Source organism: Haliaeetus leucocephalus, unplaced genomic scaffold (assembly GCF_000737465.1).
Source record: "Haliaeetus leucocephalus isolate CR32 unplaced genomic scaffold, Haliaeetus_leucocephalus-4.0 Scaffold1, whole genome shotgun sequence".
Taxonomy (NCBI): Eukaryota; Metazoa; Chordata; class Aves; order Accipitriformes; family Accipitridae; genus Haliaeetus; species Haliaeetus leucocephalus.
In genome coordinates, this window is record NW_010972437.1 from 6,972,470 (window position 1) to 7,044,558 (window position 72,089).

At 41.7% G+C, this 72,089-nt stretch overlaps 1 protein-coding gene across 1 annotated transcript; it reads right to left on the reverse strand.

The window, feature by feature from the left end:
• Positions 1 to 4,889: 4,889 nt before the first annotated feature.
• On the reverse strand, positions 4,890 to 15,326 carry CD28 (CD28 molecule). The gene is made up of 4 exons (XM_010565384.1): positions 15,213 to 15,326; positions 8,482 to 8,835; positions 8,103 to 8,221; positions 4,890 to 5,148 (listed from the first exon to the last, which is right to left on the reverse strand). Exons 1-4 carry the CDS (start codon positions 15,265 to 15,267, stop codon positions 5,008 to 5,010), a joined length of 669 nt encoding a protein of 222 aa, XP_010563686.1. The 5' UTR covers positions 15,268 to 15,326; the 3' UTR covers positions 4,890 to 5,007.
• Between the last annotated feature and the right edge of the window lie 56,763 nt (positions 15,327 to 72,089).

A 72,089-nucleotide genomic window follows, 5' to 3' on the forward strand; every position in this document is an offset into this window, starting at 1 on the left:
CATTTCAACCTGATCCAGGATAGTTGCCTTGAAGGAATAAAAAGCCAGTGAGGAAAAGGTATGATGTGGCCACATAATGATATAATGGCTAGGAAAACTGTGGCATTTGAAAATTCCTGGTCATTTCAATGGTCAGATGAATGAGACGGAGCCAGCTCCCCAAAACTGAAGTCCTCCTGGTAAGTTTATGGGTCCTGAAAATAAAGTTACATTTCCTTTTTATTAACAAAAAAGGAGAAAAAGTAAGAACCAGTGCCTTGATCCTGGAGATCCAGTAAAAAGAAAACCCAAAACAACATACACACACCCCCAAAAACCCCCCATGAATTTGAGACCTCTTTTGTCTCTTAGCAAATGGGTTTGTATGAAATTGGCAGCCTCCTAATACTTTGTCAGCCAGATTGGCAACATCAGACTATCTGCATGCCCTTGAGGCTGGAATAGTACCGTACTGTAATGTGATGCTCTAACAAAAGCACCTAATTGTGAAGAACAATCCATTTGCATCAAGATAAGCAGCTAGTAATGTTTCCCTCTCACAGCCACTTACAGACACTGACTTTGGCTACAGATTACTGCCTAGTGCTGTTTTCAGCCTTTCCCACTCTTTATTGGACCTTAACAAAGCTAATGTTGTACTCATTACTCTAACCTGTTTTCTGGTTAGCGTGAGTGACTAACAAAATTATGTCTTGGTCTGTGATTCATCTTGAATAAAGTATTTTCCAGTCACACAGCAAAAGCCTTGCTGAAAGTGGAAAGATTTGATCTTTAGCACTGAAGCCTTTGCTTGTGTGCTCCTAAAACTCAAGCTTTTTGTACCATGTTATTTGTTAGTATCAAACATACCATCAGTGGCCAAAGTTGCTTCTGCTGTCAGGGCATGTCTACAGGCATAATGAACTTGCCAATAACCGAAAGCCTGCTATGCACAGGAAATTAAACATACAGAAATTAAACACACTGTGGGAAGCACGTGGTGTGTGGGATTCCCACGTGGTTTTTTGGCACAACTGAAAATCTGAAGATGATGGGGAAAATCAAAGGGATTAAAGACCCCAAATCCTTCAAACAGAACACAAGTACCTATCCAATCACCACAGGGCTCCAATCTCATATGGCAACTCCTTACCCCAAAATGAAGAGGAACGTGGCATACAAGACAGGCTTTGTGAAGCAAATAACTAGTCAGGGGTACCTGTGGAAGGCCAGTGGTGTTAGAGATTAACAAATTGGATGAGTTTCTGAACTGCTGAGTCTGGCATAGAAATGGAAGTAAAAGATATGATATGCAAAGAAGGAAGATGTGATATTGTTTGACAAACATGCAGGGTTCATGTTTGTAGCTGCAGAAAAAAGAAGAGACATTTTGAGAAAATCTGGTACAGGAGGAGGATATTGGAATTTGGGAGATTCAAACTAGAATGAACATCGGAGACTTTTGGCTTTAGTAAACCTGACAACCCCAATGGTGACGGTTCAAGATACTGCAAAGACAACATAGGCTACCTCCTCGGCATTCGTATCCTAGGGGCTTGGTTCCTGGAAGCATAGAAGAGCCCGGTTGTTGCTGTGCTGTGCTGGAGACGTGCAGAACAGGAATCAGCACACAGGGGGCTGGAGCTGCACAACCCTTGACTGACCCCTTGCAACACATGTTGATTGCCGTTCAGATATGATGACTGCAGATCAGATGTTCGTTTGACACTGAGTTCCAAAAGTGGGGGAAAGGAGGATGAAAAATTAAATCACTGTTTGGCAGAATTATATTTGCATTTGAATTAAGACCTGTGTGCAAGGCAGAAAACCCTATTCATCTCTCGCTGCCCTCCATGAGGGCCAGTTTCCAAGTTTGGAGCAGCAATACAGGGAGGTTTCTCTTTACATCTTCCTGTAAACAGCGTGTAGACCCCAAAAGCAGGGCCAGGGAGGGCCAGCGCTGTCCTGGCATGTTATGCATTGCCTAAGACCAGATGGAATAAATTAGGATTGCTCTGTTTGTCATATACGCTAATCCACATATGCAGAGCCAGACTCCAGGCTTAACTGGCTTGCTTCTCTGCAAACACCTTCTTTTAGTTCCTTACAGTGGTGGATAAAAGGTATTTACTGGTATCTCATGTCCAACAGTCTGTAATTCGTGTCTCTACAGTGCTTTAATGTAACAGTGATGTCTATTTTAACACAGTGCTGGGGCCTCTCCTGTCGTGGTTCTCCTCATTTTTTTCATCATATGTTTAGGATGTTTCCCTGCATCTCCCTTTCTTTTTGGTCAATCAAATGAATTAATATTTGTTCCAGATGTTCCAGGACTTACTTTCCAGTATCATGTCCTGGGAGCTATCAATACGTTTTAAATATGGAAATTACAAAAGCGTTAGGGGAAGGAAAGCAAATTATACCAACATTTGCTTTAGAAAGTAATACTTCCCTCTGACTAGCCTCAGGCCCAATGCATTTATTCAGGATTTAATTTACTGTATCTATTTAATAATTTTAAAAGGAGATTGCAAAAAGTATAATAAAACTCTAAGGAATATAGATATAATGAAATAGATACATCTATATCTAAAAATATAGATGTGCAGTTTAAACAAAGAATGTTTACCCTGTTTTGTGCTTTTGATACACATTTGCCATCTCGCCTTACATTTGCACTAGAAGATGTGATTTTTCACAGCACATTGTAGTCAGAGCACTTGTTAATGTTGTGTTATAGAATGACAACACTGGTAGATGGCATGGAGCCTGGCGAGACAGTGCTGTCCCCTGACTGAGGACTGTGCCCAGCCTGCTGCTCTCTACCAGGAGTGGCTGGATGCCCCTGGGACAGGATCATCCACTTCTCCCTTCCAAGTGAGGAGAGAGGTGGCAAGGTGTTAGCATCCCTCCAGTCAGTGCCAGCAAGGAGGGCCAAGCTGGGACCATGCAGGGACTGCCATAGGTCCTGCCTGGCTCCCTCCCCTCTGCCCCCTGCCCATGCTCTTTGCTGCCTCGGCTGTAGTACAAAGGCACAGTAAGGGGCTTTTCAGGAAAAGAGATTAAAAAATTTATGTGGAAAAATACCAGCTGTGGCGGGGTTGTGCATGTGATGAGGGGAAAGGAGAAGAAATAAATGAAAAGACTATGTTTTGAAGTTTTTCAACCCAATCTAAGCTTTTGGGTTTGCTGAACTGACCCAGAGCAAATCCCTCAGGGCCTGCTGGGTCCAAGACCGTGGTACTGTACCAAATGCACAGCACTGCTTCGTGGCAGTGAGCGCTTGGGCCTCACTTGCCATTGCCGTTGCGGGCTCTGTGCCCTGCTCTGGCAGAGCTGTGCCTGGCTGGGGGGACAGCAGGCACCTCACTGCTGCTCAGAGATGGCACAGCACCCTCCAGGAATATGGTTTGTGGTGGTATGACTCAGAATGAATGGCTTGGGGCCCCGTTAGCAAACTCAAATAAAACTTCAAATTTGGAACTGCCAAAGTTTTTTTCTTGGGTTAAGATGTCAAAGCAGATTGTTGCCACACTTCCACATCTCTACTTTTTCATGTCCCCTCAAAGAGAGAAAGAATCTTCTTATCTCAGTTTGGAGGAAAGTAAATGTTATACAATCCTAGTTTTATTTCAGGGTAGGAATATGGATTTATTTTTCATTTAATTGTTTATTCAGTAGTCCCTATAAAATAAACCTCATCTCCGCAGTATGAAAAGGGATTTTATGCCAAGACAACCCCAATTACAATTTAGGATGTCTTGTTAATGTAAACATGCTTAATTAAAAGAATGAAGCAGGTTTTGCTGAAGACTTTGTCCTACTCCAGCATGGAGCATTCCTGAAGAACATCTTTAGATAGAAAGGTAACCTCCAGTCAACACAAAGTTCCTCGAAGTGCCCAGCGCAGTCCCTGCAGGTGGCTGACCACTTGCAGGTCCAGTTCACAAGGATGGGAATGAAGGACCCTCTCACACCCCAGAAATTGGGTGCTTGTGAAAAAAAATTCAAGTGATCTCTAGTTGTTTGAAACTGGACCCAGATTTTCAAAAGAGCTCTGGTACTACCTAGGTGCCAGAAGATGTGCATGAATTTTCAGGAGGACTCAGCAGAATGCCTTTTGGATAGAAACAAAAATTCAAAAATGGAAGTAAAGCTCTCTTCAAAATCTGACCTCTCTGTCTTCTAATGCTTCCCATATGACTCTGTGTTCCCTCACTGGAGGAGGCAAACAAAACAGAAATGGGGTTCTTCATGACGACAACAGATCTTTCTTCTTCTCCTGCTTGTCTTGACTGTCTTCAGGTTGATTACTTTCTCACTCTGTGGAGTTGCTTGGTCATGACTTCAAGTGGCCTTATGAACATTTACAAAGTGTCCAACCTAAGGACTCACATGTTGAAGGTTTAGTAGCTTTCTATCAGCTTGTTTTGTCCTGGCAGCCCATTTGTGCCATAGCTTAATAGCTTGGATGCCTTCTGGCTGACTTTTCTCTCTTTCTTTCAAGCATGTGTTTTGAACTTCAAACTGTGTCCTGGTCTTGTAGGGAAGAAAAGATTTTTTTTTTATATTTTGCCATATTTAACAGCAACAAGGGTTTCTGAGGATTAGACATACAGGAAAGGAAATTAAGGGTTAAATCTAAGGCAGTAGTTATTAGGAAAGGTCAGAAGTTCTGGTTCTCCCAACAGCTGAGCAAAACCACAAGTGTTAGGAGGAGACCAGCTCTGAGGTCTGATGCCGTCTTTCTGTCTTACCCACTGACAACCCTCAACACAAGTTGTATCATATTTTCAGCCATCATGGAGAGCAATCCTTTTTCACTCCCTCCCCCCCCCCTTTTATGTTTGTTTGTTTTTTCTTTTAGTATATGATATCAAAGTTTAGCCAATACTTGCTATGGTGTAGGTATCCACGATCAATAACGACAAACATGATGATGAGAAAATGAGAGGCTGTCCTTCCATATCCAAGAGCAAGTAACTGCCTAGAAGCACACGAGGCTACTGGTGGGTCAGCTGGTGGGTATCATGGCTGCCAGGACCGATATGCAGTGTAGTCTCGTGTTGGTGCATAGGATGGGTAACCCTTGTTCTTCTGGTATGGTGGATGCCGGGGAGTCATGTTCATGTAGTCACTCTGATGGTACATATTCTTCTTGGATTTTTGCTGTGGGAGAAGGGTGAAGAGAACTGTGAAAACATTTCTGCAATTAGTCTGTCTCGCCCAGCATGAACATTCAAAAGGGGAGAAGAAAGGGAACAGGATCCTTTGAGCAGAGGGGTTTTGATTGTTAATAAGACCTGAGACAAGTTAATAATGGATTTTATTAATTTTTCCTTCTTTGAATTAACAAATTGTCTCACCCAACATTCATATGAACTGCTGACAGTTCTGGCCCTAGGTCCTGGTTCAGAGAAGCAGGCATATTTATAAGGCAGCCTCAGGATTAAATACATTTACAGAAGAATTAGAACACATGTTCTCATAAAATAAACTATGGAATTTGCCCAACCTGAACTTAAGTCTCCAGCTTATCTGCTGAGAGATTTATAGTGTTAGTTCTTCAGGTAAAGGAATGCTGCAAACCAAGGATACAAACTGGTGCCTCTCACCATCAATTCTCGGCTGTGGAATGACTCAGCAGAAGCAATGCAGTCTGAGCAGTCAAGGCTGTCCTCATTTATTAGGAGGAAAAAAGAAATTAGCTTAACTCAAACAAAATAAGAGCAGGAAAAATCAGCCCAGGCTATGTGTATCATAGTTTGCCTACCATTTACAGCAGTAACACACAATGTATATGTTGTTCTGACCTTACCTTCAAGGGGCAAAAGAATTAGAGCTGATGTTAGTCTTTTATCTGTCTCACTATCTAGGCCTCAAAAATTTCATTTCCACTTGAATTCCTGCCTTATAATGTCCCTGTGAGACAAGGTAGGCATCATCTCTTTCAGAAATAAGAGTAGCAGAAGACAGGTGAAATAATTTTACTATGATCACAGAGAAAGTTTGTGGCTATAGCAGCATTTGAACCTCCGGCTGCTGCAGGCTGTGCACAAGATTGGTGGTTTTGCATAGGTTAAGGATTTATTGATCAGGGGCTAGGTAAAGTGCTTCCATGCTTTTTTCCTTAATACTGATCATACCTTCTTTTGCCATCTTCTTTTTACTGAATTTTCCTTCCTATGTACATAAATATTTGCGTATGCTGCAATATACTTGTGATGCTCTGGAATTGGAGGAGGTTTGCATTAGAAAATCTGATGGCTAAATTACGCTGTACATGCAGAGTGGGGTAGTTACTGTGAAACATTTTCAGCTTTCTTATATTAATGTTATATATATGCAAGGTGTGGAACATAAGTTACATGCTGCTTAAGCCATGCAATGCAGTTGATGCATGTAAATCATTTGATACAAAAGCTTTACATATATGTGTTCATCTCCATAATATAGGATTTTTAATTCACCTGAGAGGTAATTTTGCATGGGAGAAAGACATTTTGCTAGCATGAGTGGTTGCTGGACTGTTACAGGATCAAAGACTGCTACTTTTGGAGAGGAAAGCAGTTTTTCTCCAGGGAAGGCAGAACTGTATGAAAATAGACAAATCTTTAGCTGCTTTCAGGAACTCAAGTGAAACAGGCTTGCCATGGCTGTGAAGTATCATATTTTAGGACCTTTTTTTATAATTCATAATGTCATCTAGGCTGCTGTATTTACCTTCAGCAACACTCTAAATACATTCACACTCAGAGTATATATTATCAAGAGAATACCACCAGCAGCGATAACAGCAGGTAAAACCTGATGCAGCAAACAGCACACGTCGCAATGCAGCCTTGTCACTCTTGCTGGGGGCAGACATGTTAGTAGCAAAGTGTGTAGCCATTAGGTACGAAATGAATATAGCAGGGAGAAAATGGTTCCAATTGTAAATGATGGATTTGAAGCTACAGTATCTCATCAGGGCACAGTCACTCTCGCACAGCACTGTAACACCAGCAGCTGTTTGCTGTAATCCCTTCAGCCCTCCTAGGAGTCAGCCCCTACAACAAGGCACAGAGAAGGACCACTTAACCTGCCTTTGCATTTTCCTATGGCAATTCCCCATTTGATTGTTTTCCATTAGAAATAGCCATATATTGAGCAAGTGTATTTTTGTGAAACACTTAACAGATCTCAAGCTTCAGCTAGCAGTGAGAGTGCCTTTCTGTATACATGCAACCTTTAATCTGTCAGGGACTCTGAGCCCTTTATACAGGCTACCTCATAAGGTGTTGAAAATCATTATTTAACGACAGAGATACAGAGGAACAACAGAATGCAAGGAAGAGAGCTCTCTACGGTCATTGTTCAAGTCTTTCCCACGCAGAGTAAGTCATTTAAATCAGCTCTGGAAGATCACAGTTCTGAGAATTTTCTAGGAAGATGTCCTTCTGCTGCCTCTGTATCATGCCTCACTCTCTCTTTGCTCCAACAGGGAGAACTGGATGTGACCTGGGCCAGACAACTCTCCAGAGAGATTAGAAAGCAAAAATAATGACCCATAAGACTGTCTTAGCTTTCTTAGGGTTAAGGTACAGAGGCAGATGAGGGACTGCTGAGATCCCGGTGCTCCTATTCGCTTGCAGTCAAGCTGCCAGAAATACTGGGTACTCAAGGGAATTGCTGGATAGGTGCAAGACATCAGTGCAAATGGTCTTGGGCCAACTGAGGGTTCCCTAAAGATTGTTTTACTGTAGGTGAGCTCCTTCTGTCAGTATAGCCTCAAAGGGTTTTGCCAGGAATGATTGTAGTGCTGGATTTCCCTGACAGGGATAATTGATGGAGGTAGAGACAGAGTCCCAGTATTGCTGGTGTGCAGGGCACTGCCAAGACTATGGCATTACTATTTGCTTTAGGGCTCTTCTGCAGAGGCCTGACTGCCCGCCTGGGGAGTATCTGGTGTTTCACCTCTTACGGGGCATAGCATGGGTGTGCATATATACATGGGGTGAAGAAGGACTGTGATCCTGAAGTGAGGGGTATCAGTGAGTTTGTGATAAACATGGCAAGTATAGCCTGAGAAATGAACTAGGGACAAAAAGCATATAGAGCAAAGGAAAATAGTCGTTTCTTACCCAGTAGTTAATAAAAACTGCGGTTATTAGCATACTGTAGAAAGCAAGAACTCCAGTCACTGCTACCATAATCCACAAAGGAATTGCAGACTGAGGCTCTTGTGTTTGGATGGGTGTCTCTTTAAGGAAAAGAACAAAGAAAACTTTAAGTACATGAAAGCAAAAACCTCAATCTCTGCTTGTTTACTCCTTGCCCCAATGCACCATTTGTATTCATCATCGTTTTAAGACGTCTTCTTCAGGACATCAGGAGCAGGAATGTAGTTTTACCAAGCAACCCAACTTTTTTTTTTTTTTTTTATGAAACAAACTGCCTCAAGCCATCACGTAGGGAGTGTGTGTAGGGAGGATACTGGCCTACAGTGATTTCCCAGCTTACCTTTCACGTGAATGACAGTCCCGTTGCTCTTCTCATTGTAGACATACGGGGGTGGATACATGGCCTCAATTTTGCAGAAGTAGATGTCAGTTTGGCTGGCACTCATATTCCAAAGATTGAAGATGACTTTGTCTTTATCATGAATCCCCTGGCAATTGAATTCTTTATTTGAATTACTGCTAATTTTGGTCGTATTCCACGAAATAAAGCAAACTTCAACCGCACTGTCTGTTCCTTTGTGCAGTGAAGCTCGAAATTCCTTCCCTGTTCCATTGTATGTGTAGTTACAGACTAGAGTTGCAGTTTTGTTAGCTACAATGAGCAAAGGACGCTGAGCCACTAAAATCTTGTTTTCTGGAAGAGAGGGGAGGGGAGAAAGTGAGAAAAACACTTGTTTATAAAATACATTATGAAACTTCAGAACCACACATCCTTCTGTGCAACTCTTCTCCATTTCTCCTCCCCTGCTGACACTCCCTACCTACTAGGGAGTATGTAACCACTGAGCTGCAGAAGCAGTTTCTTGCAGGAGCTCTTGTTGCAGCAGTCCCCATCTATATAAATAATTACTTAGTCACTAGGGGAGACTGTGAAGTCCAGAGTGTTTTTCTTCAGAGTCAGAACACTGGTACAGAAATTGGCCCATGTGATTAAGATTTAACATCAGGGCTCAGAATGCTACTCTGTGTGTGTTTGCCTGTGTATATATACAAGGCCACCTTAGTCTATCCTTACCTTAGCAAGCGGTTTCCCAGGGGACATTATGGAGTGAAAATACTGTGAATTAAATGCTTAGTTTAGCAGTCAGATAAGATAATATTATTTATATATTTGCTTTTTAATCCAAGGACAGACTTGAAGAGTTTGCAGATGGAATTTGCTGAACCATTTCAAGGGTTTGGACCTTGCACAATGAGCACTAAAAGCATGAACTGCTATCATTTTAATGTAAAATAAGTCATTTATCTAGCTAGCAGCTGTAGTAGATTCCTAATCTCTCAGAGGACTCAGGAGCTGACTAATCTGACACTGCATTAGCACTTAGCACTTGAATGGCCTGCAAAAATACATGTCACATGAAGGTATAACTCAATTTGAATTGACTGGACTGACACATAAACAGGAAATGTTTTCTGGCATGTCGACCTCTGTGCTACCATCTGCCAGACAATGAAACACTACAAGGACTATGCAGAAAGAAAACTTCTTCCAAGAAAAATCATCCTGTACAAATGAGGCCCTACTTTTTAAATGATGACCCGTAAGTAAGAGGAAGGGAATTTGGGCTTTTAAGCTAGGAACTTGGCAGAACTAAGGACAGCCTTTTTGTGGGTGTATATGACTGTCTAAGTCTTCATGCAAGCTCAATTCTTATGAGGTCTTAGCAGCCTTTTATAGATCCTTGAGAACTGCTGTGCTTGTGAGAATGACAATTGCATCTCTTGTCCTCAAAATCTGCTGCAAAACCTATATTCTTTCTACTGAATTCACGTGACGAGACTTAAAAAAGGCTGGTAAGGGAAATGGAGTGGGAAGGAAGCCAGATCTAGAATGCCCAGAAAATAAGTATTTCACCATGTTTAACAATATTTAGACCAAATGGCTACATTTAGTGTGTTCACACCTGCACAAGAAGATGGAGTACCCCAACCTGTTGAGCAGGATACGCTGTTGGGATGAACATGATCCAGGGAGTAAAGTAAACACAAAGAGTTGCATGAGATGGCCAGGACTAGTGGTGGGATGTGGGCAGTAGAAACAACCCACGGCTAGCAGTTTCTCCAGTTACCAGCCCAACCCAGGAAACTGCTGAAATTGTTCATTTTCTCACTGAAAGCCTTGTTTACCAGCACTTTCTTCTCCTGAGAGCAGTAAGACGTGAGACAGGGAATACTCTACTGCCTCATCTTTAGCAAAGAAAGATTGCAGTCCATCCTCCCTGTGTCTCTTTGTTCAACATAGTTACGATGGGGGATGGAGCAGAATTCATCACAGTGCTGAAATCCCATGTTTGCAGGGAACCCAAACACTGTGAAACTTTTTGTTTTGATGAAGGATGAGCGTTTCCAGGCTTTCCAGCAGAAAGAGACATGGATCTTGGAATCCTGGAACTGAGCAGCAGATTAATAACAGACAAGGCGGGTTTCTACTGACGTGCTGCCTGTGGTGAATTTTCATCGAAATGAAGACATTTCAGCAAAACATTTCAGTTTCATCGAATCAGCATTTTCCGACAAAAGCTCTCACATAGGCTTATAAGGCATTCTAGTAAGGGGTGAGGTTTGGATTCCACCCCTCTAGACAAGGTATTTGATCATATTTTTGTTGGCCGGAAAATTGGTCTTTGGCCTAAGTGGCAATGTGCAAGTCTGCAGTAGAATTGTTCTGCCTTCAGCACAGCAGAATTCTACGCATCTTACTTCAGACAGAGTTATTCTTCTGATTTGCACTGCAGTAGCGCCCACCACTACAATGCTGATTATCACAGGGACTGAATACACCTTCAGAAGAGACCTTTTCTGTCTCAGGGTTTACAGTCAAAATAGGCATGCCGGAAAAGACACTTGCAGAAGCATCACACTTCAGAAAAATGCTTGCCTGTTTTTCACCGCAAGTACTTACAGAAAATTAATGGATGTTTATTGCTCAGACCGATCGCATTTTTGCGATGGCCAGAGGAAAGAAAACACTGAAAATCTCATCACTGAGGGACCACCTTCAAATGTTATTTAGACCCACCTGCAGACCCCAATGACTTACCCCCACCTTTTGCTGCTCACAGCTAATCTGCATTCCTGATGTTTAGTACATAGCTTCATGCCTTGAGCTCCACGATTTAACTACAACTTTGAACTATTTATGTCCCTGCCATGATAATGTGCTAATTGGTATCCTGTCTCTTTTGATATACCCACCTAAAAAACCCAAGTTCCTTCAACTTATTTCCACCTCTTGGACTTATGGTCAGGTCTGTTTGCCTTGGTATGCAGGCTCCGTGTTGATAACCCAGCCCCATGCTGCTGATGTTGGAATGCAGGGTGGCTGAGCAGTGGGAAAGAGTTTATTTGTGGATCATTAAACGAAGACTGCTCTTACATGATTTAAGCTAAGCACCAAACCTGTTTTCACCAAGTGGCTCTACTACTTCAAATCTAAATTGATTGAGGGAGATATTTTGTTTTTCATTTATAGGAACTAATTAGCACCATGTGAACTGGTTGGGCTGCAATGCCAGCAGGGGCAGGGCAGGCTTACCCCACAGGCCTGTTAGGCCCTGCTGTCATCCTCCTCCTCCGGGCTTGGATTTTTTTTTAACTGAAGAAAGTCAATCATGCCAAAATGTGTATTAGTTTCATAGGGAAAACAAAATAAGGCCAACCATCCCTTACTTCACTTGTGATCTGAATAGGATTTGATCATATTCTTAGTAGGATCTGGACCATTCTAAGCAAACATGGGCTAAGGCTGCTTTTGTCTTCACAGAGATAGTTTTTCTTGTAAGTGTTGCATTGGGTTTGTTAAAATGGTGAAACTCTGAAACATTTAGTATGTGTTTCCATTAGTGTATGCTTTCCCCTAAATAGGGTTACGATTGCCATTTCCAGAGCTGTGTTCAGTCATGCTGCGTAGTAATAAATATCTATATCTTGGCCTTACCCAGACAAGAAAATGGCAGTTATGAAAAATCATTGTCTACAGTTTCAAAAGCTGTGAACTCTAAAAAACATAAAATCATTTAAGTCAGTGTGCACAGGCTGCAAGCTTTCTCAGGATCTTAGGATTTACATGCAATGGTGTATAAGATTTCTAAATGTTTGTTAAGCTTTTTTATACCTTATTTGTCATGCTAGACATTTGTTATAATCACTTGTGGGGTTTTTTGCATCATGAAAAAAAAATGCCATCCATATATAATATCCGTAAAATACTGACTGTCTAATTACGGACCCCTGAAGCAAGCAAAACTTCATTGAAGTTTTTTTTCTTTCTTTCTTATTTGCCAAGAAAGTGAAATAGAGATGACAAAGTACGGAAAATAACTACTTTGAGGGTTTTTTTCCCAGAACTTTCCATGAATCATCATCAACTATTGGAAAAAATATTTTGCTAAAAATATTTTGTATTCTCCTGTCTTTCTTTTCCATGCCAGTTGACTACAAGGAGCTATTTGCCAGACCAAGGAATCTGGGATAAGTTGGGATTTCTATAAGCACAGTAAAGAAATGGCCCACTTAAGTCCCTGAGGGTATAGGGAAAAACCTGAAAGGAGTTTATTTCGTCCACAAACAGAAAGACACACAGCTATGTTATAAACAAAGCTATTGCATTTTTTTCTGCTGCTGGTTTGTTGTTCAATTACCTTTACTCTTCTTTCCCAGGTACAAGGGTCTTTCTCTTTTACTTTGGTTTTTGGTCACCCAGCTGTGTATATATTGTGCAGCTGGAGGGATCTGCGCCTTCTAGCCGTTATAGGCTTGCTTTCTGTTAATCTTTTCTACTTCAGTGTGAGTACTACAGGAAGCATAGTACTACATAAAGCCCAGGTGACACTCTTGCTTTAATCAAACTCAGTGTGAGCACAAGGGTTTTTCTTGTCAGTTTGTGATTATTTTTTTTTAAAAACAAGAATTTTTTGATGTCATCCTAATCTCGGCTAACCTTGCCTCATACAACTTCTGCGTTCTGGTAACCTGAGTGGGTTAGAGGTTGATTTTACTACCCAGAGACCATAAGCCACAAGGTTATGTCAGTAGTAAAAAGATGAGGTTATTCATGGTACGCTGCAGGGGGAACCCACTTATATTACTTATTTCACAAAATGCACGGGACAGGCAACTTGATCTAGCAGCCTCTCTGACAGACCATAGCAAGGTAATTATTTAGCCAACAAAAAGGGGGGGAAGGACAAACTTTGTAAATGTTAGTGTTCCTGCAAAAGGGAAATTAACAAACCGACCTTTTAAGTCCCATTCCATGATTCAAACTGAACCTGCAGCACTCACTGGTACATTCTAACAACAGCAGAATGGGACAAATTCTGTTGTCTTCCCCAAAACAAAATACCTGAGGCCTATAATACACTTTGTGGCTTGAGGAAGTCCTGCAGGGTTTTGACCTTCCTTACTGTTTTCCATGTACTGAGGATCAATTGTCTCAATCAAAATGAAGAGAAGAGGTGGAGAAAAGATATGGGAAAAAGATGAGAGCCCTGAGAATCAAGTGACTTCATGTGCTTCTCTTTAAGCAGTTGAACAGTCTCAGTGAAGCTATTGGAGAAACTGAAGTTCCTCATGCAAAACAAGTGTATAAATGTCTATAGAGTCATGGTGTAACCCCTGTGTCTGAAAACCACACACTATATTTTATTTTGTTGCAATTCAAAAGAGTTGCTTCACACCTCATGGAAATGTTTTTAAAACTGTTAACCCACTGCTGATACTTATCCCCTCCTGGAATCAGTGTCTTCTCTGACAACCCAGGGGCCCACTGTGGAAATAATTATGATATTGCAAACACAGAGTTATAAACATGGGAAAGGAACAAGGAAGAAAAAGCCTATGATCTCTTAAAGAAATGTAGATCGTGATGTCATGCAAATTACAATGCCTTCACTGAGGAAAAGAATTATAGGAAAATAAGGCAGAAATAAGGAAAAAATAGATTCAATTGTATCTCTTGTATTAGAAAAAGCAACTCTTTAAGGATGTTCTACATGTGAAAAGTTTTGTACTGGAAAACAGATTTTTGTTCCTATCTGTAACTTTCCTGCAAAATACAAAACACTGATATTTGGAGAAGACCCAACAACAGCAGTTCGCAGGCCAGCGGTTTGAAAAATTGTCTGTCTCAGGATTATCCTAGCAAAAGCCATCATCCCTTGCCTTGCTTTGCATTTTGATGTGCCTCTTGGAAAGATGTGTCAACTCTGAAGATACAAACACTGCATCAGCAAGACAACACCAAGACAAAATACCCTCCAACAAGACAAAATACGGTCCGCCACAACAGCTGAAGATTCAGAAAGATTCACTAAGACTCAGGATTTCAAAATCACAAATAGACATTTTTTGTGGTTGAAGATCTTTTCAGAAAGAAGCTAGGTATCTAATACATATCAATAAACTACTAAACAACGCAAAAATCAGAAACTTGGCAATTCCCATCCTCCCATCTTTGAGCTCAGTAAGCAACTCTGCTTTTGGTACTTTTATTTGCTAGTTCCGTGAGGATGTGGGTGGGCTCAGCTCTGCAGCCCACCACACCGAAGCCAGGCCGTGGTGAGACTTGGAGCTTTGCACAGGAGACTTGGGAGTGGTGGAGAGGCTGCCCCAGGAGAAGCACTGGCACCAGGTGCACTCAACTCCCCTGCCCCGCAAGAGAAGACACTTGTGAGGAAAATTTGTAAAGACCAAGGGGAAGGTGAAATAACCCTCCCTCTATCTATGCATGCAATTTCCAAATGCATCTAAAGAGTAGTCAAATTAAAAGAAAGTTCTTGGGTCTTATCTTGGAGGGATACTTGTGGCAGGAAAAAAATCAGCCTCTTAGTTATATCAAGTTGATCCATGTGCAGTCTTAGTAGCATGCTCTGCCTCTCCCCTTTCATCCAAACACAGAATAATTTGCGCAAAATTAATTCTAATCTATACTAGACCTTCTCCCTCCTGACGATCAAAATGAGGAAAAATAGTGGAAAGGATTGAAATGGGGGGTGCGGGTGGGTTTGTTACCTGTTACATCAGCCATGGGGATGAAGCAGAGCACCACGAGGATCCCCAGGAGCATGGTGCTAATGGTGGGCCCAACGCCTTGTCCCCACCCCCTCCAGGCACTGCCACGTCTCCCGGGGCCCCGCGCCACCAGCCTTCTTTCCCTGTGGGGCTAGGCTGCACCCTCAGTTGCTCACACGACTTCTCTCCTCCTCCCTCTGCAGCACATGATACACAGCCAAGTGAAACCACTGTAATGGCAACGCTTGAACAGGAAGTTCGTTTGATGATTTTAGCCTCAGGAAGTTGCTGCTGCAAAGCTCAGTAACGCGTAAAAGGTAGTGGAAGCCTGCCTTTCAAAATAGGGACTCTCGCCCCTGTACTGCAAGATGAGTGCTTGTGTTTGGAGCTCTGCAGGGTTGCTCCTATTGGGGAGAAATGGACTTCCCTAGAGGTGCAGCGCTGTTTCTTTACCAAGAGTACCTACAGACATACGCTGTTCCCATCATCATGGTAGAAGCAAACAGCAGTTTCTAAGTTCCTGGTGGCCAAACCTGGCCCCTCAGGAAGGTGGGTGCTCAGGAAGCTCCACCTCTCCTCAGTCCTAGGAGCAGAAACTTTCGTCTCTTGGCCTGCCAGCTTGCTTCTTGCAGCCTTCCCAGCCGTTGGGAACGCTGACATATTTTGGCAGTAGATGATCTAGCTTTGTTAATTTTCTTTTTTCTGCATCTGCTTGCCATCTAAATCCAGACCAAACAGTGCAAGAAATAGTGAACTGGTATAACTTCCCTTTTTGAAAAAAATCCCAAGTTATATAAATGAGCGGAACTGTAATCCAATTGACATCTAAATTAAGGCAGCATGCACCAAGCACACTTCTCAGTCAGTGCTTTCAGTAGAGGTCTTATTTAAAGTTTTTCTCTTTGTCTCACCTGGTAAATGCTCACTCTTCTTGCCCTGCAAGCTCAGTGTCATCTCTCCCCTTGAAAAAGCAGGATTTTGAGAGCCAGTTAATGGCATTTATAACTGTGAGGAACTCTGGTTGTTAACTATTTACTTTTGTCCACTGAAGTAGAAACATTTAACTGTATTGATGCCTGTCATTACCTGTTATTTATTTGAAAGAAAGAGGAAGGTGTTTAGCAGGAAGACTTTCAAGAAAATTGCCCGTTGTAGAAAGGGATGAAGACACATGAACTGTTCTTCCTCTCCCCTTAGTATCTGAGGTCTTTAGGCCATGTTTTATCAGAAATTACATATGCAATCTAAGAGCAGCTCTAGGTGCTATATCCATTTGCAGTCTAGGAACTTTAACAATATTCTTTTGTTTTGTAATTGGTGTAAATTGCCTGCAATACTGAAAGTTTTGGAATTTGCTTGTACTTAAAAAGTAAAAAAGAGAAAAAAAGTCAGATTGTCTCCTTCTTAGCCCACTTTTGTGGTTTCTAGATAAATACCCCAAAACCTTTTTTGAGTCATATGAGTGTACCTGCAGTTATCAATGAAATAGTCTCAGCTTAACTTGAAATGAGAATCCCCCAACAAAGTTACAGAATTCAGTATCTTTTTGCTGAACTGCCCTGTCCTGGAGATGAAAACCACTGTTGTCACATCTTCTGGCTCAGGTAACTGAACCTAAATAACATTTATCAAGCCTGCTGCACGCTTCTGCATCCTGGCTGTCTGATCCTCTCTGTATTTGGGATATGGACTGGAAATGCACGGAGAGTACTTTCTTCCCTCATTGCAGAATTAGTAGAGTATATTGCAGAGAGAGCGCTACTGCCATTCATTTCACTGGCATATGTTGGCAAAGGGGCACCATTCAGATGGAAACATGATTGTGTAAATAGTTGTGTAGGAAGAGACTCTGCTCTAGGAATACCACTAACAAAAACCAAGAGGGAACAGTATGCACTCTCTTCAATGTGTCCATGGACCCATTTATTCCCTTCTATCCCTTATTGCTCCTCATGTGCCTCTCCCATGGTGAGGACAGACCAAGGCACTGATTGCAAACAAGGACTGGACTGGTGGAATAGAGGAGAGGGAAGAGGGGCCACTGATAAATTATTCACTGTGGCCCTAGAGATGAAGCTGTGATGTATCATTTCTCTCTGTGCTGATGAACAGGGGTACGAGTATTGCCCTTTCCAGAGCCTCTGGTCCTTCAGTCATTATTTTAGTTTTGCCTGATGGTTTTCTCTTTGATCCCTGGAGTAAGGAAGGCCATTTTTCCCCCCCCCAAGTAGCTCTTGGCTCATCTGCATTTCTTGGTTTTCTAGGATTTTAAAAGGGCACAAATCATCATTGTGTTCCCAAGGGTATGGCTCCTTTCCTTCTCCAAATTGCAGCTCTTGATCTAATTTAAACAGTTCATTTCCGATCACTTAGATACTTGACTTTGTCACTTTGCATATATGATCTTTTTCTGTTGCCAAAGTTATCTTGGGGGTAGCGGAAGAAGATATTATAGCTTTCAGCAAGCCGTCTTGCACTTAGGACAAACCACATAAATGTTTATCTAGGAAAAAAAAACCACCAACAATGTCCCCCGATATGTTCTCACTCTTAATTTTTCATTATTCTCCCACCTCTCTAAGTATCTCTCATTCTATACCCCGAGCATTACCCAAGGGTGTTCTGCAGTAGCATTAATTCAGGCACCATTCACTCCTATTCTTACCCCATTTTCCATTCAGATTTCAGTCTGTTGAGTCTGTCTGTACGCTGCCAGACAGGCTCTGCTTGCTGTCACAGCAATGGAAATCCAGACTAACATTATAATTTCAGTGGAGCTAGAGCTGTGAGAGCACTGAAAGAGCTAAAAATGCGATTTGGCCATGTTTGGGAAAAAGGTTTCCATCCCATCACAAAATGGCTGAAATTGCAGTCCAAGAGAAGTAAATGAAAGGTTTGTAAATGGGTTTTCAGGGTACACAAAAATCTAGCCTATGGGCTTGGGCTTTTTACTCATCACAGTATGTAAATAAAATAACAGTCCAGGTATTTGATCGTACCTTTTCATGCCTACTGTTAGAAAACCAAGCACTGACAGGAGCTATGACCTGAGTTTTAAAGAAATGCTGATATGATCTAGTATGGTTTCTCAGAGGATTATCTGGGTATCTTTAAAAGAGTCCCAAGAAATCCCAAGCAGGCTGTCAGTTTGCCTTTACGAATGAGGAAGTAATGACCCACATATCCTGAGCCAAGTGTTCAGCTGTTAAAATCAAGGAAGAGATTTGTTATGATTAAACAAGTGGATAGTTTAGAAGCTAATTTTAAAATAAATGAAGTCTCCCTTCAGACACTGGAAGTTGTATAATGCCGTAATTGTTCCCAGCACATACTCTTGTTCTCAGGCAAATAAAAATGTACATGCATACTAGAAGAGTAATTGCAACAATATACTATCATTCACTTATTCCTGAGGACTCCAGTCTAATGGGAGAACAGTGGGTCACTAAAATTCCCATTTAATTACTATAGACAATTAAGTCCCTGGACTATCCTGCAATTCCATAAAAAGATTAAATTTAACCATTGTCTGAGAGAATCTTCCTCTTTCTTCCCCACCATGAAGAATCATAACACAGATCTTGAGCGAGTAGTCTAGTTAGGCTTTATTCTGCTTGTTCTGCATGCTTGTATGTTGTCAACTGCTAGAGTAAATGCTTTCTTTCCCACAACTGCAAATCTTAAAATATCTTTATTCTTCCATTGCTGCTGCAAGTAATGATTTGTTATGAACAGTGCTTTGCATACTTGGTACAGATGGAAGGTTGCTTCTTTCACATCTTTGTCATAAGGAGAATGTGCTTTAACTAGCTACTGTAAAGATGCTGAAGTGGGTTAACAGAAAGAGCTTAACAAATAGCCATGTGATTTCTAACTAGGCAGACAATGAATGATCGATGTTATTCACCCCCTACTGTGTCCAGTAAGCTAACCCTAAGGAGTTGTTTCATTTGTCATCTGAAGCACTTCATAAAGTTACATGTTGTTATCTTCACTTTACAGATGGGGAGTGGAATTCCAGCAAGGTGAAGAGACATACCCGAGGACATACCTCAGGTTAGTGGCAGAGCTAGGAATCTCTACGAGTAGCCCTGTGCTCTCTAGCTTCCAAGGTCTGATCAGCTTTCTGACAGCCTCTGTTCTATGTTGTCATTTCCCTTGCAAACTCATGACTTTTCACTGTGTTGTGAGTCTTTTCACACCCTTCTTTCTGTGAATGCAGATGCCTTCATACCACAAGCACAACCATCACACTTAGAAGGGAAAATCACTATATTCCTTCAGAGGGAATTTTAAGTTGCTTTTCTGTACCTTAAAATGTGACAACTGATGTCTGATATGTAGGAACCTTCCAGGGCCAGAGCTTAATATGACATGTCACAGTGGAAAGGGAGCTTTCTTTTTTTGGAAAAATGTGAAATTTTTGTTTCCAGCCCTCAAGATAGCAGCCCATAAATGTGTCACTAATATAGGACTAAGTGCTACCATCAAACACGTATAAATTTGAGAGAGAGCTTGAGGGAAGCCTTCCCTATTTGGGGAAAGAAACACTTCCCTGACAGGCTGATTATTTTTAATGCCAATAGCTGGAAGGTGTTCATTAGTGTTTGTTGGGAAAGGGACAGGAGTTCACAAATGTACATTCCTGGCTCTTTTCAAGTTAAAAATCTCACCCAGGTTTTAAAGTTGTAACTGTTTATTCTGGCTGTACCTATTCCTGCTTTGGACTGTTAGAACAAGTCTCAAAGGAGGTAGATTAATGGGTAGAAAGGGAATGGCTCAAAGCTGCATGATTAACTCCATCTGTCACCTGCCTGTAATATGACATATGGCTGCTGCTTCATTAGAGGTCACATGTTTAGGTAGGAACACCTGAAATAAAGCCTACAGGTGAGTACGTATATGCTAAATGTTCTGCAATAAAAGAGTTTTCAGATTAAGGTTAGAGGGAGAATAATTTCTGTTAACTGCACTGCCTGCTCCTTGTTTCTCTTGGGTCGAAAAGGTGAATGAGACCCCTGCATATTACCATTGAAGGTGACAAGATTGTTCCAGTTTACTTGAGCTGAGGACCTGATGCTTGGGACTGGCAGAGCAAAGAGACCCTGGAAAAATAATCCTTAACTCTTCTCAGCCTCTGTTTTAGAGCTGCTGCCAGGCAGCTGGAGGCAGCTGGGCTAGCTCTTCCATTTCTGCAGTGAATGACACACCCGTGATCTTCTGTCCTTCCTAAGGAGAGGAGTAAGGGAAAAGTTGGAAAATAGCCAGTGAAGACATAAAGGATATGGCAACAAAGCAGTGGTGTCCTGTATATGAGGGAGTTCAGAATGCCTCATTCTTTAAGAGGGAAAGAATTTCTTTCCCTCTCCTTTGTCCTGCTGAAAATAAATGATACAAATGAGCACTGCAGGAATATTACAAGCAATTTTAAATAAGAGGAAGCATCTTCCAAAGAACTTAAGACCTAGAAATCTTGAGCAGACAAATTCAGAATTCAGCTTCGTGCAAAAAGGCAGCTTCCAGACCTGGCTGTCTACAGCTTGTCCGGAGAAGTTACATAGATCCCTAAATATCAATAACAAGATTTCTGTCTGCTTGGGCTGTGTTTTCTTACCTGAGGGCAAGATGGAGTGTCACAGGTCCTGCAAGGTCTGAGGGTCTGTAGAGGGCTGCTGAGAGAGGAAGGCTTTCTAGGGCTGTGCTGAATGACAGTTGCATAGAGCAGGAGTTCAAGCCTGGGAGGTACACATCCAGTATGATCTGCCTGGAGTTGGCTGGTCTGCCAACTGTGCCAGCATTTCCTTTTGGAGAGAAATAATTGACCAAAATTATTGCTGCCAAAAGCAGCACATGAACAGTATGGATAATCAGGAAACCAGAGCCCTGGGGTGAAATAAGAATGAAATCAAACTGGCGGTACAGACACTTGAGTCACTTGGCAAACGTTACCCATAGTAAGAGAATGCTGTAGCTGGGGTTTCCAGGGAATTGTCTGCATTGCCTTTATTTGTAGAGAACAATCTACATAGCCTGCATTTATGGGTAAAGCCTTAGCTAGAGAAAACACTTCCACCTCCACTGGGTTCAGCAGAACCAGGACAGCCCAGGCTCAGCTCAGAATATTAGGTTTTAGGGCTGTCATGATCAGGTCGATATTTAAAAGCTTTAACTCTTTCACTTCCTCATTATTGTGTTACTTTTTGTCTCACCCAAATGCTACATTCTTTATAAAGATGTTAGTAGTGCTATCAGCATGGTACATGAATGGTGGAGCACCAGCCACTTACAGTTCTTCCCATTTACGCAACCTTGGAAGGAAGCATTACTCATGTTTATGAACGATTGAAACTAGAATAGAGGACTCCATACAATGAGAGCCCCTTTGAGGAAGTGTCGGAGGGACTGCCCAGTGACCTTGCTCATACAATGGAATATATTCTTTGAGATTACTTCATTCTGAGTAGCCCTCACAGGAAATAATTATTTTGGTAGACACTAACGCACTCTAACTTGTAGGATAAGCATTTCCAAATTACTCCTTTCCCTGAAGACAGTGGCTTCTTTACGCCTAGGCAAACCTAGCTTATGTCCAAATTCAACAACTCTCTGCCTGAGAAGTGCCCTATTCTTAGACTGTGGTGTTGCCAACACCAGCCCACAGAGTTGTTTTCTGCCAAATACTATGAGAAACAGGCTTTTCATTGTATTTCTGCCACTTCAAAATAAGTACTGAGTCATAGCACACTAGAAATATTTGTGCTGGGCTGCATAGGAAAACATCATAAATACATTAAAAAGTGTTTTAACTATTTCCACATAGGAACTAGGAACCAAAATTCCTGATTCTTAACGGTGAAAACTGCCTAAAGCAGGAGGAAGGCCTTTTCAAAGCGCAGTACGAAGCATCTGCTTACTTACTTGGATATGCATATGAACTGTGAGAAGTACTTACTAATTTTATAATGGATTTTTTCTTAGAAAAGAAATCCTGCTTTTATTCAACATGTCAGCATTCCTTTAAACTATTCCTTTAAATGGGAAATTGAAAATAACCATTTCACTGTTTACAAAGTCCTTGATGGGTTCAGAGGATAGGAATCCCTGCTGGTTTAAAGAGGAGGATAACAAATCATATGATGATTTATTAGAATTCACATCCACACAGGAAGCAGAAAAAATTTCCATGCTTTATTTCAGAGGTGTCTGCTCTGTCTACTGGTGCAAGCCATAAAGTCCATTAGGGAGCCAGCTGGCTGCTGAATTTTTAGGTGTCTCCCCTAATGTACCTTAGGACATGGAGCCAACATGTATTGGTACCCCAGACATGCCAGTGGCATCTAATGGCACAGGTTTATCCCTCATCCCATGAACCAACAGGCACATGCACAGCCTGTTAATATGAATGGGCATTTTGCTGTCCTTTGGCTGTCATATCGCATGGCTGACCTGCATGACCACCCCAAAGGGCTCATAGGAGACCGCAGACTGCAGATTGGGTGTATTGTTCTTACAGGCTAAACCTGGCCCTTAAACCAGAGATTATCCCAAAACTGACTGATAACCAAACACCATGTGCTAGAACTACCTACAAAACTTGTATCTGAGCCAATAGGCAACTATTAGGATTAGAAAGCTAGGTATACGGCCTTCCACTTTACATTGCTGCTGTCTCATATACATATGACTTCCTTTCTAATAAAACCAGAATAATCTCATGTTTTCCTATACACAAAGTTTGACCCTGAAGAGGTTCTGCTACATATTGCATATTGCAGCTGTCTGGATAATCTTTCAGATGATATTAAAATACAATCAAATTTTAATAGCCCACTAAGCTTTGGAGGTTATTAAAAGCAATGTAAAAACTCTAGTTTTGTTGATTTCAGGACAGTCTGAGAGTTTATAAAAATTAAAGTACATTTTTGTAGCCAAGTCTACTAAGGTTTTATGATAAAATTGGAGTTCATGATTAAATTTCTGAGCTTTTACTTTTATGCCTCAGAAACATGAAGTTTTCTGGTGTCATTTTTCCTTGGCTTCAGCAGATTATTGTTGATGGCTCCATTAGGCTTAATTCTACTTTTTAAGGTACTTGCACATGCTTTTTGTTAAGAAATTTTCTCACAAATGTCCAAAGTGTCCATGTGGCATATCAAAAACACAATCATTAATTCAATCATCCTTTCATAATTGGAAGTAATTTTGTAAATGTTTTTTATAAAACAAATTATTCTGTATCACATTTTGCCTGTTCACTCAAATTTCCCTTCATTAGTATTAGTCAAATTTCCATGATTAGTTGCATGTGGGTTTTGTATTATATGTAATATCCTTGGAGATTTTCACAGAGCAGCCCTGCAGGATAAAAGACAAATTAGAAAGCAGCAGAGCTTTTGGATCTAGAAGGAAGTGATTTGTGACTATTCTCATGATTAGATCTCACTCCTGGTTTCCAGGGGTCATGTTCATTAAGCTGTTAGTTTAATAATTTATTTGTGAGTCCTAAACATTTTGTCAACAATTTTTAACACAGATTAATATTAATCTGGAAGATCATTCTACAGGGCCATTATTATCTGTTCAGTAATTGATATGCTTCCATCATTATTCTCCTGGTTTAAAAGTTTTAATTTCTCTGTCAGAAACAATGGCATGTGAATTAGGCAACCAGCCACATATCCTTGGGGGTAAAAAATAAATTGGGTATTTTCAAAGACATTGGTCTGCAAACAACTCATCAGTTGAAACGTATTTGTATAATCTGTTTGGTGAATATTTACAATTAATCCTACAAACATAGAAGTCAGGATGATGTGATGCTCAAGTCACAAGTAGGAAAAAATGGACTAAATTAAACAAATCACTTATTACCATAAACAATTCATTCAGGTCTGGATCTGGGAAAATTGCATTGCACTAATAGAGCTAGTAGAAATAGATTCCTCTTTTTCTGAATGCCTAGAGGAGATTAACAGTGTGAGGGCAGTAAACCTGTATAAAGAAGGTAAATATGTGTGATTATATCAGGGAAACTATTTGAAAAAGCACAATCTCTAGTAGTTCTGCAATGATGGGAAGGAGAAGGAGTGTTTAGCTCTTCATTTGACCCGTATTGGAGGAAAAGCGCAACCCTCCTTTTCAGTCTTTCCACTTGACTGTTTTGTAAAGAGGTTTAACTGACATCATTGCTTTGATATTTCAACATCTGCCCTTGGCTCTTCCTTTCATCCCTGGGGATAGGTTATGCTAGTTTTCATTTGTTCACTAGCTTAAAATAATGCATTGAACCTAAGCTAATATCAGAGGACTAGAGCCAACATCAGTTCTGGACAGGCAGAAGCCTGCGAAGGTGTGGAGAGCAAGAGACAGTAGAGAGGCACTCGAGTTCTTGCTGCAGCCTGGCTGTAACCACCGGCAGGAAGTGAGAAAAGCACACACCGTACACGAGTCGGGCATGAACAGGCAGTCTAAGGTGGAGTATATTGTTCAGCTGCCATCAGCTGAAGTGGTAAGGTATTGTTTTAAGTTTAAGACAGCAGTCTAGATTTCAAAGCAGAAGGAACAACTCCACAGTCAAGACCCTGGGTGCGCCCATGCCAGGAATGCCTGTTTGTTATTGTCCCGTTCACTGAAGGAGAGCAGTGATCGTGGGCTAAGCAACCGGGAGAGAGCAAACCATCTGGGGCCCAGGTGCTCTGGCTGGGTATGTTAAGAGTTCCAGAAAACCCAGCTCATACTCATCTCTTCCAAACAGCACCAGCCTCTGTTAATCTGCACAACAGGGAAATCTCTTCTGTTGCTGAGTAGCATTTGAGCTCATTGCATCTTGCTGAGAATAACGCAACTCTCACGGATCTAGGGAGTCATTGGCTCTCGTCCCAAAATCTGTAGCTCCACAGAGCACCCTACTTGGCTACTGCCTGCACTGCAGAGTATTCCTTTGTCCATCCTTTTACCTACAGCGGGGACAGTCTTCCAGAGCCCATTTTGACCTGACAAAGTCACCCCATGTATGTTTCCTTGCCCAAAAACATTCCAGTTTGTCTGAATATGAATATATTCATGTACAAAACACTGCATGACATCTGCTGCTTTTTAAAAAGGTCCGAATTTGGACACAGTTTGGCCAGACAGAAATCCTGGCCCCAGAAAAATCAATGGGAGTTTTGCCGTGGAATTCATTGGGCCAGGATTTCATACCAACTCATTATTTGACCTATTGAATTCTGTTAAGCTGGTAAGCCTGGACTGCGGACCATGTGAGAAGACTGTCTCCCCACATTTTGGTTTCTGCTGTATTCCATCCTGGTCAGAAATGTTATAAAGCTTTTTTGCTTTTTCTTGGAATAACTAGCTAATCCTGCTTATAGTTCTGGACAGAACATGAAAGCAAGGCAAGAGATGTATGTGTTCTTCAGTTAATGCAAATTTTAACTTTAGGTCCACACTCCCTAATGTTTGCAGGTGCTTAGGTTTTGTATGAGATGTAAGCCATAGGCTGTGGTATGCTTATGTGGTTACATCACATTTTAGGAAGTGATGCTGGAAGGATGTAGATTAGCTTGTTGATTTGTTATTTCGTTTGTGGTTGTTGTTCCATCAGCATCACTATTGTTCAAGTAAGACAGACATGGGCTGAATTTTGATGACATTCAGACATATCATCTCACATGTCATAGGTGTAGGAACCAGCTGAAAGGCTTGAGATCAGTTTCTAATCCAAATGTTCAGAACTTGAAAAATATGCTAAGTTTGGCTCTTGAAACCATAAGGCCTAAAGCCTTCTAAGTGTGCCCTCTCACCACAGAGCACACTCACAAGTCTTCTCTAGTTTGTCATCTAAAATTTCAAAGCTGTCTTTGCTGTTAGCTAGTAGATGTATTCAAATGGAATACAATTTCAGAAAGATATGGTTGTGCTACACTGTGGACAGTTGGCATTGATGATTCATACCTGGGTAAATGCACTTTAACGGGTGTAGCTAAAAACCCATGGAGACAGTTGTATGTTTCACAGCAAGACCAATTGTGTCTGGGGGTGACATAATCGGCTGTCTCTGTAGCATTTGTGAAAACCCTGGTGATATGAGACTGTTTTCTCCTGATGGGGACTAGAAGCACAAGAGACTTTAGCAGCTGGAGATGCTGCCAATTTTTGAAAACTTTCACAAAGCACTCTGTGCACCTTGTATCAGATACCACACACAGATAAGAAGGCTTGAGAGGCATCCGCACTGTAATGCAGTCTGGCAGAAAATGTCTCTACAATAATGCTGAAGAAACAGGAGGCCTAGAGCTCTTCTTGCCATACAGTTAAAATGCTGGCCTTGTGATCATAATGATAAAAACACAGTTAAAGTGTTATTTTCAGAGGAGCTAACAGCTTCCAGCTTTCATGGCCTTCCTTTGGAAATTGAAGGAGAAGGAAGAAGCAAAATAAAGGGTCTAGACCTCAAGAAGGCATATTTTGAAATGTTCAGGGATTTGATTGGGAAGATCCTGCTCTGGGCAGATGTAAGGAAATGGCTGCTAAGAAAGAGAAGATAGGTATTAAGAAGCTAGAGGATTACTGAGGATGAGTATACAAGCATGGCACTAGCATATGGGATTGAAACACAAAAGCAAGAGCACAAAATGAGGTAACATGAGCAAATTCCCCAAAGGGTAACAAGAAACACTTCTGCAGGTACACTCAGGGTAAAACAAATCCCAGGGAAATGGCTAATTACTGAACAGAAAGGGGAAATGTTACTGAGAAAGGCATGTGCTGTTTTTGTCTTGGGGCCTTCAGGAGCCAGCTGCAGGCAGGTAACCAACACAACTGACACCACAGCAAAGCAGTATGATCTGCACCTAGGATAAGGAGAGAATGGGTTGGAAAGGGCATAAAGCAGCTAACTATATTCAAATTAACTTGGCTTGATGAATTATAGCTCAGAATACTTGGAGAGTTACCTGATGTAATTTCAGGACCATTTGTGGTTCTTTCAGGAAAGGTGAGATATCAAAGGGAAGAGGGCAAATTTAATAGTTTTCTTTAAAAAGGGAGAAAGAAGAGTCAGAGCATTATAGAGAGATCAGCTTATTTCAGTTCCTGCAAAAATACTGGAAGAATTACTGAAGCCATTATTCATAAGTACCTAGAGACAAAAAACATGGCTTTCTGAAGAACAGACCATGTCAAACCATCTAATTTCATCATTTGATGAGGTAATCCTTACCATGCTGACAGGGAGAAGCAGTAAATGCCATACATCTTGATTTTCATGAAGCTTTTGGCAGAGCTTTATGTAAGCAAGGAAGAGAAATATAGCCAGATGAAAAGTGAGTATCAAACTGATTGGAAACAAGGCTCAGTAGTAACAGACAATTTGCTGTCAAAATAGAAAGATAAACTGAGCTCCTGGGTTCTGAGTTCCCCAGCAGTCTGGTCTAGCCTGGCACTGTTCATTACTTTCATTAATAACTTGGATGATGAATAGAGCCTGCTTTTCAAATCTCCACACAGCCCTGGGTGGGAGGGACTGCAGGCACGTTGGGAGATAGGATTCAAGCTGTAAAAACTGAACAAACTGTAGAACTGGTCTTACACAAAAACTGTAAAGTACAAGGTTCACTAGCTGTGCAGGAGCAGTCTGCAGCACAAGTATGCAGTAAGGAACAACAGGTGAGATAGCAGCTTTGCAGAAGAAAAAAAAAGATCTGTGAGGACCCATTCATGGATCACTGGCTAAACACAAATCACTAATATAACGAAAAAGGCAAACACCACACTGCACAAATTGGGAGCCTGGACTGAAAGTTATGTGAAGCCATCCTTCAGCTTGGTGCCACATCAGTAGTGCTTTAGCTGAAGTAACAAGTGGTGGTTGGGGCACGGTGTAGACAGAAAGCTGTGCCCAACTGGAAGGAGGTGAGAGGAGTGCAGTAAGATCAGTCAGAAGCCTGGAAAGGATTGAAGGGGGTGTGTTCACTCAGAGAAGAGGGGACTGAGTGGAGAATAGCAGTCATTGAATATACAAAAGGCTGCTGCAAAGAGGAAGCAAATCACGTGTCATAGGCAAGGCAAGAAGTGATGGGATTGCACTGCAGCAACTGAGACTTCAGCATTAGGAAAACCTTTCTAAAGGCAAGAGTACCCAAGCAGAGCAGCAGACTGACCATAGGTTTCCATCTCTAGTGCTGGATGCTTTTAACTCCTTAGATATCCATCTTCGGTTTAGGTGGTGTATGAATCCTGCTTAGCCCCCTTTCTGTAGCCATTGGAAAGTGTGTATCACATCACAGTGAGCAGATACGGCACTTGTAAAGCTTTGCGAATCTTTTGTAGGTGAAGTTTCTTCTCCTTACTGTAAGATCATAAATGTAGGGAGAATATTTGCGCACAGCATCCTGCCACCTGTGGAACAAATGACCTGGGTTTCTTTGAAATACTTCACGTAAGAGGAGGTTCCTTGACTGTCTGGTAAAATTAACATACTACACATCACACGTAGTTTTGAGCGTCATAGGACTTACTCACTGTCAAACCCATGTAAGTTTTTAGTAAAGACTGCTGTCAGTTTGAGAATTTTTTATTCAAGAACAAGCTATCCATGGAAGGAAACCCCGCTAAAATATACGGTCAGGTTGATGGTGGCCCTCCAGTGAAATTATACACCCTTTTACCACCAAATCATGCATTAATGTTCTCATGAGTTACTGTTATATTCAGCAAGTTATTACATATTTATTATAAATCAAATAGCAAGTGGCAAACATCAAAAGGGCAAGCTTACTAGCCAAACATTGCTTGTTTACAAACACTCAGGGGTCATGCATCTGGAAGTTTCTTTTATGGGAAAAAGCTTTATTTGAAGATTTCCACTAATCCTGGGTTTCAGTTCCATAAAATCCAACAAAACGGCTGCTGTGGTATTTTGGGTTATTCCTGCTTGCAGCCACAGCTGAGACTGGGATGTGTATATAATAGCGCAAGAATGGGAGCACAAAGATGCAAGGCATCTGACATTCTTCCGCATTCAACCAAGTCACCCAGGAGAGGAGATTGTCCAATGGCCCCACTGTCACTGTGATCACTGGGTGTCCCTTCTGAACAGCACTTCTTCCTGGAAAGGAAGGCACTACCTGAAGCAATATATGTCTTATTATATGTAGTGCTTATTCAGAAAAAAAATGCCCACCCCAACCCAAGAGGCTGACTTAAACACTCACCTAACCTGTGATAGGAAGCTTTAGGAATAAAAATAAGAATAGCCTTGGGAAAGCCAGACAACTCCAGCTATTTATGATTTAATGTTCTAGCAGGGTTCACTCGGCTTCTTTCTGCCCCCAGTGGTTTCCTAAATGAACTCCTAAATTTTGCCCAGACTGCAGATTGTTGTATCTTCAGCTTACAGCTCTGCGGTCCCTGCTTCTCTTGCAGCTGGTATTATCTTTCAGAAGAACCTGTCCTTCTCCAAGGCCACAGGCCTAGAAGCCTTCCAAGAGGCTCCCTGGGAAGGTGCCCGTGATTGTGTGATCACACGTGATACATAAGGCACTGCAACCTGCTCTTCTTTGTGGTAGAGAGCACCTCTCTCTCTGGTCTCCTCCATTCATGTCTGTCTTTGTTTTCTAAGCCCTTCTACCTTTCTGCACTGTACAGGATTCCCTGCCATGGGACATTTGTTTTCCCAGCCACTCCCCTGTCTCTTTCCTTTTCTGGATATAGATCTTATTTGCCTCACACCTTTTCCTCTAGACGCTGCAGAGGCCTTTAGAAAAGGAGTAAGTCTCTACCAGTCTCTGTGGTTTCTTTTGCAAAGGACAGCCTGTCCCCAAGTCCAGCCAGATCCTCACAGATGTTTATTCAAACTGCCAGACTTTTAGAGGTTTGCCCACTTAATTTCTAGCTAGTGTGCTGGAGTTGTTTGCAGAATGCCATAGTAACAGAGGAAAACACTGCTGTGTCATTTCATGGTAAGGAAAAGCCTGAGGAGCTGGGCCTGAAAGTCTCAGTGGTCTTCTTCACTCTCTCTTCTTCCATTTCTCACAACGCTTTGGGCAAGGATATTTCTGTGTCAAGAACGGGCCAGCCCAGAGGAACACAATCGGTGCCAAGTCACCTAGACATGATTGCAATACAAGTAATAGGACACATCAAGATAATCATAAGTAGCAGATGTATTTTAGCTATTCTGCAACTTCTGGAAACAATATTGCCCAATGGCAATACCAAGGAAGATTTTTCTGGGTGATTAATGTGATGAAAATTATCATTAAATCTGCAAGGCGTAAATGAAATATTATTTACTGGCTTTTACCTACAAAGTTAATTAATCAAATGTCTTGAAAAAGAATGAGATTGTGCTACAAAGGTGAAAAATAAAAATCCCACAGGAAATTATCCCTGTTCTTCCTGTCTTTTTGGTACTGCACCAAACAACAGCGATAACTTTAACAGAGGAATGAATGCTTGTCAGAGTGCTGTTGTGTTCCATGTGCTTACTCAGCCCTCCTCTACTGAGTACAGCGGGGATCTTCAAGGTACTATTTTCTACCAGTTTTGAATCAGATACTGTGTGACCTTTTCTTGCTATTCGATGCTACCTCTGAGTATACTGATGTGTCATGCTACAATATCATCATTCTCTTGTCTAAGTGCAGACCCTTGCAGCAAAAGAGTCCCTTTGGCTTTTCAGCACCTTAGTGATTTGAGTCACAGCACCACAACAGCAAAGAATCTATCCTTTAATGCTGTGAACATAGACCATTCTTTGTATGTCTTTAGTCTCTTTCTTATTGTCAGTTCAGGTTTGTGAAATTCTAGTCCATTTTGGAGCCACAGAATTTTATCTATAAGACAGAGACAAATACACACTGCTTAGAAAACCTGCCCTGTACTGTATTTTCTTTAATTAAAAACAGATAACATATGACAAAAAGCTTGTTTCAGGTTTGCAATGAGTTTTGTACAGAGATTCAACTCCATGTTTATTTTATCTCAGCAGATTACTTCTCTATACAAATTACCTCTATCAGTTTCCTGTAACATCTCATTAGTAAATCCAGTAATTCATGCTGCCATTAGACTGCAAGGTATCCTAGCTTAGAGGTTCACCTGCTTGCAGGACTACAATGAGCATCAAGCTTGAAAATACAAATGACTGAGCAGCAGAAAGGCACTATTTTCTAACCTGCAGACCACAGAATAAGCACAACTAGGGTACAGCCCTCAAATCACAAAATGTAGTATCAGTATGGGGCTTTGGAAAGGGACAAAATTTCAGAAGTCAGTGATGCATGAGTTTTCATTTTGTTGGCTGCTACCTGAACATATCTGACTGTGCATTTTATCCTTAATATAAATTATCCTCAACTGCCTGTCTGCCTAGCATAGATTAGTTCTGATTTGAAAATGAATCTAACCCATCCCCCAGCAAGTCCTTAGGCACTGTGTTCCTGTACAACTGGAAAACCCCAGTGAAGTAATATAAACTCAGTAATAATAACAAGTAATGGCCTTGACTTAATGAAGGGTGGCAGTTCTGCTCTGGGGAGATGTCTAATGGATGTGGCTGCTCTGGTAGCTTGGTCTTGTGCTGATTCTCTTCCCTTCACATTTGTTGGTCCATGTCTTATTGCATGCATGTATAGACAAAACCAGGAACTGCTTCAGTGTGGGGAGGAAGGCTGGCATCCAGACGATATGCTTGGAGTGGACTCCCACGCCAGCCTGGCTGCAGCTCTCCTTTCCTTTGGAATGAGGCAAAAAGCAGATCTGTCTTTACCCCTGTATGAAGAGCAGTTCTTCTAGGTCCAAGGACCTGCCCAGAAATTAGCTTTTTTCTGCATAACTGTGAGTTGGAGCACTGCTTTTGAAGTGTTGGTGTCTTTTTTAATTTGGTGTTTCAACTGCTGAGTGCAATAGGCTGCTCACTAAGGGAGCTGGGCAATTAAAAGAAATCTATGTGTTTTTTCAAGTACCATTGTAAAACAGTGAGGCTATAAATCAGGACCCAGAACACACATGCATTCAGACAAATAGGCCTTAAATACCAGAGCTAGAAAACAAAACTAAACTGCAAGGAAAAGCAAGAGGTCTCTCCTTTTTCTCTTCCTTTTAATTTACTGTTACTAGTCCTCACCCAAGACCAACCACTCAGGGGAGGCAAATGTTTTCTGTCTCTCCCTGGTTTTGAGGCTAATGTCTTCCGACCAACTAACAGTACTGGAGATGCAGCTGTGTCTTGGAATTCAAAGATATCTCAGTAAAGAGCACATACCAGTCTCTGTGAAGGGCCTTGTTTCAGACCAAAAGTAAATAGTCAGTGCCACACAAACCTGCACAGTGATCAAACACTGGAAAACATGATTGGATTTTTTTTCCATAGTTGTGAAAGGAGGTTAGACTTGTCTAAAATTGCCTTCTTTGTATGATGCTTGAAGTCGGTGAATAGAACCCAGAAGACAGATTTTAAGCATTAATCAGTGAAAACACAAGCAACTTTTCATTTCGGAAATCTTTCTTCAGAGTAGCCTTTCCTGTTTAACACTGAAGAATTACACTTTGGAAACGGGTGATCTTTGCTGCCATGCTTCCATTCAAACGCAATAATAAGCAACAATCTTTCCAGGCTTATTTGTTGTTTCTTTCTGTTATAATTTAACATCTTTTTTTAAACCCTGCAGAAGCTTTTACTACAGATGAAAAAGCTCATCCTTTGCTCCTGCATTCTCCTTGTAGCGTCATCTTTATCAGAGCACAAAACATTTAGGCATATTTATTTATTTTTCTTGTAAATATCTCATTGATTGAAATAAGAAAGGTCCAGGTCAACAAACATGCACTAACTGTCCTCTCCCAACTCCATTTCCTGAAATCCTTTCCCAGCTGGGAGCAAGAATGAACTCAGGGAGTCCTACTTCAGCAGCACACCATGAAAGAAAACAGATTTGCCATTTATACTACACTTACTACGTAACGCCCCAGGTAATTATCTTTTCCTGTCTATGCATATACTATTTTAGGTATATACTTACAAAATCTAAGGCAAGCATCGCTCAGATCTTTGACTTGTTGATGCTGTGTGGCTTTCAACTTCTTGCATATTTAAGGGAAGAAGGATAAGTTTGTGGTTAAAGTACAAGTCTAGGAGTCAAGAGGTCTGGATTCTATTTCTAGGCTGTGCCACAGACTTCCTGTACGCCCTTGAACCACTCACGTGACCTGTTTGCATTTTTATACCCCATCTACTAAATGGGGAATAATCGTTGCTTCATACATGCTGCTGCTGCGAGGCTTAATTCATGCTTCTCTGAAAGTGTTTCAGGTTCCTCAGAAGCGAAGCACTTCAGAAATAAAGCCTCATCTCAGTTTTAATATTGTCTGAGCTGTCTAGCTTAAATGTAACCTCACCAAAAGGGAATGGTATTTGTAAATGTCATCCTTATAATGAAAAATCTGTTCTCTTTTTTCTGCCCCCCATGCCTTCTCCACTTCCTCTTCCAACAAGCTGCAGCATTGTTAAAATACCTCCTTATCCCCTGGGACATCCAACTGATCACAGACCTGGGTGTGGGGTTTGTTTTATGTGGAGATGTGCAGGCACTGGTGTTGCAACATTATTTTCTCTGTCTCTGAGCAGGCAAACAACTCTGCAGAAAGAATAAGAGCATATCTGCATTTGATTTAAACAGGCATTCAGAACAAGCTGAGCCTTTCAGGGAAAAGATTGGTCTTTAGTTTCATTTAAAACAAAGGGATTCCCAGACTGACATTTCTGAGGGCTTGGGGCTTTTTAATTATCTCTTGAGGGTTTCTGAAGGTGCAGAGATGAGATACTATGCTGCTGTTGGACATGAGTGTTTCAGTTAATGAATGATTACCAAATGATCCATTACTGAATCAGCATAATACAAAAATTACAGTGTTTGCATGTGTAGAGGAGAAGAGCGTGCTTTGTGGGAGCTGAATGTGTTGTCTAGGCCTGATAACTAAAGAAAAGTTTTGATTATTTGTGTAACTGTTAAAGTTGTGCCATCTTGTGCTAAGGCCAGCTCAGTCAAAGTGTGACCCTGGTCAAAAGCCCCATCAACTTTAAGGCTGGGCAAGGACTGCAGAGACTCATGTGAGCTGTGAAATCCAGACCCCGATGCTGAGTGTGGTGGCTTGTCTGGGCTACATGTCCCAAGGACAGAGGTCTGTCACCCTCACAGCAACTACTTGGACTAATCTTGTGGAATAAAGGCTGATGGTGAACAGGGTGATCCTGCTGGTCTGTTGCAGAGCCCCCAAAGTGCAAGAATAGTATCAGGAGTGCATGGGAGGGGAAGGCCTTTGTCCCCAGAACACAATGCACCCTGATTACTCCGGACTACTTGAATAGCCCAGAGGCCCCATAGCAGTGATACACTGGGAAGTCACTCTGTAATTGCTCACGTGTTCCCCTGAAGACTCATTGCGCATGACTCGGAAAGTGGATCCTTGCATTTAATCTGCACGTATACAGAGATCAGTGCTATAAAAAGCCAATCACTACCCTGAGCTGCATGAGATAACCACTGACTTTTCAAACTTGTAAGAGCCTTCTGCAAAATAACAGAATGAGTGCTGAGACACTCATGTATTTGGGGGGAGCAGCATTGCTGTAAATGCTTTGTGAAAGAGAGATTGTCAAGCAGAATAAGCATAAAGAAGAGGTAGAAGCTTGGCATGTGAAGAAGAGAGGAGGAGCAAGTTGCTACTGGGAGGTGTAAACACCAGTGCTAAAAAAGCCTTGACATTGTTTGAGAGACCTGGAGGAGCCTTCATCAGGAATGAGAAAGGAGAAACAGAGAGGCAAGGTTTGAAACATTCAGAGCCATGAAAACAAAGAGAGGAAGCAGGAAGCCAGGATTAAGAGAGGACACAAACTTACTGTGGGGGTGCCAAGATGTGACAAGTTCAGTGTCCCATATTCCCCTGCATTGGGTGACAAGTAGCAGTTACCAATGGTTTATGTGGGGGTAGGCTAGTTATCAAATGAGGAACCTTTGCTTACTGCCCATCTCCTTTTCTCTGTTAATTAGCAACCAGAGGTGGAGAGGCACTTGCATTATGCATGGTGTGGATATTAGCTGTCAGAGGTACAGCCCTCTAACCATTCAGTGTTTTCAGGGAATGCAGGGCTCCTTTATTCGTAACTTCAGGAAGCTGCATTAATCAGCGGGGGATTTATTATAAGGCCAAATGGACAAATTTGTGGTATTTGGCCTGCTATAAATTGTCTCACACTGAACCTTTTCATTTTCCAGTTGGTATTCTCCTGAGAGTTAAAACATATAGCTCTCAAAGTGATGACTTGGGAGAGCCTGGGAAAGCAGTGATATTGCAAAAACTATGTGTCCCTCCTACACCTTCAGTACATTCTCCTCATTACCACAAACTGTCCCCAGGAATGCTTGATCTGAATTAACTACAAGCTCTGCAATATTTTGAAGATCTCTCTAGGCCATTTCCTGCCCTCCCCATGCTCCCTTACTTGGGCAGATATCCCAGTGAAGGTCCATGGGAGTTTTGCTTGAGACATCTGTTCAGATTTCCATTTGTGCTTACTTCTTTTCAGCCAGTGTTTTGCTCCTTTCCTCTGACTCCTTGTTATTCTCCCTTTGCTGCTTAGTGCAAAGTGAGGAGACGAAATAACTAGATGATACAAAAAGAGGAGAAAAAGAAACCTGTCAGAGAGGAGCAATAAGGGCCAGGAGTAATGGGAAAGACTGAAAACCTGGTCAAAATTCATCTCCGAATACCTCCCAGAAGTGCTGGACACAGACAGTTTGGTGGGCACACTTTGAGTTCAGCTATCCAATTTTTGTCCCACAAAACACATCCCTTTTGCTTGTAGATGTAATTACCAGGTCAAAGCTAGCTTAATTAAGTGTGATAGAAAAGGCAATCAACAGATTGCCTTTGGCAGTTGCCCCTTGTATTATTTCAGCTCTGAGAAGATTTAGTATTAAAACACTAGGTAGGATTATATTTCTGTAGGTGTGATCTACCTCTTTATTGTCCTCTCACAAGGCGCCTATGACTTTGTGTTATCACCAACTCACTGCATCAACTCAGAGGGTTAAACAGTTACTCAAAAAGAAATGGCAGACAACATGAAAATACAGTTCATTCTCCCTGATGGTTTGAACTACCTGGAGAAACCTGCTTTCCTCATCAGAAAAGACACGTTGCACCACTTCGGCCATGCTTATTTCTTTTTCTGTGATAAGTTGACGTGTCCTTATGTAGACATGAAAGTGACTGTGCACATTTTTTTCTCATCTAAACACATCTAGCAGCCACTTGGCTTTATTTCCTGAAATGGGTTTTGGTTTATTTTCTTTTTCAATTTCAACATGAGAAGTTCCAACCTGGCTTCTTGTCACAAATATTCTACTTCATGTTTGTCCTGCAGAGTAAGCGTTGCTTAAATATTTTAGGGATTCAATTGCTTCACTTAAGAATTTCTGTCTCCATGACAACCCTTCTGTGCTTTGTAATACCTTTGGCAAACACAGTGGAGCTATTATTTATTTCAAACCATATAACATTTTGCAGTGGAGGCACAAAGGGAAATGGAATCAAAAGAAAAATACCAAAAGAGCTAATCTGAACCATTTTCTTTAAAAACAGTTTGCAAAACAAGGACATCATTTACTGTATGGGAAGCGTGGTCATGTCGAAAATGCCTCATTTTTTCTCAAAATCCACTTCTGGGCTCCTTCTTTATCCCACCACTGTGTCCTGATACAGACAGGCTGCAGAGTTTGGCCTTCAGTATCATCTCCCTGACCATTAGTGTTCTGTGAAAGAAAGTTAACTTCATGGTGAAACTGCTTCCCAAGCATTATGTAATTATTTTTTTTCCCAGACATCCAAATCAACTGCTCCCACACTGTGAAAAACAGAACTCTCTTCTTGCCTGGGATGATGGATGATCATCTGCCACATGATGGAAGGTGTGGCAGGGTCACACAGTTCTTGTGAATCTTAAAAAAGATCCCATACTTCCATCATTTGGAAGCTTCAGTTATGCAAATAATATCCTCTGTATGGAATTTCAGTTCTCTGGTCTATAGCTGTGTTGGCTTTCTAATAAAAAAATACCACTCAAAGTAAGTTGCTAGGTATTTTCCACTCCATCCTCAGATACATTCCTACATTTGTGCCTTTCTCTTTCTTCTTGATGCTGTCCTGTATCTACCTCAATTTTCTAGTTCATACCTGCTTCATATATGGAGTGGCTAACATGCACATCTCTCACGTTAGACTTCTGACAGTTGTGCTTTGCATAAGCTCTTTGTGGATAAAGCTCCTGGTGAGGACGATTTTGAATAGTGGCTTGATTTCTGGGTGCCTCTGTAGTTGCATCAAAACAAGGCCTTATTTTCATATGATGTTTAATGCCAGGGTCTTTCTAAATCAGACCATGCAAAAGTGGTTAAAGCTGGCCATGCCACATCACCAGTCCCTGCTGAGAGGTTTCCTGTGTAACATCTTAGTGCTTCCAGACCTCTGAAGAGCAGCAGTAACAGGCAAAGGCACTGTCTCTGTCTTCTCTGCTCCTGTGTCACACTGGAACTTTCTCAGAGGAATGAGGAGCCAGGATCTACATGTGGCCCAGGCGTTTTGTTAAGATATTCATATAGCAGCGTTGTTTGGTATTAAACATCATGTATCTGAGAAACCTTTCCCTTTTTCCCCCCTCAGTTTTGAAAATGAAGGGGCATTTAGAGCCTAAAACGTCATGCTGAGTCCATAAAGCATAAACACTATCCATGCTGATGTAAAAGGCACCCTTTTACTCTTAATACATGATGTTGTTTCACAAAACCCACTGAGATGCAGCCCCAGAAGTCTCCCATGCTCTTCTGATTCCTTCTGTCTGGATGTCTAAAGCCACTCACCTCTGCCTCCTCCTATTCATCAAGCACTGTAGTGCTCTCTCATGAGAGAACTCCTATAATTCATAGTGTTAATGACTCCGAGTGGTGCTACCTTGAATATAAAAGCAATCTAATTAGGCCACCTTCTGGCTGAATCTGATTTAGTCTTTGACTCGGGAGAGACAGGGAAGATGAGTGGGTGTGTGTATGTAATAGTGACTGTTGTAAAGAGCAGACGTTGCTGAACACAGGTTTTTTAAGTTCTACTGCCTCCTTTCTCCTTTGTTTTCGTTGTTTCCTTGTTGTGCTTGGAGCATCTACAGAAAACCTTGGTGTAATATGATACAGCACTTAGAACAAGCAGGATGATTATAAATGGCTCTTGCCTCACTTCTGGATCCTACAGATGTTACTACATGAGGTTTGGTTCTTCCTAATTCTATAATTTGATTTTAATGGCTAGATACCATTGCAGCATGCAAGTCCTAGAGACAATAGTGTCCTTTTACATTCAGAAACATCTGTTAGCTAAGTGCTGTTGTACAGCCTGAACTCTAAATGAGCAGATCTGTGTTTGAACACCAGCATTTTATACCAACCTGGCAGACAGCATTCTCAGGAGAAACAAATCTAATACATCTTTTCTCATTTGGTAGAGCTCTTTCCCCCATCCTTCATGTTACTCTTTATTTCATCTGCTACTTTTAGGGATATGAAGTTTGAGAGTCTTTTCTAAGGGCTTAATGCAGCCTGGGGACCAAATGTGTAATTCAAATAATGGTGCTTTGGTGTTCCCTTGAAGCACAGGATAGAACAGACGCCACTCAGAATAATATTTTGGGCTGTCACTATTTGATCAAAGAGCTTGGACTGGATCTGCCAGTGTTAAAGCTTTTAGGATGGATGACTCCTTTGCTTTAGAAGGGGTTTCCAGTAACCGAGGGCAACACATAACATCTTTGAAATTTCTGTATTTACAGAGTAGTGAACTCTCCATGGTAGTGCACTTCAGGCACCCTCCAGGGAAGAAACAGGTTACAGAGCTCATTGGCACATCCCTCCTTTTCCTCTTCTAATTTGTGCTCTTTCCAGTTTGGTCTTGTTTCTGTAGATTTCTATAGCCTTCCATAGGACAGCTTGGGGAACAAGCCTGAGCTCAAACCCAGCTAACAAAGAGAGTTTACTCATAGCCGTAGGCTGTAAGGAATAAGTTTTAAAGATACCTGAGTTCTTTGGGGTTGGAACCACAGTACTCTTGTGTCAGCTGAGTACGTTTTATACCTTAAGTGCTGTACAATAAGTGGTTTTTGTAAAACACACGTACTATTAATGCTTGCAGATTAAAACAGCTGCCAGGCGGCAAAACTGTTGCATGCAGAAAAATCAGGTGGACGCTCAAAGTTGGAGCTTAAATTAATTCTCTATTAGGGAACTGCAAATCTTAAGGCAAATTCAAACAAAGAATTGTACAGAGGTTTGAAAATTAAATTCACAGCAATTTTTCTCAACCTGTGTTTAGCTTTGAGGGCAACTGCTTTTATTCTAGACTTGAAGAAAAATTGCCTGGTTTTCCAGTTATATTGGTCTAATAAAATTCATCACTGCTTCTTAAAAACGCTGCCTCACATAGTGTGTAGTTAGGTCATAACAAAGCCACTACCATGTGTGCTTGGAACACAGCCATTTAACACTTTGTTCTTTGTATTCAGAGTATCTCACTGCAAAACAGCAACAGTTACAGCTTTCAGAGGAAATTAGCAAGTACTGGGGAAGGATCATTTGTTTCTAATAAACCAGCCAGCTGCCCACTTACTTTTCAAGTAAATCACCACATTCAGTTACCAGATTTCAGGCCTGTTTAGAGTATTTATAAAAAGAATAATTGGACTTACTATTATTTATCTTTTTAACCATCAGTTATTTTAAATTGAACTAACTGAAATTTAGGTTCCAAACAGAAGTATATGTTCACTGGAGCTAATTCTGAAAGCCATATGTGAAAGTTGGTACAAAGACTCAACAAATTTAACTTCCCTGCCATCATGCTCAGAATCTTTTCTTAATATCACCTGCACTCTGTATTGAAAAAAAAATACTGCTTCTCACTGGGCAATAGGTAGGTACAGTTAGCAAACAAAACACACTATGAGCTCTAGAAAGTATAAAACACAGAAAAGAGAGTGGGATTCTCCAGAAGAGCAAGGCTTTTTGCAAAACTTCATTTCCATTTATGTCACATAAGAACTTTTAAACAGAGCCTTTTGTGTGTTGCCACTACACATTGTTTTGCCTCTGACTCTCATTGTCATTTAGTCCATAGACAGTTTCAAAAGTATCAATATTCAGTGTTTCTTCCCTGCTTCTCAACAGATTAAATTAATCTGCTCCCACCCGCCTTCCTGAGACAAAAGTTATTTCATCCATGGCTGTCATGTATTTCCCAGATAATATTTTAATGTAGTCCCACCAGTCACGACTTTCATAAACTTGATTTACTGTCTGGTTTATTGACCTCACTTTGCAAGGCTTTGCCTCCATAACAGCTGTGAACACGTTGCCATAACAGGAGTTTGTCTTCTGTACATCAGCAGTTTGCCCTTTCGTGTTCTGAAATCTCCAGGGAAACCCTGGTGGTGTTAATCCTTAATTCCTGGGAACCTCCCTCATACTCAAGACACTCTGGGCATCTTAATAAAAATGTAACTAAGGAAATAATTTAGGGTAACCGAGCAACGTTCACTAAACCGCCGAGACTACAAAGGATATTTTCCAAGCAAATTGTTTATTGAGAGTAGTATCCTTGGTCTCCAAATGAGGAGGAATTTAAAATAGACATGAGAGTACATTTGGGGATATACAGGGCATGCACGGCATCACCTTTGACTAGTTTGCTCATGCCAATCTATACTTCCATATTCTCCCATGTCAATTGGTTTCTATTCCACATGCCCATTGGAATAATGAGAGACAGAGATCTCTGCAGCTGAACAGCAACTCAAGAGCTGATTGGATCTATATATATATTTGTAGCCTCCCACTGTATATGTAGAAATGGCAATAGGAGCCTACTGCCTATGCAGGGATATAGAGAGCTGGCAGCTAGGGAATGAAGGGAAATGAGATTGCAAGGAGCAGGAGGAAATGACTAAGAACTGTAGCAGAGGTGAGATCACACTGGTACACAGGCTAAGCAGCAGAAGCACAGAAAGACAAATATAAAGGTGTAGAGAATGTGGGAAGAGAAGGAAAAATCCATGGGATGTACAGAAGCAGAAGGCAGAGAAAATTCTTGTGGCTTAAATAGTTTTTTTAATTGAAAAGCACTTCTGTTTGTTGAAAGTTTTAGGCAAAGAAAGCTGAGGTAAAGATGCAAAAATACATAAATAAATGAAGAAAAAAAAAACGGACTGGAAATAGTCACTTGTGATGCCCATAGACAGTGCAATTAAGTAGCTTCTGTATAAAAAAGGAAGACAAGAACTGAATATCAGGGACAAATTCCCACCTCCAGTAGTGTCCCTGGCAAGGGTCTCCCTTTCTGAAGGAAGGCCACGATTTTGTCCTAGACAACCAAAATTAATCAAAGCAAGGAAAATGGCAGACATTAGTATTCTGTGGGAATCAACAGGAAGAAGCTTGCAAACAAAGGTTTAGAGCCAAACACAGTGGAAAAGAGGTTGAATGGTTAGGGGCAAAGCGAGGGGCAGACATGACCTAGGCAGCAGCCTCACTAACTGCAGCATTTCCTGCCATCTGCTCACTCCATTCACCAGCGTGCTGAACAGCCCTTCAGCAGAAGTTCCCAAACCTCTTTTTTGTTGCTTCTTTATCAGCATTTTGATAAGTTGGCTTGTTGGCACTCCTGAACTGAGGAGTGTTGCCATGAAGTGCCTCTTTCCATGTTACTAAAAGTTACAGCCTTCCTCTACTGTGGAATTAGCAGATGAACTTTCAGAGGCCAATTATAAGAACTATCTTGGAAGCATATAAGAGCCACTTCTTTTTATCCAAGCTCTTAGCCCAGCCCTGCTGTTCTGTCGCATGTGCGTAGCGGGACTACTTGTGCAGAGTGAGATGTCTCCTGGTTTGGTTTGCAGGGTAATACCTTCTAGGATGATAATATTTGACTGGGTCATGGCAAGAGGTGCGTGGTTGAAGAAAAATATCTTAAATTATTCATATTCTGTCAGGGGAAGGAAAGCCATGTAATATTGGATTATGCATATTTTATCATCGAGTTGTATAAGTGAGCTATTAAACTGCATACAATTCTTGCAAGTCTTTGTTCTATAGATTAGTTTTACAAAGCATTTTGTGTTCCTGCTGAACATAAACAGCCTCTCATATCTCCACCTACTACACCAAGTATTCTCCTGATTAATTCATGAAGTCTATAATATTCAAAAGGAACCAGGGAGAAGAAATACGTTTTTAAGCCCTCTCCTAGCTTTGGCAGAGCAAACTATTTGTGTTCAAGTCAGGAAAGCAGATTCCTTGATCATTTTCATTCAGCACAGCATTCTTTCGTTAGCATCATGTCTGGTCCTCTGTCTTTGCAAGGAACACACAGTAGTTCTGCAGCTATACAGTGGACATTGTGGCGGCTCTCAGAGGTTATCATCATCAAAGCTAATGCTAGAAATGGAGGAAGCAGAAGGACAAAATCAACCTCGCTTGCAGCTTCATCTCCAGCTAGGTGAAATCCCAAACCTCAACTCTTCCCAGCTGGGGGGACACTGGCACCCCTCAGTACACTGATTTCCAAGAACCAGCCAGGGCACTGTGCACAGGCAAGTTCTGTAGGCTCTCCTGGATGCTACTACAGTCACCCACAGCCACACCATGGCAGAGAGGAAGGACAGATATTCAATGGGGAGATTTATAGCCTCCCCTGGGCAGCTGGGTAGAGCAACATGGCAGACTGAGCTCCCTGGGTGCTCATCAGTCTGGCCTCTGTTGGGCTTTTGCCTCAGAGTCCCTCCATCTCAGACCATATTGGGTGGCTATAGGCTAATGCCTAGGCATAGCCCTGAGACTTCAAGGATGGGATGGCAGAAACAGAAAACTTCCCCAGGAGCAAGGACAGCTGCTTCACAGCCACTTTATGACCAAATATAACATCATCTCAAATAGGTGCGCTCTTATCCATGGATGTCTCCCAGGGCCCAGAGCAAGGGATGCTTCATGTGTAGTACATTGTTTTCACTTTCACAAAACTGATTATCACAGGCTGAGCCTGGCTGGCCACAGGCATGCAACAGAGCCAGAACAGTAATCCCAGTATTTCTGACTGACCCACTGAAGGGAAGTACCAGCAGAAATGAGGGGAAAGCCCAGTCTCCTGAGGCTTTGCAGGCTCCAAATTGCTGGCTGGCTCACAAAAGGCTGAGTATTGTGCTCAGCCAAACAAACGCTCATTGGAATTTCAGTGCTTATTAGTTGACAGCTCTTGGATAACCTCCATATGAAGAAGAAGGTGGAAAAACAGTCCCCAAAACAGATTTTTGTGTGTACCTCATTTTGCATGTCTGTTTTTCTGATAGGCTGTATGCATAATGCAGCAACAGGGCATTAGGGTGAGCAGTATTGCTTTGGGAATTATCTGGGGAACAAGGTTTTGATGTCTTTCTATTATCTATAGTCTAGGAGGAATAAGGGGGAGACAAGGAAATGTTGGTTCAAGGTGCTAGCTCTTGTGCCCTCGCCTACACATTCATTTCTGTAATGAACTAGGTATCTGTCCTCTTGCATTGATGATGAGCTAGGCTTACTGAATGTTTTCAGAGCTCAGTTTAAAGCAGATGTCATTCTGCTAAATTAAGGAGGCATTTAAAAAGAAATCACATGGTATTGTTGGTATTGTTATCCTTTCCCCCCAGAGGCTCCAGGTGCTCTTAATTCTCACTGGAGTGCTAAATACTCAATTTCTTCAGAAAAATCTGACAAATAAAGGTTAAGTATGTTCAACTCATCATTTCTGGAAATGTCCCTTTAACTCAGGTGTCAGCCGGAGGGGTTCTTGCCACTGTTTCTTCTGTTGTTCTCTTAAAATCCCACTAGATGCCATAGCAACAGCTGGATCACATGCTCCTCTGGTGTGCTTCCTATAAGCAGATGTGAACAATGCTGGCTAATAAAGTCTCAGCAAGTGTTGGACAGGAAAAGGACTGAATTCAGCCTCTACATTTTTTTTTTTTTAATAACTCCCAGCAAAGGCTTTCCGTCATTTCTTATGACACAGGTAAATGTAGATCTGCAGGCAAAACAGATTCAGGTTACTTCCTCGCTTAATAAGACGACCATCAAGGTAGCTGACATTTTACAGCCATTTTCTCCCCATCCTATGTAAGTGTTTCTTGGAAGCCTGAGGCTGAAATATGTTTCCATATTCAAATGTGTTTGCACTGCCTGAATGAATACTGTCTCTGCTTTATTGATGGGTTAGTCCTGCTGTTAAATTGATTACACTCTTTGGTATTTTTTGAAACTTCACCCCAAAGAAGAAATTCAGACCTTTTCATATGTCAATTGAATGCTCCATATTCAATTGTACTCTAATTATTTTCCATGCATGTGGCAAACAATTAAAGCAATACAGGTCAGTTTGGCCTAATAACTATGTCATTGTTTTTTAAATCACAGAATAAAGCTTTTCACACGTCAAGTGAACATTTAATAATGCCATCGCTTAGAGGAAGTGTTCATAATCCTTCTCCTCGACTAATGCAGAAAATATATGTGCAGCCTTATTTACGTTCATATTTAGGCAAGCGAAAAATAATAATTCTCTCCTTTAATCTGATTTCTGCTTCCAAGTATCTCCCATGAATTCCTCCCATCTAACACTAAACCATATGCAGTCTCAGCTGTGTCATACTCCCTAGGTTCAAAACCTACTTGCAATGCATGGAGTTTGCAGCTCTGTCAGACATTGTGTAATCAATTTGTACTTTAATTATGGGTTCTTACAAGGACAAATAAGTTATACCTCCATGCAGTGTGATGGAAAGACTAAAACCCAAAACAGGTAAAGAAAATATTAAATTTTTTCTCTTGTGCAACTAGATGGAGGTTTAGTAAGAAATTAATGCTAATACTTATGATGAAAATCCAGAGTAGATTCTGTGATTTGTAAAATCTGAAGTGACTCTGAAATTGCAGATGCCTGTGGAGTTCTTAGACTAATACTTGTTTATAGCGTCTGCATCAATTTAGATGCAAAAACTTAAGGGATCTAATTATTTTCCTTCTGTTTTACAAAGTCTCTTTTCATTACATACCATCAAGTTAGAAATCCAGAGAGGAAATCTTAAGTAGTAATATCTGCTGCTGATTTTATCTCTTTTTTTTCTTTCTGAAGACTAAGGAATATGTGTATGTGTGCCTTACAAAGGGTCTACTTCTGCCACACCCTTGGTAGCTTTAAAAGAAATTTTTGGTGATTACTGGAAGTGCTCACTGGTAAGGTCAGAGTAAGGGAAACAGCCTCCAGTGAGGTAAAATGACAGCCCCTGCTCCAAAGCCTGAGACTATCGCATAGCAAGCTGCCTGACAGGCACTTGCGTGCATGGCTTCCATAGGTCTGGAGCAGGCTCTGAGCTGTGTAAAAAAGGCGCTGGTGCTTAAACAGGGTGAGCACGAAGAGTGGGAGGAACACAAGATATTAATAGCATCGTAATGGCATAGCATGGGAGAATGGGGCATAAATGGAAGGGAGCATCCTGGCAGGCAAAGAGGACAAACCAAAGGTATGGAGTATCCCAATGCTCACTGCAGCTCAAGTGTGCTGCCTGTCTTCTCCTGGACTGCCTCTCACTGCCATAGCCCGTTGCGTAGCTCCTCACGAGCAAAGAGTCTGGAGGGTGGCCCACACTGGCTGGCCTCAGGACAATCTCTCCAGGAAAGGTGGGCCAAGGGTGCTTCTCCTGCTGCTGCCCCTTGTGAGGAGGCACAAGTCTATGGTCCTCAGACTGTTGGTTCAGCATTTCTCACGGGAACAGCAGGTGAGGTTGAAACAATGACAGTGCTCTATGAAAAACTAGACCAGATCAGGCTAGGAAGATGAGCTGTTCTGTACAAGCTGGAGTGGCTGTTTGCCCCTGCCCTGCCAGCAGGGACACATCTTCCCCTGCCAAACCATCCAGCTCCAGGAAGATGCAGGCGCAGGCCTGTAAATTGATATTGCACTTAAATGATTACAGGCTCTTCACCTTCAGCCTGATTGCAGCTGACCTGAGGAAAAGCAAGTCCAGAAATCTAGTTCTGTCTGTCTAAGGGTTGCTGAACAACTGGGCTAGTTAAACCAGGCTAAATTAGTAATTAACAGGCATTGCCCTGGGAATGGTTTTATAAGCCATGAGTGAAGGAAATAGGCAAGTAATCATCAGCAGCTGCTAGGAGGATGAATTGCATGTGGATAGACAGATTTAAAGTCAGGAATAACAATTGTGCTTAGAAGTGGAAACAATTTACTTTATTGTTTTATTTGTAGTCATTGTGCGCAAGCATTTTTGCTCAAAACTCCTAGGCAGACCACGTATGTTATGTTTGTGGAAAGACAAAATCATTCGTAAAGCATAACCATAATCACAAAGAGATTGTTTCATCTCAGATCTGTTTACTGACCTTTCACCACCAGAAAATGCTTTTTTTATTGCAGTCTGTGGCAAGAGAAATTCCAGAGAATTGTAACGTGTGCAATTAACAGGGGGTCAGCATTGCAGCTAGTATAAATCAGGGTAGCTACAACTTGGAGATATACTTACTTACATCAACTGAGTGTCTGGCCCCAAGAACGTAAAATAAGATTGGTCTGCAGAATGAGACTACTGTTACTGAGGAACCCATGACTAGCCTTTGTGTGGTGAGAAAATGCAGAGTTAATAGGATTTTGCTATTAGTGAATTTGATCTGATACCGTGCTTTATTTTATTCTAGAGCAGCCTGGCAGATATTTAGCATCAACAAAGCAAAAACCATAAAAGCATTTCTTACCTGTTGCGAACATTTTCCTAAGTGTACCATTACTCCCCAGGAAGCAGGAGCTCTGGGCACGGGAACCGTGAGCGGCCAGGCCGCGGGCAGCACAGCAGGGCAGCCCTGGGCAGCCTCACCCTGCAGTTGGGGTTGCCAGTTCAGCTCTGGCACCATCACAGTGACACTCTGCACAAATGTTGAAATGCAAACCAGAAAACCCAAGATGCACCTCTCTTTCTCAACAAGTACTTGAAATAGAAATACTCTGACCTATTTTTTTTTAAGCTACTCCTGTCTTGATATTCCCATGTAGAAAAAAGCTGCATCTTCACAGCCGTACTCTTCACAGAAGCCCTGTTCTCAAAGGCTTAGGGCTGGATTCAGCCCAGCATCCCTATACTAGGGAATATCCACCCAGCCTCAGTGAAAGCAGGGGTCATTTGACAATGGCTCACCTTGGCAACGCTTTTCAAGCCCTGAACAGCACAACAACTCAAATAATAGTCACTGCCTGCTTTGCTCTTTTCATGTTCTTCCCTAGCTTGGCACTGCAAAAATAAAAAGCCTCTTTAGAAGATAATGCACACTCTGTGTTGCTCACCCTTCTGTAATTTGCAGGAGCTGAGGACACTAGTAAGGTCCAAGAATAACAGGCATTTCTGCTGCATTCGAAGATACCTTGGCAAGTCTTCTGATAGATTAGAAGAAAAAGTAAACAGTTTAATGCAATCCCCAGGCAGCATCACCCATGTCTGGCTTTGAATGTAGATGAGGCCAATCTTGAAGAGGGCTTTGCCTGTACAGCAGCTGGTGCCTCTGTGCCTCAGGGCAGCAGAGCCAAGAAGGGAAACCCTGCAGGCACAAATGCCTGAGCCCTGCCCAGGCTGCAGGGAGGGTCAGTGCTCAGCTGGGCAACAGCTTGTCCCAGTAGCACCCTCAATGCTGGCTGTGGGTGAGCACGGCTCTTTCCTCATGTAGCTGTCTGAGGACTGTACAGCATCCAGCAGAGCAGAGCATCTCCCGTGTTTTACAGAGCCTCTGTTCTCGCTCCCGCTAGCTGCTGCATCCCCTCACACACAGTGCTTTCCTTGTTCCTGTGAAGCAAGGACAAGCCTTTCCTGCTGCCTCCTCTCACTAATGGTGGAAAATCCACAGGCCAACACTATAACACTCATCATGACAAGAGGGGAGCTTTTCTCCTGACTGAACTTTACCTCTGTCTCAGAGGCGTTTAGAAATTCACGGGCGGAAAGCTGCCTTTTCTTCATACGTTGTCTGATGACGTGACAACCTGGACTGTCATCATAGGGCAGATGTTTTCTGCAGCAGCTGGGCAAAAATAATTAGTACAACAGAGGTATAAGCAATTCTGTCCGTTGCTGAGGAACAGACAGAGGCTTCGGCTGCCTAAGCAACAACATGAAAGTTGTGTAGTCCAAGGGATCTGTTACACTAACCTGAATTTAGCTTGCAGCACAGTTTGATCATTCAGCTCACTCAGAACACCCATCTTTGACCTCACTTGCTTCTCAGTTAATGCCTTCTGCTCCTCCTTGGTACCAGCACGAGTGAAATGGAGGCCTTCTGGAGGGGAAACAGAGGTTATCAATATCTGCTGTGCAGACCATAGTAGTTGGACTCAGAAGGGCAGCTCCTAATCAGAGTGGATTTTGTTTTGCTCTTAATGGATTACAGCTGTTCCTGTGCTCCTGAACAAACTTTTCTCTCCTTCTCTTATTTGCATAGGAGATTGCAAACTTTTCAGGCTACTTTAAATGGCAGTCTGGTTGAACACGAAATCCTTGCCACCAAGAGGTCTGTCATTTGGCAGATAAATAACATCATTGCTAAAGTATTAAAAGAAATAATAAATCTTCCACCCTCTGTGTCTTACAGCTATCCTGGGTCTGTGGAGCTCACAGCTATTTTTCAGGAGGGAGACAGATTTATGTAGAGAGCTAATGTGCATGTAAATCTCTTCCCCATATATACTGCCTCCTCCTGCGTTGAATCCTGGCCTTGGTAAGAACTGTCATAATATCCAAAACTTTTTATCATTGATTGAAGAGACTATCCACTGTGAAGCCACTCCTCTGTTGGGTCTCTCTGAATTGGGGAAGGAATAAAAACTAATTCAGAGATAACATTACAATCAGTAACGGATTCATACTGATCAGATTCAGAAACATTCATACCGAAAGACTACAGTCTGTTCCTCTCTCCGCAAAACTTCTGTTACCTATATTGACAGAAGAGAAGCACTTCTGTATCTGTGGGGGATCTTCCAAACAGAGGTCCTTATGATTCTGCCAGACTATCATCTCACTCATTTGAATATTGCCCCCTGTCTTGAGAAGAAGCATAAATCTGATACTGCTGTAAGAACTTACTCCTACCCCATAAAGAATTTTCAGTACATGTGACACAGATGCTGCTCCAAGTTTACGCTCAGGGTTTCAGGTTTCAGAACAGACTATAAGTGCTAAGAGAAGCAAGATCATGACAGAACACAGCTCTAGCAAAAAATGGGAAGGGTACTGAGCCACATAAGGGTATAAATACAGAGACTAGTAGGCAAACTGTCTTAATCTGGTGGTTACCTTCAGCCTGGAAGTGGTCCTGGATGGTATCACCCTGCCCACCAGGTTTGTCTTAGAGGGGCTGCCCCTCCCTGCTTCTGTAAAAGCAGAGAGGGGAAGGACTGTATCTGTCTCCTACTGCTCGTACAGAGCCCACCTTCTCAAACCAGGGGCTGCTGCCACTGCAGCAGAGCTCATGAGCAGAAGTCCAATATACACTGACCATGAAAGGGGATGCACCTGGAAGCATGTGCATCTTCCAGGAAGACCATGGAAATCTAGGATTGCTCAGTGACTTTTGTCTTGGGTATTCAGGAAGGATGACAAAAGGTGAGAGATGTAGTGCAATGTGGCTGCAATTTCTGTAACTCCAGCCATGCAGAGGTTGTCCATTCATTGAAGGGCACCATTCCTCCCTTATGCGTGCCAATTCAGGGGATGAAATTTCTTTCAGGTCAACAGGACCTGTTGCCTAACTATCCACTTTGCCAGAAAGGTTCCTTCTTGGCTGAATGAATCCAAACGCAGAGCTCACCCAGACTAAGACCTTGAATGTAAGCTTCATTTTACTTTCAAGAAAGGGTGAAACATTTCATCTGTTATCTTGTGAGCCATCACCATAGGCAGCCTGTTTTCCAGTATCAGCGCATCCCAAGAATGGCAAAAACCTGCAGCTGGCTTACCAGCCTTTAGCACTGCCAAACCAGAAACTATGCGCAACTGTAAATCCACCACAAATTAGTCTGGATCTGAGACCAAACAATATTCCCTGTCTCAAACACCAAAGCAAGAGAGCAGCTCCACCCTCCAGAAACAATTTAGCCTGGTATGACCTGCATACTGAAAAGCATCCGTTAGCATTAGCATGCTGATTTAAACATGGCAAGGCAAAGATGCTGGCAACTAAAATAAAGATGCATAGGGCACAGAAGAGTCCTGTTCAGCTTCTTGCTTCATATTGCACCAAAAAAAGAGAGGGAGGAGAGATGCCTTTTGTCTTTTTTTTTAAACACAGCATTATCCAGAAAAAACTAATCCTTTTCATTTAGCAAATCCATTTTGTTTCTTGGAGGGTTAAATCCTGCTTGCCTCAAACAAATGAGTAATCCAATTGGCTTCAATGTGACAACTCCCAAAAGGCAAACAGGATTTGACTCCCTGCAGAATGTAGTACACAGATTTTGTGAATGAGCTATTTGAAACGCTGGATACTTTGTGTGCTAGCCTTGGTGCTTCCCTATAAACCCATGATGACTGTCTCAGCCAGTTTTTCTTGTGCTGAAGGTTTAAATGGCTTCCTATGGCTCTAAATTTAAACTAGGCCCTCTCACTACAAATCATAAATTTGGCCATGTTGGTTTTGTAAGATGGAGAGAAGAGGAAAGAGAAGGAAGCACTCTCTCTGAAAGCAGTAGTTAGGGCCAATTTACTTTTATTGGATGTTTTAATTTCTTGAGAACCACGTAATCTTCTAGGACTCTTGAAAAACTGTAAGCTCTGCATCTCTAACAAGAGCGAGCAAGAGTGATTAAGCCACATTGTATAAACTTCCCCAGCACCAAGGGCTTTCTCATCTCCTCACTGACTGAATTTCTGTGTTCTTACTAAGCCCTCTTACAAGAAAGCATATATTTGAGCTTGCAGCTTGACTCATGTTTGCTACTGACAGTGAAGGCAGGCTGTTTTCAGAGTAGCCTGAATTTCTTTTCCTTGACACCTCTGGTTAGTTCACAAAAGATGAGTAATTAGCCACCTCTCAGCATTCACCTACAATGCTTGCACCACTGCAGGAGGGAATTCTCTTGACAAAAATGTTCACGCTGGCAGGAAACCAGATCAAGAAGGTAGTCAACAGTCCATATGCATGAAACCCATCCAAGGAAAACAGCTTCACTGATCTAACCTCAAGAGCTGAAATAATGTGGAAAATCACCCACTGGCTGTTTAAAAACAGTCAGACGGGTAGAGGCACTGAGTCCAAATAGCAAGAAAGAGAAGACAAAATTGCAACAAATAATGTGCCAAACACATTGTATGTTGATTTAACTATGCCCAAAGACAGACTTAGTGCCATCAGACAGAATTTACATGTCTTTAGATCCTCTATACTTGTCCTGATTTCTCAAATTGCAGTCTCTCACGGCCCCATATCCCCTAACAGGTAGCAAGGCTTAGGCAACTTGCATTTTTAGAAGACTATTTGCATCTTCTTTTTTTTTTGTGAAAGTAAAGCCTACAGAAGGAGAGGGGGAGTGCAGAAAGTTGTTATATAAGCAGTGAAGATAGGGAGTTCTGATTAGGCTTCTACTCTGGTCTGAAAAATAAATAATCAAAGAAAATGAAGATGCAGGTGCTTACACCAGGACTGAATATGGCTGAAGGTTTTGTTTCCTCGGCACTTCTTCCCTGATAATACAGATAGTGTCATGGGACTCATCTGTGCTACAGTAATCAAGCTATATAACACCACCGCATGCAGTATGTCTCACCGGGAGGGAGTGTATTGGAAACTGGCCTAGTCATTTTTAATGTGTGCTACTCATTACTAAATTCAAGTATCATATTTTAAAGAAAAGTCTTTGTATTCAGAACAGGCCTCCAACCAAAATGCTGGATGTGAAAACCTCCCGTGTGCTGCACCAGGTTTAAGATCACTTTGGAGCAAGGGACTCTATTCCAGTGCTCCGCCCAGACCGTGAAGGTGACAGCAACTACGGCCCTCTGGCAGGAGAAGGGCACTGTGGCCAATCTTGTGTCCTGCCCTTGGCAGTATAAAATGCTGGAAATTTAGGGCAAGTTTGCAGGCTGTGCCATTCTCTTCAGACAAATTTCACAGGCCAGACCATGTAATCCATCACTATTTGAAGAAGAAAACTGTTGCACACCTTCTTAAATTACCTCCAAGGACTTTGATTTCAGTAATATTATAGCTTTTATTTTAGTAAAGATGAAACGGGCTCCCAAGCCTTGAAAGAGCAAATATCATTGGAAAAGAAGACAGAAGTCATCCATGAGCTAATTTGCCTTTTTGCCCAAATAAGATGAGATAATTCCCTGGAGTCTATTTTCCTAAGATTTTTTTTTTTCTCCAGTCTAGTCAAATGTCCTAATTAATAGATCTCAGTAGAAAAAAACACAAAATTAGAATTATCCAGAGCTCATGGTATCATCTGAAGTGCTTTGCAGTTCCACTGTGTGAAATTTGCCTCCTAACAGCGTGTGGGAAGCCCTGAGAGCTTGGCTCCTGCAGCGGCTGTGTCGGCATAGAGGTGGGGTGTGGGAAGATGAAGCTGTACAAAGCTGTACAAACCTCACCCATGTCAGTCTCCCGGATTTGGGGGGGTTTCTGCGTCCCATGGAGGGCATTTCCAAGCCGCCTTCTGGGAAATTACTGCCTCAAATCTTGTTCATTGGAACTAGGTATTCCAAATCCCCTAGTTAGCCCTACAAATATTTTTCTTTAATCTTATAAAAACATTTGAAATCTTAATCTTAAAGGTCGTAAAAGACAAAACAGTGCTCAGCCTCCCCCTCCTGAAATCCTGTTGATGTAAATTGGAGTGAGATACTGGGCTGAAGGTGATTTAAAGGGGCAGGGAATGAGGCAGAAATTTTACAGTTACAACCAAGACTGTTTTAAGGTTAAAAACTTTTGCTTTCAGAACTTGCAGGGCCATGTAGGAAGAGTGAAACAGGGTTGTAACCATGAACCCAGCTAGTCAGCCAACAGGCTGCACTTACAGAAGTTTCAATCCAGTAGAAAACTATTGATTTCTTTTCTGTGAAAAACAGAGGCAAATGTTTCAGTAAAAACTTCCCTCAAGAAATACAAGTCTAGAAGTCTGGATTTTTTCCAATGTCAACTGCCAGTAAGTGGCATAAACACCTACAAGAACAAATGCATTCAGAGGAACAAAACCCAAGCTTTTTGCTGGAAGATACCATGGGTTGAACTGAGATGTCTGAGCACATTTGATGGCAAGTGCTGCTGCTGGATTCATAATCCTTTCCAGATAACTCTTTGAAGAAAGAAAGCTTAACCCCATTTGACCTACGCTTACTCAGAGTGTCTCTTCCACTTCAGCAGCTTGAGCCACATACAAATGACCTTGTTTTTGCAACAGTTTTGATAGATTTTCAGGGACACAAATGTGCCTGATTCTGAGGGAAGGCTGATGCAGTTTGTGCCTCTGGAAGCTGACTTGCAATTCGTTAACCCTAGTTCCAGCTGTTGAAGTCCGTTGTGCCAAAATAATGAAATGCAGCCCTGATTTCCTTTCTTCTGGGTCAGGTCTTGACAGCGAGTGACATTCTTAGCTCTGAGAGCGGCTGGGGTCACTGGCTCTCAGCAAATTAGGCTCTCTGTCTCCTATGGAAAGTCTTTGGTCTGTTGTGGCTGTTGCTTTGATTTTCTAGTGATGTGTATTTTTATACATGTCTGTAAAAACAAACACAGTTTACCCTACTGCCACACAGATCCCTTGCAATCCCTTGTCAACAATGTCAAGCCAATGTTACACTCAAGCCCAGGAATGACTCATTTTTTACAACTGTGGTCTTCTGAGAGCATTACAAAGGCTACAGCGGAAATGGTTTAATTCAGAAGTATTTCCTGCACCACCATCAGTGGCTTATTTTTCCTGGGTCTCCATTTCCTTTGCTTTTCCAATGGTTTGGGTGTTCTATATTTAGCCAGTTCACTGAAGCACACGAGGAGAACTGAAGTAAGAGCTTGTACAAAAGCTTTTCCCCTGAATTTCTGCCTTCGTAGTAGAACCCCCTGTAATTTGACTGTCTTGTTACTCCCACTCATCCCTGCTGAATACAGCTGTATAAGATTTTAACAGTGCACATCGCATTTTTAATTCACTGTGCGCCTCTCCCTCAAATGAGAAGCAGATGACATCTGCTGCCAGGGTGACTCAGCATGCAAAGAACTGCAATCGTAATCCAGCAGCCTATGCTAAATAACCTGACCCATTTACTTCGAAAGTCACTCAAATCTAAATGCCAGATATTACATTAAGGTGCGGGTGGGTGGGGATTGGAATGAGCCAAGGAGAGGTGAGGGAAGGGTCAGACAGTGTCCCTGAACTACACAGGTAAGCACCAGAATAGGGAGCAATGTGATGGCGGTGCTTGGACCCCTACCTTGCAGTCCTGGGCAGGGTGCGTACTGATTTGTAGCCCACCCAAACAAAAATATGAGGCAAAGGTATTACTGCAGTTGAAGGAGGAGAGAGAGATATATATGCAGGGGCAGACCAGGGGAGCCTGTATGAACCTGCCTTCTGCTGCAGGAAGTATAGAAGGTAAAATGACTGGTTTCACAGGTGGCTCAGACAGGATGGCCTGCGGGCAGTAGAAGCTCTCAGGAAGCAGTAGCTCGCTTTATCTCTAGCAGTATTTTGGGAGGGAGAAGAGAGGGCACTATCCTGCACAGGCTTTGGCGTATGAACAAAAGACATTAGGTAGCCAGCAGTTAATCCACTGAAAAGATGGATTCCCTGCCTTTGTAACAACAGATTTTCATTTCCAAGTGGACGAGATCTTTGAAGGGATAAGAGATTAACAATCTAATGTTTCTCGGTCTGCCTGATCAAGTGTAATCTTCCAGCAGTGCTTATCAGTGTCCAAACTTGTTTTTCATAGGAATGTCATGTTTTTACAAGGTCATGTTTGGTGGCTGAGCCTCAAAAGGGCCTTCCTGTATGTGTGAAGATATCATTGATTTTAGTATCTTCACTGGAAGTTGCTGATTATTTACAAGCCTACTATATGGGAGCTGGGCGTAGTGCTGCTTTCTTCATGTATATGACAACATTGTCATATGCTTGTCATATTTCCCTTCAGAGTAGAAGGAGTTTTCCATGGATCTCTAAGCTAAGCCCCTCCCTGCAAAAAGGTTTCCTTACTCAGAGATGAGGAAACTAAAACAAGAAGTGATTCAGTGGTTTTCCCGAGTCACACAATGATTTGGAATCTATCTCATGTCTCAGATGGAAGAAGGCAGATTTTGTGGCTGAATCTAGTGGCAGGAGTCCTTTACTCTTTCTGTGACCTAGAAGTTACGTTACAGCTATGTACGTCCATGTGCCCATCTTTTTGTTTAAAATGATCAGGATGAGTTCTAAATTTACAGTGATTGCATTTAGAAGAATTAACGGCTGAGGTGAAATGCCCAGGAGCTCCTGGAGGAGTGAAAGTGTAAAGAATTCGCAGGTTCTGTTCTTCAGTCAAAAGGCTCTTTTCTCCTCTAGTAATGTGATTCCAGTTTTAGGGGTGTCTTTTTTTAGGAGCAAAAAGTCCTAGATTACTTTGCCCTGAAACCATTTGTGGAGCTCCCTGCAAGTCCCGGTGGCTTTGACTGTACAGCGTGCAACGTGCAAGTGAGAAGATGTGGAGGCAGCTGGCATTCATTCCAGAAATACATGGGCACTGGACTTTGCCAGGGCCACGCCTGGGAATGTCTCAGCTCTTCCGCTGCAGAGATGCAGAAACACAGACTGTTTCTTCCTTTAGAGCTGGTTAGTTCAATCTGGCAAACCCATGTAACTTTCTTCTTGGAAAACAGTTTTGCGCTTTAAAGGTCCTTACCCTTCAAAGGTGTCTGAGCCTTTGTGCAGACTCAGTCAGAGAATGCTATGGAAAAAGTGGACTGTTAGCCATGATGTACGTGACAAAAAGTCAGCCACAAAGAGGGTTTTAATTTCAAAATGCCACATCACACGCATTACGAAATGATATAAAAAGTTACAGCTGGTCTGCTAATAATTCTCTACATGCTTTAAAATTAAACACTTTATGAATTTGCTATCTTTCTTAGACATCCTTTATTGTCATCTCCTAGCAGCCTCAAGCTAGTTACATTATCATAACAATAAACGAAGTGTCCATCTTGCTCTCTTCCACACAGGTATCCTTTAAGATCACTAGCAGCCTTTCTGAAGTCGACTAAGTCACTTGCATGCATAAAAATGTTTGCAGTGAAATTTCAAGGGTCAGTCCCAGCTTTCATTTTGTTTGATTATGTTTCATAGACATATACATTCAGTCATTTCTCCTTATCTAGAAAGCATCCGCCCCTCTATTACACGGGGAGGAGTGAAGAAAAGAGCAAACTACAACATGCAGGCGCTTCAAAGGCAGGGAACAATGCTATCTGCAGAGAAACACATACACACAGCCTGCTGCCCATAAGGAGCTGGATGAAAAGACTAAAGCAGCACAGAGGGAAAAAATAACACAGGGAAGGCCAGCTGTGTCTGGAGGCACAGTTTCAGTTGTCATGTCTACTGTAGTATAGAAGATACACCTTATTTTCATTAGTCATGCTGAGGCTGAAGTGAAGCTGAGCTGCCAGACAGTGCCTTTAGATTCTGAGTGCACTCTCCAAACATAACATATAACGAATGTATTAAACAGTTCTACCTGTATGATGCTGCCATTTAAAGTGTGCAGTGTGAGTATGCTGTTGTTTCATTGCCTGCTCTGATCCAGCTCTAATGTCTGAGCCTGTGTCATCAGGGACTAGAAGGGATGTTAGCTACTGCCCAGCCCTTCCAAACAGTACATAAGGATGACTGAGGACAAGAAGTGTGTCAGAGCTCTAAGCTGCCCCTCTGTTCATTGAAACTTGAGACCTTTAAGGAAGAGCAGAGTGAAAATACAAACTGCATTAATTCAGTAGTATGCCACAAAAACACTTTGAATGTGAGCTGTGTTGTAAGTAATCAATACTTAATGTTACAGTGAGCGCTTCTTGGTTTCAGAAATGCCATCTTAAAGGTACAAAGCACTCAGAGGATTAAAAATAATCTTTGCACATCCTGCTAAGATAAACGGGGGATGTTTTCACTGGGGTGCTCCTGTTCTGTTACTCTCAGGCTGTAGCACACAAGACAGTGCTCTATTGTCTTATACTTCAAAAACCATCTTCTCCCCCACCACAACAGGAATAATTCTCATTTGAAATGAGCAACCCCATCACTATTTTAAGGTGAAAAAAAGGTGAGTCACCCCACAGGTTCCTTTTTCTTCAAATAGCAGATTCCTGTATTTTTCTCTGAAGTTCTCACACACAGTCGATCTGCTGGGGAATAAACTGTACAGCAGCACTAGAGAGCCAGTCATTAGGCACATATGAACTGATCACATTAACGCATAATTAGCACATAATTTTCTGGAGATCCCATATGGCTCCAGTCATATCATTACTAACACCAGCACATCATATCGTCTAACAGGAGCGGGTCAAGCCCTGACCTTTTCCTAGTGTACATGTTCTGATAATAATAGATATTATTTTTGGCTAGAAATAGATTTGTGGTGTAATTTATGACCCAGCTTATTCTTCTTTTTTCTTAAGAGTGAATGTTCTCTTTGATGATCTTAGTGGTGGTGTCTGCTATCTTGGTGCTGTGGCCGACAACAACATAACAAAGCCGACTAGATCACCAGCTCAGTCTTACAACTGAGTAAGAGTCTGGCATCTTACCAGCTCAAATACTGGTGCACTGGCTGCAGGGCCCAGAAAAAAAATGTAAATATTTCAGCTGTGTAGACGGCTATACAAATAGCAGAGCAGACGAGGCAGCCTCATCTGGGGAGACAAAAGATATGTGTGATGACCTCCTTCCTTCAAGTTAAACAAGTAAAATCTTACCCTGGCTCATTGTTCCCCTCCTCTGTGAATGTGCACAAAGGGCAATGCACTATATCTGCAACTTGGCAGCATGACAAGAGCCTGGAGAGGATGTTCTGTGGTCAGGTCTCACTGTGCCCTGTCCATGTGCCTGCTGTGTGTGGTCAAGGTGCCTGGGGCTGACTGAGCACACAAGGCAGCAAATGCCAGTTGAAGCTGCTATATTTTCTGCCATTCTGTCTCTGCTCCTCCACCATCACCTCTGGTATTGCCATTCCATGTGTTTGCTCTATCTACCTGTGGTGCCCTGCTTTTCTTGCACTCTCATTTGTCTTGAGGGAGCATGGAAGTTTGGCAGGAAAAGTGGAAGCTGCCTTTTCTCTGCTGAATGTCCAACACCTTGGTCTTTCTCCCCTTTTGGCACGGTAGGCTTGGATGTTGAGGCATGATAAAGGTTTCTTTGCCCATTTCTGTCTATCAAGTCTGGCACGATGAGCAGTCTCAGCTGAGATATTTTTGGCTGACAGTGTCCCAACATGCCATGCATTGTGCAATCTACTTGGCTTTGCTTCTTACCGCAGAAATTAACAAAATCCATACCATGCTTCTTGCCCGTCAGGAAGCTATCCTCTGAATTAATCTCTCATTCAGGAGACAAGCTATGTGACAGAGATGATTAATCCTAGCCACAGATAACACTTCCTGTCTTTAAATAGTTTCGGTAGATAAATAACTTCTATAATGAAACACCATCCCACAATGGGGTTTTGGTCTAAGCCAGGAACTTTTGAGTTTTAATTCTGGCCTTCAGACAAAATTGCTTTGTGGATAAAAGTAAGTAGAAGCCTGTTTTTTTTCATAGAGAAGGTACACCCTCAGCTTTTTTTTCACACTCCACAGGCGTTCCAGCTCTTCAGCACCTACAAATGCAACCTTGCTTCTCTGGCCACTTCTTTTGCTATAAGCTAGTCATAGTTTTCCCTGCAGATGTATTGAAAGGATAAATTACTCAATGTCAGAAAGATTTCTGAAGATGCAGGTCATGGCTTGAGGCAGATTACAGTCACGCACAGTGCTCAGTGGTTGTTCTAGGGAGCCTGCATTGTCATCATGGTCCCCACCAGTACTCAGTCTTTACCTGGAAAATTTACTCAGCAGACCTCATTCTTGAATCTGTGTCACATATACATTCACTAATGCTCACAGGTAAGATCTGGTTCAAAGCCCATTAAAATCAGCAGGAGTCTTTCCCAATTTAAGTGGGTTAGAGTCAGGGCTTTGCAGGATGCATGAACCCCAGCCTTCCCCACTTGTGGATAGCACAGTGGTGATCTAACACACAGCTGCCTTCTGAGAGCATGTTTACACAACTGGGGAAGTCTTGGCCCCTAGATGATAAAGGACTTTCTACCATGGGCACTGTCCAAATGGTATTTAAAAAATAACATTCAGACTCCTGCAATCTCTCTGCAGTACTTGCCATTTAAATCCTTTTCCAAACCACACAGAAATAGACCATGCATTGTAGTGATTTTCTTTGATTCCCTTCCACCAGACAAACTGGGGGGGGAGGAGGGCGGATGGGGGGTGACCATCAGGTCTTGAGGCTGGGGGGAAATAAATGGAAACAGAAAATGCTGTGTATAGGAATCTCATGCTTGCCAGAACATTTAAAAATAAGAAGTGGTGATGAGATAAATTCTTTGAAAGAACTTGAATTTGTTTAAGGGACTTTTTCTTTTCTACCATGCAAAATACATGGGCTACATGCTGGAAGTTCATACTAAAGATAGCTGTGCAGATGCGGGAGCATCACAGAGCCTCCAGAAACACTGTGACTGCAATTTTAGCTTTAAACTAGCTACAGAGGACAAGCTCGATATCCCCCTGGCTGCACTGCTGCTGCTGCTAGGCCCTAAGCTAGCTACACAGCACTGCAGAGACTTGCCTGTGATTTTGCTGGTACTGACAATACCTTAACACAGGCCAAAGTATCAAGCAAAGACTGGGATTCTGCAGCTGTGAGCAGAGCTGTGTATGATGCTCTGGTTAATATTTGAAGTAATAACCCATTATTCTTCCATAATGGTGAGAGAATGGACTCTAACGTATGGTGGTGATTGGCAAAGTAGCGCTGTGGCTACTAGCGCTCTTTTTTTAATGCACCATGTGACAAACAGAAAGATGAAGCTAGGTTCCACCCTGTTGCATAATGATTTCTCCTGGTACAAATGCAGGCATGAGGATCTCAAGGACTGAAGGGAAGTAGTGCTTGATCCTTTTTCAGAGCAAAGTGGAAACTAAGACCCAGTCCCTCTCCCTCTGTTCTCTCAAGAGGAGCCAGACACTGTAGTAATGGTTAATCAGAAAAGCAGATCGTCTCACCTGTTTAGCCTCCCAGGCCAAGCAGTGAGAAGCAAATAACATTTCTATTTCATGAACTGGAAGCAGGGAAACGTTTTTACCTCTGTTTACTTTTGGCTAGACATTTACTGGGAAAGAACTTGGGCAGTGTGGTTGAATGACTATGCCAATTCAGCACTGCCTGTGAGAGGTGCTTTCCCCAAAGCCCTCAGCCTTCCCCAACTTGGAAGCCCAGACAACAGGTCAGCAGAGCACTGAGGCTCCAGGCACCCAGCTCTTCTCAGAGGGCAATGGTAGCTCTGCTCAGGATGGAAGCCGCACAGCTACTTTTTCTGCTATAATTTAAAACCAAATGGACCGAATAGCAAAGTCCTTATTTTGATAACAATTGCATTCAAACATGGTTTTGCTTGTGAAAATGCTGACTCGTGGGGTTCATATCCATGAAGAACATTGTTGTCAGAAGGGTTTCCAAGGAAAGTTCTCAAAACAAGTTTCTCTGTTAGAAATGTAGGCTGCAGCTAAGGTATCTCAGTATATGGGTAATGTTTTTGGAGACAGTGGGAGGTCAGCATAAGAATCATTTATTTTAGTTAACTGTAACTTCTACCATTAGATCAGACATCCTACTTCAAAATAGGCTTTAGAAATTCTTGCTTAATATTTTAACTCTAGGAGATGAAATTTAAGCTCCAAATGTCATATTTAAACTCCTAAATATAAGTGGCCTGATTTTGCAGGGTGTTAAGCATATGCAATGCCTTTTGATTTCAATGAGAAATGTGGGTGCCTGTCAACCATTTTGGAAAACCAGGCCATTTTATTTAGTCATTGAGACATAGATTCCTAACTTTAAGCAGTCAGGTCTGAGACCTTTTCTAGCTTCATGCAGTTTTGCTTCAGCTTTTGCAGAAAATCACTTCCATTAAGAAGTACCCTTGGCGTACTCCCTTCCAGCCCTATTTCACATGCTGTTGTAAGTATTCATTTAAGGCTGGTTTTGCAGAAGCAAACAACGAACCACATCAATTTAAAATATTCCTTTTTATTTTTTATGCTGAATAAATAATTACATAAACATTTTTAAAAATGTTCCTTACAGAGAGAATGACCTCATTTTTATACAGCAATTACTACTTAGAAGGGAATTTGTGCTGCAGAACTGTTCTCTATAGTACAGATGACACATTTCAGTGGGAAAGGCAAAGTTAAATACATAGCAAAGTTAAATACACACACTGGGTTCCAGACGTATTTGGACTGTGTCACAAACTAAATAACACTAGAAGATTAAAAATGAGTGCTGCTTCTCAAATCTAATCTAGATTTATTGTGCTCATCCCATGTGATGCTTGATCAGAAAGGAGTAAGAATGCACATAGCAGGAGACAATGTGCCAGGTCTATGCTAGATTGAATGTGCCAACTGTTCAAACACATAGTCCCACTGGAGGGACAAATAATACAAAGGAAAACAAATATGCTTTAACCCATATAGCTTGCACTAGTTCAGCATTAGTTACATTGACTAAAACACTTTCCTCTTAGGACACTCTTATATATGTTAGGGCTATAAATGCTGTCAAAATTTCCGTTCTCTGAGTGATACCCATATAATAGCACAGGCTTTCAGTGGTCTTAACCTTAATCTTAGACTTTCAGAGAGAATTAGCAGCATGCGTTGCTTGCATACACCTCCTTGCCATCTGTGGATTCTTTAGGTTCAAAGGAGGCAACAAATACATCAACACTTAGGGAGCCAGTTGGATCTTGAAATTTTAAAGCGGGAAGCATTTATGGAAGGCTGCAAATAGTCTGAACCTTCACACTGGAGTGGATGTTGCAGGCTAAGATGTCTCAATATGGGCTCAACAGAAACAGAAAATTAATTAGACATACCTTTCAGAGAGCAAGGGTAAGATGGTGAGGGGGCTGGTGGGGTTAGGGAAGATTTTGGAGACCTAAGGATGTAGCAGAGGGAGAATTCGTCTCTTTGAAGTCTTTTGAAAGAAGGAGGACATTTGTTTCCAAGGGATAGATCTGAGCTTCAATACATCTTCCTTACACTGTCGGGCACACAACGTTATGACCAGCAGTAATTCAGGCTCTGGGTAGATTCTCTTCTGGAAGAGAAGTTATGCTTCTTCCCTCATTATGCCCCTGTGAGTCCACCATGACATACCGAAAGGTGGATCTCCATAGGAGCAGTCATATGAGCAGGGAGTAGGTAACAACAGTCCTGTTATCAGCTGCTTAACACGAGGCACTACCAGGTTACTCACTGAAAGGGAAATCTGGAACTATAATGATGTGGTCTTGGCATGCTGAAGCTCTGGTTGCAATTTGACACTTGTATTTAGTGGCAGGATTTCTATTTAGCTAGCTAAAATTGTTTACAATGGTGTAGGAATACCTCAGAACAGATCATACTCCTGTTTTTCTGACTTTCCAGACGCAACCATAATGTTTTAAACACAGGTGTTGGGCTCAGTCTCATGTCTTTGACAGTGTACACAACAAACCCATGACATAGTCATAGTTGGATCCTTAGTAAACCAATACATTAAACATACCCAAGCAAACAAAAGACAAAGAACATACGGGGCACTGCTGGGGCTGATTTCCGGGTGGCTGTAAAACAAAAAACAAAGTGAGCACCACTTATAAACTATTTAAAGGAGCCACAGCTGCAATCATCACCACTCAGCCTGGCCCAGCTGCACAGACCCTACCCACCACCATTTTTCAGCTGTGGCAGAAGAGACCTTCTCAGGAAGCAGTCGCTGTATTAAGAGCCTTGCCACATCCTCCTGTAGCTGCAAGGGGCCTGGCACTCCCCACCAAGCCACTGCTCCTCAGTCCTTGCAGTAGGCAGTGCAGGATACCTGCCTGCTGCAGCGGATGTGCAGCCCAGCTTAGAGAGCAGTGACCCACACCACCATCACCACGGCACAACCTGCACTGGGGGCAGACCTGCAGCTGCAGCCTGGGCCCCTTTTCTGGTAAGACTGGAGCACAGCCAGACACCTTGAATGGTCTCCAGCACTTTTGTAAATCAGCAGGGGTAAGTCCCTGGAAAGATCAGGCTTCTTTTGTATCATTTATTGTTTGTATTGTAACCGAACATAGGCTCCTGTGCAAAAATTTTGTCCTGGTGGAAGAAGATGGATGGTGCTATTTGTCTGGAACTGCTGAAGTAGCCTTGTAAGAACTGTCACTCTGGCCAGGTAGCTCAATAGCTGGGCATCTCCAGTCTGTCCTCTTTAACCAGACCAACTATCCACTGTGTCCAACAGCATCAGGCATACTGCTTGCACACTGGCCGTTAGGGCAGCAGATCTGTCCTGCAGCTGATGCAGCCTGGATATGTGGGATTTGCTGCCTGCTGCATGAGTCAGTATTGCCACTGCAGGCAGAAGTATGGGTGTGGTAACCCAGGTCCTGTCTCTGCTTTCAGTGCTCTTTTATACCAGATAGTCACAGAAATGTAACAGGGAACCTGTGTCTTACTAAAGAGCTGACAGTCAGGTTTGACACAATACAAAAAGTGGAAGAATATCCAGTGGAGGAAATCAGAAGGGAAGGACAAGAATAGCAAAGATAAAAACAGGCAGTTGCACACATTGATTTTGTGCACTGTAAGCATTGACAGATTGCTATTTTGAGACATTTGTATTCTTACTGGTCGCTCTGGTGGTGTTATCAACTTTACAGATGTCAAAATGGAGTGCATATGGAAGAGGTTTGTAAGGGACCATGCACTGGCTTCATATATTTGTCCATGGAGTTTATTTTAGGACGCAAAGAAGAAGACAGCTTGTACTTATAGGAGAAGAGGACAACTGGTCAGTAGAAGAGGAAGAAATGACTAGACTTTGAGTTTTACAAGGATTTGAAACTTATGGGAAGAGGGTCTACGGGGCAAATCAGTTAACGTGAATGGACCTCTAGGAGGATCTGGAGAAAGTAGCAAGACTGCAGAATAACCTAGCATACATACAGGTATAGAAACGGAACCATTAGGGTGACTTCCAAATTATGATCTGGAAGAACCCACTGAGATTGCTAAACATGAGCTGGCTACGCTAGCTAAATGCATATGCATGCAGTCGCTGGGGGACAATGGGCTCTGTCCTTTGAAGTTATTTTCACGCTGTGATACCCAGTTTGCTACTGGTTGGTATATACAATAGATGTTGCAAATTTTTTGTATCTGTTTTAAGCCTAGTTGTCAGGTAAATAATCAGGAAAATCATGGGGTTTAAACCTAATATCACAAATAATTTTTCAAAGTAAATTTATAGATTTTTCTGGCTGAAAACCTGTCAGTTTAGTGTGGGCTTAGGAGCTTTCCAGTCACATTTATAAAAAGGCATTTCGTAAGAAGGCAGCATCCAGTTATGACTAGTCTGAATTACAGAAAAACTACCTGCCACAATATGATGATGACTCAAAAGAAACCACTAGATCCTCTCTCTACATGTACATATTGATAGAGTACAAGTGAAAAATTAGTTTCAAGATTCTAACACAAGACAAAGTACCTTTCACCTAGACAGTATAATTTTGCAGGATTTCCCTCATAACCGGTACCAACCTGTGAAACTTTATGCCTGTCAGTTCCTTCCTCAGAAAGCTTGTCCACATAGCTTCAGAAGTAATCCTCTAATAAGCAATATAAGTGTGGCAGAGTAAGATGGAGGGGGATTTTATTTCCAGCTTTCTTAACACCATATGTTCACTTAATCCCACTCTTCATTTAGTTAAAGGTAATCCCTGAGTACTTCAGTACAAATTACATGCAAACATAACATTATGTGTGTGGGTGTACCTGTATATAACACTGCACATGTGTCTCTTAGACTAAAAGAGAAATTGCACCGATAAGTATGGCAGTTGAATTTTTGTAAACAGATGCTCCCAACTCATCTACCTCAAAAGTACACGTTAAGATTCAAGGAGGAAATTTTCTCTGAAAGAATTATTAATGAGGATTGCTTGGATTTTTTGCCCATCAAATCTTGAATAAAAATCCTCAAACTTATTCTGAAGTGCCATTTAATTTTTCCTACCTCATCACTAAAATTATTCAAAAAATCATGACAGCTCTCTTTGATAAGTCCATAAACATCACACAGACTGCGTTAAACGTGCTGAAACTTTTATTTTCCACTTTTCACTTCAGAATGAGAGTTTTTAGATAAATTGTAAAAGTTTCAAAATACAATGAGAAAAAAGCTGAAATTTACTGTTCAAAAATCTACTGTCCATTCATCTACAGCTGTTCAAAAAAGAATCTGAAACTTCCCACAACTATTTTCAGCCACTTGCTAGTTAAAGAACAACTGCACCAGTTTAAACTACTTCTTAAAAAAAATATGACAAGTCCAGCCAATGTCACTTAAGTGGTCAAGACAGAAATTCCAGTAAATCCTAATGTATGATTTACAAGACATATGTCAAATATTTCACATATGCACAAAAATGACAGGAAAAAAATAGTTCTGCTCTGTAAACATTTGGTACAGTTAAATAACACAGAACTTCTGGAGAAAGCTGTGCTTTCTACCCAGTCTTGCAAGTTGATTGGTGCCAGCTGGCTCCTGAAATAAAAAAAACCCAAAAGTCCACTTGAGCAAGTCACTATCCAGAATGGGATCTGAGGACAAGACATGGCTGAAGATAGCTAGGAAACAACAGTGAATAGTAACTGGAAAAACAAACACTAGTGCCAGAACTGAGTATAGCAGAGATGTGTGTATCTATCCCTGCAGCTCCAGGAACCTTACTACATTACTGCAGTACATACATACAAAGCTTCCCCCTGCAATTATGGCCAGTGCATAAATGAGTTTGACTGAATTTAAAATATTTCACTCTGTAAAGAAAGGAAGCTAAATGTAGCATATTGGATTTTCACAGTGCAGCAGGAGAAGCTCCAAAATTCTGTGCTATCTCAGACAGCAATGTGACTGATAACTCTATTTTATTGCACATTCATAAAATCACTTATACTTTAATAATTATTAATTCAGATTTAGCTGGTAATTATTCTGTAATGACGATTAACTGCATATAAGGTGTTTGGTCTTGAAGGAAAGACACTTTCAAAATTTACATTAAAACGCTCTTTTTCTAACTCAGTAAGCAAAAGATGTCACTTCTGAAGTGAGATGAAATATAACCTTTTCGGTGTAAAATGAGAAGTGCTGTCATGGAGGAAGTCAAAACAGAAGGTTAAAAGTAATCTGAAAGGCAAATGGCTATTATGCCTTACTCTGTAATGGTAACATGGATAACATGAACTCCCAAGACCTTCTGAGAAGTGCTTTCCAGCCTGACCCAGAGAAATACCTAATCCAGACCCGTGGATTATCCTGGGACTCTTCCAGTTTGATATCAAGCAGAACCATTATGCCTGAAGAGTCAGTAAGGCCATATCAAAAAGGTCATTGCAAGAAGAGAAGAAATTTTCATCAGAACTACAAGACAAATTTGAGCTGCAAAGTAGAAGTAGCAAGCAGAAACAAACACAATTTCTTTTCCCACCCCACTCTGCCACTCGTCTCCCTTAGTATTTTAAACATATTGTGGACTTATTTTTTTATGTAAAGCAATGGTTCTCATGAATACAAAACATCTGGTATACGCCTGTCATTTCACTGTGATGTTAATGACCAAACCTCTGCCATTACACCATAGCAAATGGGATGTTTTAATGCTCTTGAAGTAATGTGTGATGCTTACTCCTATGCTGAAAATTCTAGTGTTGTCTGAATGAATGTGTGGAAAAGAATCGCTATTTGTATTTTAAGTGAATTATGTGCCAGAACCTCGTAATTCTTATGAATGAGTAACCTCACAATTTTCAGAGGCATCACTCAAAGAAAGCAAAGATACTCCAGGCTGTATTTCTTCTCAGAGTTGTTTGCAAAGTTGTTGCCATAGTTTTGGCCTCTTTTTTTAGATCATCCTTACCACCTAGCAGTGACAAAGTCAATGTCCTCTACATAAGCAGTTGTTTACATTATTCCCCTTGCTGTTGTTGGCACCTCATTCCAGTTCATGTCACCTTTTTTTTTTCCCATTCTAATGGGCCTTTTCCAATTCACCTTCACCACTGAGATTTTTTTCTCTTGGTTTTAAAGGTACAGTCAGATAGAAAAGCATTGGCTCCTCCTGTCTCCAAGAAGATAATGAAAAACCTTGTTTTATGAATGGCCAGTGCAACTGCTGCAATTGGGACTCACAGCTTCATTATTTTCCCTTGTAATCATATTAAGTCAGATGAAGGAAAAAGAAAGGCGGCTAGAGAGTATTAATAGATCTTGGGGGTGTGATAGATCTTAAGGCCTGTAACAGCACTGCAGAAAGCCACTCATTTATCTGCCTCTCAGTAAAAATCTCTAGAAATAGAAGCATTTTACATTATTTTGTTCCTAAAGATATAAAAATACATACATTCTAACTGCACTTTGGAGAAGGAAAATTAATAAAGACAATTGCACCATTCCCCATTAGTGGAAATGCCCCACATTTAACCTGCCTCAAACACTTTCAGTATCACTGAATCCCTTGGGTGGGATTTTCCAAAGTGCCAGCATTAGCTCAGCCCTTCTCCCATTAAAATCAATTATTGACTTCATCCTCCTCCTGGGAGGAGAGTCCAGAGAGTCCCTGTGGTGCCCTGTGTGTTGGAAGATCCTAATCTTTGTGTGTGCTGTTGCTTCCCTGTTTTTATGTGCATGGCTGCACAGGTGCTCAGATACATTCATGAGGGCCAGGATTTTCCTCAGAGGACCTAAAAAGGAACCAGAAAGTCAGCTGTGCAGAATAAAGAGTAATGGAGGGTAATATAAATCATGGAGGAAAGGGGAACTTCACATAACATGAAACTTCATCAAGTGTCTAGTGACGTCAGGTAGTTGCAGCCTCTATGCCCCAATTCACAGAGCAAAACCTCCCAGAACACGTTTTCAGTACTACTTTCACACAGTATATTTTCAATCTATGGAATCCAATTGCCACAGGCAGTCATCAAGGCAAAGAGTTTAGTAGAAATAAAAAAGGGATTTAGGAAGTTTTGTGAGCAAAGACAACATTTGCAGCCACATGCGCTAGATTACAACAATGCAGGGGACAAACAGGCTTCCTGCTTCAGCAGCATAGCCTGTTTGCTTTGAGGGTCAAGAAGACGTGTTAGCCCTGCTGATTTATTGAGATGTGCGATGGGATGGTTTGAGTTTTCACTAAAAGGAGTGATAATGCTAATGAATGCTATAGGTAGGTTATTTGCTAGTCTGTATAATGGTAATGTTGGCACTTCCATAAAAAGACTATCAGTCACTAAGTCTGTGATGAAGAGCCATCTCCCAAGCAAGGGATGAGTTTGGCACTGATGAGAGCAGAATTCAGACCTTGGCTATGAATGAGACTTTCTGACTGCAAGGAGGTAGCTTACTCTCTCTGTGCTTTAAATCATCACCTGAGAAATGGGAAGACAGTACTTCTCTAGTTCTCAGAGGTGGAATGAAGGGAAAGTGCATAAAGAAGAGAGTGGTCCTATTTTCATTCACAGCCATTCTGTGCTTTGGATTCAGAGCTGTCATCCCACTGTAAATCAGGAATACTTTCACTGGAATTAGTCAAGATTTTCCTCATTTACACTGATGAAATGAGTTCAGAAAATGGTGTTTTCATTCCACTGTTCATGGTGCTCCTCTGTATGAACTTGTTCCCACATGCAAATAGCAGCAGCCTTTCCTAAGAAGAACAGTAGCCCTGAGAAAGCTTAGCAGCCTTAACCTAGAACATGAGCGGTTTCTGCAACGGATTATGCATCATGCTGACTGGCTTGAAACCCCAGAAGCTCCTGTCCAAGTCTGCATTCCTATTATGGGCTACTGTTCTCATTACACCTGTAGCTTCAAGGTCAGATCCTCTTCAAGATATTCTTGTTTACTCTGAACAGTAGATAAGATCTGAGAAAAGGCATTTTTAACGTATAGGCTGGATGAGCTGAATTATTTATGTTAATGGATATGGGTGCTACACCTGTTGCTAAGAAATACTGTAATACTTCATCATAAGTCCCATTTGGAAAGGACATTATAGCTATCTGAGCAGCAATAGATACAGTATAGGTTGAGCAAGCTATTGATGCACAGGAAAGGCTTTTTAATGATTTTGTACCTTGAACACTGTAGTTGGCAAAAAATTTGATAAAGAAGCCGGTGGAAACAGTCAGACTGCTCTTCTCCTTGTTTGAGATGCCAGGGGTGACAGGCGCTCAAAGTTCCATAATGGGATAGCTGCATGTATATATAGATGTACCTATATATGCACGTATATATATAGTTTTGATTGATTGATTGAGTCTGGATCAGACCCAGCTGGTCTTCACCAAAATGTGAAATTTCTACCGCACAAGTCATTGAGCTTTGTTGGGTCCAACAAAGCAATCAAGATGGGAGGTTTTTTTTTTATTTTGAACTCTTGTATTTCCAGCCTTTGCCTGGTGTGTCCATTATGGAAATTCCCCCAACTGTCTAATGATCCGAAAGCCTACGTAACCTTTGTTTATTTATGTTTTCTTATTCAGAATTACTTAAATACAGAAAATAAAACCTTTGAAGGATTCAAAGTTAAGCTCAGCTGCCAACGCTGCTTAGCTGTACTTAAAATTGAGATTGATAGACAACATTTAGGCAGAAGGAAGGGTCAGTGGCCATGGAATTATTGCCCTGATTAAAAACAATGATCCATTTTATCCTTTCTTATTTGGAAGCAGATATACATTTAAACTGACCTTTTAACCTACTCAGAAGGCTTACCTATTTTTATTATTTCATTAGCTGTTAATTTTATTGGCAGATGTATGACTAAATCCCCTGTACTACTTTGAAAACCTTACCCAGCGTCTACTGCAGGTATGTACTACTTCCCTGGCCTGGGGGATGATTTTACATTAGTAACTGATGTATGTAATTAGATAGCGGTTCTGTAGGATGCACACAGATCCAATCTGGTCCTCAAGCTTAAAATGGTCTGGCTCTGATCTCTACCCTGCATTAAATTAAGTGTGCTGTCTGTTGTCTGCTTAGGCTCAGGGCAGCTTAGCAAGTTTGATATAAAGGAGTAACATTTCCACACGCCCAAAGCAGAGTTTGCATTAGTCAGTTGCAGCCTCTTTTTCATTTTGATACAATTTCATAGTTGAGCGTGTGAAGCTTTGCACACTTCATGTCCTGAGCTGCTGTGGTGTTGAACGTGGCTTGGCAGTGCTTCTGTGCTGGGTTAGATGTAGCTGGAGCTGCCACGGAGCTACAGAATGAACCTGGGCATGGCACACCAAAGTTGCTCCTTGTACTGCCCGTGCACTCACTGTGCTTACTGTGTGAATCTCAGAGTCTGCTTCTCCAGGAGGTGTTGTCATTGTAATCCCTTCAGGGTTACAAAGGATCATTAGGAAAGTATGGTGGGATCAATACAACCTGGAGACACAGTCTAAACGTGCCGATAACATCAGATTCATAGTCACTGCCAGCTTAGTCTTACTGCTGATGTTCAGCAAGTGCAGAACGGCACTGAATATTGAAGTACTTATCACTTTTATTACATAACGTGAGCCCAGACATTTATTAATTGTGGAACATTTCCACAAACTATGAAGCAGTGTAGCAGTAGTGGTCTATTATTTTGAACGGTTGGATTAAAATTATTTGCAGCTCCAGAAGGCTACTGTAGTCTCTTGGTGATGAGCGCATGTAATTTTATTCCACATTGATAACTTATAAAAGAAATTCAGAGTTGCAGTTGAAACTGTCCGATATTTCTGCATCCTTAACTTTGATCTCAGGTTGTCTGTGGTAGTTAATTGTCAACAATTTATTATGTTGTCCAAAATCTGGAAGTTATTACTTGCTGAGGCTAATTTATATAGCAAAGATTTTTTGCTGAATACATTAGAATTAGATGTCTGAACTTTGTCTTTCAAATGACCTAATTGTATGTAGACGTGAAAATAATTTTCTCCATGTAGTAGCTTGTATTTTAAAAGCTGCCTCTTCGTGTTGCTTTTGACCTAGCTTATAACCTCCTCAGTAAATCAGTATTTACAGAAGTAAAACGACTAGCACGGTTTTGCATAATTGTTCTCACTTATGGAAAACACTGTGCTTTAGGTGACTGAAGTTTCCTCCTTGTCAAATACTGACAGATAAAACCTGATGTAAAACATGCCTATGTGGTGGCACGGCATGACAGCAGTTGTAGCGAAGGGGAGAAGTACCTTCCCAGCCAAAGGCAGCATCAATGTCGTCTCTTCTGCGCTAGACCTTGGAGCACCAGCACACGGACGTCTTCCCCCGCAGCCCACGCAATAAACTGCGTTTAAGCGAACCTCCTCTCGCATAGCG

Coding starts and splice junctions, on each gene's coding strand:
- CD28 (XM_010565384.1), bottom strand. CDS start 15,267: ATGCTCCTGGGGATCCTCGTGGTGCTCTGCTTCATCCCCATGGCTGAT. Junction 8,836..15,212: donor CCCCATGGCTGATGTAACAG/GTAACAAACCCA, acceptor CCTCTCTTCCAG/AAAACAAGATTTTAGTGGCT. Junction 8,222..8,481: donor GACTGTCATTCACGTGAAAG/GTAAGCTGGGAA, acceptor TTTTCCTTAAAG/AGACACCCATCCAAACACAA.